At 44.9% G+C, this 72,089-nt stretch overlaps 3 protein-coding genes and 1 pseudogene across 18 annotated transcripts in view; 1 reads left to right on the top strand and 3 right to left on the bottom strand.

The window, feature by feature from the left end:
- Window positions 1–5,439, bottom strand: part of LOC125545531 — a 5,936-nt gene extending 497 nt beyond the window's left edge. The window contains exons 1-6 of one of the 12 annotated variants that reach the window (XR_007300068.1): window positions 4,978–5,439; window positions 4,798–4,898; window positions 3,564–3,610; window positions 1,972–2,040; window positions 1,789–1,881; window positions 542–1,721 (exon numbers count right to left, since the gene is read on the bottom strand). Coding sequence is in view for 4 of the 12 variants with exons in the window: in XM_048709513.1 (XP_048565470.1) it covers window positions 2,007–2,070; window positions 3,564–3,610; window positions 4,798–4,898; window positions 4,978–5,323 (558 nt within the window). In the remaining 8 variants the exon portion in view is untranslated. Of the gene's footprint in view, window positions 1–541; window positions 1,882–1,971; window positions 3,191–3,563; window positions 3,611–4,797 lie in introns of those variants that run through there. The other 11 variants (XR_007300071.1, XR_007300069.1, XM_048709516.1 and 8 more) reach the window with 11 other exon arrangements.
- Window positions 5,440–42,017: 36,578 nt separating this feature from the next.
- LOC125549676 lies at window positions 42,018–42,156 on the top strand (annotated as a pseudogene).
- A 12,420-nt stretch (window positions 42,157–54,576) lies between these two features.
- LOC125545529 lies at window positions 54,577–58,799 on the bottom strand. Of its 5 annotated transcripts, none has more exons than XM_048709511.1 (8): window positions 58,335–58,799; window positions 57,883–57,937; window positions 57,678–57,717; window positions 57,373–57,567; window positions 56,633–56,827; window positions 56,190–56,311; window positions 55,314–55,422; window positions 54,577–55,116 (listed from the first exon to the last, which is right to left on the bottom strand). In XM_048709511.1, exons 2-7 carry the CDS (start codon window positions 57,921–57,923, stop codon window positions 55,362–55,364), a joined length of 654 nt encoding a protein of 217 aa, XP_048565468.1. In that variant the 5' UTR covers window positions 57,924–57,937; window positions 58,335–58,799; the 3' UTR covers window positions 54,577–55,116; window positions 55,314–55,361. The 5 variants fall into 5 exon arrangements, with proteins under 5 accessions (XP_048565468.1, XP_048565467.1, XP_048565466.1 ...); XM_048709510.1 differs by having other exon boundaries at window positions 57,373–57,581; window positions 57,894–57,937; window positions 58,335–58,798; XM_048709509.1 differs by having other exon boundaries at window positions 57,373–57,596; window positions 57,894–57,937; window positions 58,335–58,794.
- A 3,821-nt stretch (window positions 58,800–62,620) lies between these two features.
- LOC125545528 (thioredoxin domain-containing protein 9 homolog) lies at window positions 62,621–66,151 on the bottom strand. The gene is made up of 4 exons (XM_048709507.1): window positions 65,999–66,151; window positions 65,641–65,913; window positions 63,106–63,264; window positions 62,621–63,015 (listed from the first exon to the last, which is right to left on the bottom strand). Exons 1-4 carry the CDS (start codon window positions 66,017–66,019, stop codon window positions 62,836–62,838), a joined length of 633 nt encoding a protein of 210 aa, XP_048565464.1. The 5' UTR covers window positions 66,020–66,151; the 3' UTR covers window positions 62,621–62,835.
- Window positions 66,152–72,089: the final 5,938 nt, after the last annotated feature.

Raw genomic sequence — 72,089 nt, 5'->3', positions numbered from 1 at the left:
GAACTAAAGCTAACTAAAGATCTGACTATCTCTCTCTCCAAGCTTGTGAAGCTATGCAAGCACCACACTTTGTTGCCCCACGGTTTCTTTTCTACATATGCACCTACTTTTTTCTATGCCTACTACCTATAGTTGAATAGCTCGATTAATATATATATATACATATTAGACATGTTGAAAAGAGAAGTAATATTACTCTGTACCAATAGTATTTAGTTGAACAACCACTACATTAATACACGCATCACTGTACCACCTCTGTACCAATATTTGTAGCAATGTGGCAGCACTTGTCTCAAGGCTTTTGGTTAAATCTATGACAGCCACTATATCTAATATCTTGACTATAATATGTGAGCCACAGAATAATATAAATAGTTGTTGGGGCGCCCCCTTGTGGCGCCTCCTGAGAGGTGGTTGTGCTGTGCCAGGTAGGAGGCGACTATTTCACCCCTTTTTTTCTTGTTCTGGGTAGCACATGAATATTTTTTGTCAACCGTGCTTGTGCTCGGCCAATTGAAAGCACAATCTACATCGAGTGTTGATGCAGTACATGGTTCACATATTATAAGAAAAAGAATACAATTGTTTGCATTCAGCATGCATCAGATGAAGTACAACAACTGAGCTTGGCATATAATGCCATGCGAGAATTCTGGTCGAAGTACCAACCTAGACAAAAGTGGATACAACTCCAAACCTATCCTCGAAAAAAGAAATCAAGCTAAGTAACTAAGCTAAGGATCATTCTTTAGCAACAGATCAGTGTAAGTTCAAGACCATAGTACCATTTCTCCTTGTAACTCCTAAGCTTGAGAACACACAAATGCTTCTATAAAACCTTGAGACCAGCACTAACATTGCAAACCATGTCAGATAACCCTACTAACAGAAACCAATAGAATCAGAAAACAAACATCAACTAACCACAAGTACTGAACACCACAAGGCAAAAGAATCAAAAATAAAATGATATATCACGACACTGCAACTTTATTTCTTTACAGCTATTGGGTATATCACTTAACCGAAAGGGAAAGTCTGCCACAAATAATTGACCTGAAACAGAGCTAAATTAATTCGCCATACAGCAGATTAGTTATATCATGTGTGAATTGACCTAAAAAGATAATTACAGAAGAAAATAAGCATGAAACTATCTAGCCGACAATGAAGAAAGATTTGTAGATACTGAAAACATACAGAAGGTTTCTTGGTAGCTAAAGATAGCAATTTGTTTTGCACTTTGTTGGTAGTTTCATGGAAACATGAGTTACCTCTAGTTGTTCACTGAGTCCTATTTCATTGTTTCAGCTACGAAGTCAGATTTTGAATTTACCTACCTCAAATATGAGGTGGTATATTTTTTTCTAAATGCAGGGTTTTCTTGTACCGATAGGAAGAGAACACTGCAGATTCCTAGGCAAATTTTGATTCACAAAACGTCACTGATCCTATTCAAATTGACAAACTGAAAAGCAATGAGAACACGGGGAAGGAGCACTAAGAAACAAGTCTTGTATCTTTTAAGCAAATGATCAGACCAAATTAAGCACAAGGCAATCCCATGTGAAAAGATGAAGATGCAACAAATAAGCTAGATCATCAGAACATAGTAATAAGATTAGAGGAGCTACACTTACATGGGCAAGCTTAGCCCATGTCGACACATGGCATATTAGGAGAGGATGATCTTGGAGGAAAGGTAAAAATTACAAGGTCTGATCACAACCACAGTTTGTTATGATCCATATACTACTACATTATTATGCAAGGGCGGTGTGTTACCTCTTGTTATGATCCTCTCACAGAGACACGGTTCACTGCAGACAACTTTAATCCTTGGCTTTATGGCACAGTGGCATTTACAATGGCAGCTATCTGAATAGTCGAGCCAATCAGTGTGTCAAACACAACATCATTAAAAAAACTTAGGGACAATGGCACTTGCTACTCGGTGTACATACATACCTTCATCTCACTGATGCAAATCAAGTCATCGACCCTCACCACTTCCATAATGTGTCTATTACTGGAACTCTAGTAAGACGGAATGCAAACACAAGAGGACTACAATCAGCATAAGCCTAGAAAGAGTAGTCGTATTAGAAATAACAATCAGATTATGATAATATGATTACAACAATGCATTGACAACCAAGACTGGAGTTAACCAAGAATACGACAGGATTGCATGGCTCTCAAATAGTGCCCATTATTGTCTGCCATCTATTTTTGCTGGAAAGCCATCAATTCAAGACAAATTTACATCTTCCACATAAATCATTGACGTATCATCTAAGAATATTTGAACTGAGATGGATGATTCATTGACCTTAGACATAGTGCCACTTTTACGAGCAGATATGCAAAGAAATCATGTTGATCCTATTACATGCCGCTTTGGTAGTAGCATAGAAGATTGCACCAAAACAGAAAGGCTAAGAACGCAAGCATAGAAGAATCCACCAAAGCAAAGAACATGGATAATAATCAAGCTTGATTGATAAAGAAGGAATGTGCATATCTAGCAAGTGGACTGTAACGTCTTGCGGCCAAAAAAATAGAAAAACGATCTTGATATATTGTTTGGAAACTTTACCAGCCAGGCAGGCAGCCATGATAAGCTCATTAGTTAAAATAAGGGTAATGTGTAAGAAAATCTAACATATACCAAATAAATGACAATAGTGCATAATCAGCCCAGCTCTTCCTAGAATGTAGTAGGCCTCTAACTAAATATATACAAGTTTTTTGTTAAACCAAAAGGTGTTTTTCCTTTTCATATAAAAGGATGACTCTTAAACCTGTACACGCGGCTGAATTAGAATATTGAAAGTTGTTCAAACAGTGAGAACCCTACACACCCAAACATGCAGCCAAAGAGTAAATTACTTAATGGGCAAGGAACCTCACTTGCAGGGCAGCACAATATGAATAGTCGTCTCCTAGTTTTGCAACCAAAGTAGTACTCCCTCCGTCCGAAAAATAATGTCGCCAGCATAGTTCATTGGCATTTTTACAAAAAAAAAGTCCTCTGTAAACCTCACGCTAATTACCCCCTTTCCTTCTTCCTCCGTCCCCCGTCGCTCGCAGTAGCAGCCTAGGCCCCAGCCACCAACGGCACTCAGCCTCATCAACTGTCGCGCGGGCAAGGCCCATCTACGCCACCGAAGGTGCCCCTGCCCACCTGTGCCGCATGCCAACGAGCGATGTCCATGATTTGACGCGATCAAGTACTCCAGGGCTTTGGATTTATTTGAATTTATTTGGAATAATATCAATAGGGATACTACAAGGACTAAGAAGAAGCTGAATTTATTTAACATACTTAGCCTCATTTATAAATTAGAAATTAGCTACCAAACGTCTTTTATGGTCATTCAAGGAACATCATTGACAAGCACATAATTTCTAAATTACCATAGGAGTAATTGGCTTTGAAAAATTTAACCTGCCACATTCTTGATTTCTCAATGTAACACAAGCAGTGCATAAATTGGATTATTCTGTGGTGAACATTTTGCTGTAAGTGTTGACTAAATTCAGAAATGTGTGTGTACCTGCAGTACAGCCGTAGCATCAATCTGTACAATAATTGTGAGTTTACCTGCAGTAGTAGCAATATCCAGTTAACTCAATGCCATAACCAAGTGTACATGAGCACTATTCAACTCTATTTCTGTGTGTATCCATCACAAATTGTGAAATGTGAAATTCAGTTAGAGCAAAGTGTCCATCACTGATATCTATGGAGCAAAGAAATTCAGTTAGAGCAAGTGTTGTTTTTTTCTCCCCTCGCAATTCACGTTAACTTCATTTTTACACTTCAAAGCAAAGAAATGGAAAGAAAGAGAAAGAATGCACAAGTTTTAGTGTTCAAGTTTGTTTGAGAGCACAACACATGTTTGCAAAGAAGCTTAATTAAACTTTGAGTGGGCAGTTTGGCCAAAAGTTTCAGAGTAAACAAGTAAACAACAGAAGCTTCATGCCAGGCTAGTAAAAACACAGGGTGACTTGATTATAAAAATGACTTAAACTCAAGTTCAGTTACATAATGAGAACAAAATTTCTGAAGGAAGAATAATCATATTTTGAAAAAAACATAATTTAATTTCTGAAGGCAGAATAATCCATACTCCTGCCAAGTACAGATGGAGGACCATTCAAATTTCAGTTACTCAGTCAAAATTCATTTAAATTTTCTTAAGATTATTTCCATCAAATTTGCTTTAGGACTAATTTGACACAACAACTGACACTTTTAAGTTACTCTTCCTCAAAATATTGTCTAACTTAGATGGACTGCAGTAATGGCCAAATTTATTGAGCACACATTGAGTAGCTACACATCCAATACTTTCACTTTGACTGAATTTGTTGAGTATGTACACATTCAATACTTTCACTCTTGATTGAATGTTTCAGAATTCAGTTCACTGACGAACATGATTATAATAGGAATAGGGTGTAATGTGAACAGGGTGTAGTTTCAGAATTCAGATCCTTTGTGCACTCTTCAGTCAACTTATATTCAGAATCACAAGCACAAGCAACTTCAGTCAAGCAACCTTACAGCGCGGCGGATGATGCCGACACAAGCAACTTCAGTCAAAATCTTTCAGTTTTGACAGTCAAAAAAATAATAAGTAGGCCTCAAGCCTTGCAATTTTTGAGAAGCATTGTCCAGTGTGAAATGAGCTCATGAATTCAGTTAACAATGAGCCTGAATCTATGTCTACGGTGAAGGGACAGAGAGAGAAATATGGGGCTTTGAGGAGGGAGGGGGAGACTGACACGGTGATCGAGAAGGCGCCGACGAGGGGGGCGACGCCCCAGAGCACCACCGCCTGCCGGATCTAGTGCTCCACGTCCAGCAGCTGGTCCAGCAATCAAACCTGCAAGCATGCAAAGGCAAATTAGAATCCCATGGAGTAGCGATGCATGGTTTGGTCGTTCAAGAGCTAGGAGACGCGCCGGCGGCAGTAGCAGCAGAAGGCGCTGACGAGGCGAAGGTGAGCGGCAGTGCGGGTGACGCGATGGAGCGAGCGGCGGTGTGGAGAGAGGAATATGCCGAGGAGCGGCGGCTGGGCACGAGGATGAATATCCAGATCGAGCATGCCGCCGCTGGTGGGCATCGGCGTCTGCCCCTCCGTCGGCCCAGGACGCGCGACGAAGACGACAGGTCGGGCCCCTCGCCGGACAGCACGCCATCCGGTTTTGGCGGCGGCGAACGCACGCTAGCCGGTCGCCGCTGCTGGCGGCGGAGGGAGGCAGCGTCCCCAGGCGCCTCGCGATGGGCCGCTTCGCCGACCTCAACCATGGGTGGTGGGTGGGAGCATCGCCCAGGCGGCTGTGGCGGCGCTGGAGAGGGAGGAGGGGGCACTGGAGGTGAAGGGAGGTGGAGGACGTGCGGTGCGAGGGTTTCGCTCGACAGCTTTTTTTTTTCCCTCTTATTTCCTGCAACCCACACATTCTACGTGCGCCACATGGCACGCATGAGCAAGCCCCTTTGATGCACACCTTATTGTTTTGGATTGAAAGGGGGCTTCTTTTATCAAAAAAAATCTATGCTAATTGCATTGTCTTTGGAATGCAAGACCACTTGTTGCTGAGGACACAATTGCCAAATGGTGGTTGCATAGAAGAAAAGCCAAAGATTTTAAAAAGTTGGCTCTTTAGCAATAGCAACAAACACAATAATAAGCCTCAAGTCGCACAAAAACTACTTTTATCCATTTCTAAACCGAACTGGCTGGATGCTCAACTTGTTTATTGGGGTAGAGCATGCACACTGGATTTGTTAGGAACCAAAGGAGTAGCGCTATTCAATTGGGAAGCGCGTTAGCCGGTCGTGGCGTCAACGACCGCTGTGATGATTCCATTGTAGCCGGAGGCTTTTCTTTCCTTAATTCGCGATGATGGTGAATTTTCATGGTTACTGTTTTCTGGCGGCGACGATGCATCTTCCGGGTCCCTATATGGAGGAAATTTGTGATTCGCGTAGTTGTCGTGCATCGGTTATTTTGCACATGGCAACGCGACCCCATGCTGCTAACCGTCTCTACGGGGCGCAATGTCAGCGGGTTTAGCGTCCTATTGGAGGTTCCTGACAGCTTGCTTCAGTTATTGGATGTCTCCCGCTCAATGCAAAGATTTGGATTGCTCTACATGGTCCAAGATGGCATCTAGCGACTCAACTTCTGGTTCTCCGTGTGAGTGGTCTAAATTGGCTCTGTGTGGGTGGTCATGCCTCTCGGTGGCATTTTTTTAGAAAAGGAGGATTACCCCCGGCCTCTGCATTCGGATGATGCATACAGCCATTTTATTATTTTTTCACAAAGACCTTACAAAGTAGTACATCACGTAGTCTGAAGCCACCATCTTAGCAACAATCGTCGCTACTCCTATCCACTTAATGAAGGGGTGCCGATAGTCCCTAATACCAAACATACATCGCATCAAAGCCTACCATCTAAAGCCGGAGGCCCCAACCAAGCAACATATTTGGTTTAGGGTACAAACCGGTCTGACGCACTCTCATGTGTCGTCGCCGCCGTCTTCCACCAATCCATCTTCAGAGCAACTAACGCACCGACCTTGCCAGGCCTCTCTGCCATTGATGCCACCATGACGCCAGAAAGCGTCCTCCTCCTGTGTGAGTCCATCTCCGCGCATCGGACACCGTGTCTCCACTGCGCCACGCTACCGAGATCCGTCGCCATCAATGTGTAAGACGAAGCTCCACCAAAGAAGCCATCCATTGGTCCCTCGAGCCCATGTACACCTCCAAGAATGACGCCCCCAAGGGGGAAACGACACTAGAGCACTGCCGTCATCTGATCTAGCGTTTCCCCCGGAGGTAGCGGATAGAGGTCTGGAGCTTCTCCACAGCGATTCCTTCAAGAAGGTAACATCACAAAAGAGTGCCGACGTCGCTGGTCTTGGCAACAAGCCGAGAAGGAGGTTTTCACCCGGATCCGCTCGACAAACCTCTATCAAGCATCGTGTGTACGGGTCGCCACCGATCTGAGCCAGCGCGCAGCGAGCAGGACGCACCGACCAGATCAGATCTGTCCGGAGGCTAGACCACTCACGGCGCCTACCCGTCCACTAGGCCCTCCATGCCGCCACAGCCGATCCGAGGTCAGATGGCCCGTAGCCATTGATCTAGTAGCCAGCGCAGCAAGGACGGCCATCGCGCCCGCAGCCATCGCTACCGAAGGCGAGCCGGTTGACGCACCGCCGTCAGTCAAGGCAGGAACGCCCGCCACACCACCAAGGCCAGATCGGCCGCGCCTCCTCACACCGCGGGGCTCTGGACCATATCCCCATGGCGCAGGAGAGAGGGCGACCCCCACCACCACCGTCTGCCCCTAGGCTATAGGTCGGCGGCATCCTTCGGCGGTGGGGGAGGGAGGGAGGGAAGGAAGGAAGGAGAGCCCCCGACGGCTAGGGGCCTCTTGGTGGCATGAGATAGTCGGAGATGACGGGCATCCCTAAGTGCTCCTCGGCAACAAGTGTTGCACGTACATGGTTCTAATTTTGTGGCTAGGTGATGGCAGTACATGGCGACCCGGCCGGGTGGTGCTCTGTGAGTGCAAGGGCTCATGTTCTAGGGGTGAAAACTCTAGGTACGACCTTCATTAGTTGAACCTAGCAATGTTGTTGTTCAGGCAGCATTCTCTTGTTGAAGGCATTGCATGGAGTTTAGTCAGGTTCCTCTCCTAGATGAAAACCCATGACATGGCCACGTTGGTTGGGTCAAATAGTACGAGGCATGATACAAAATCTATTAGGAGTAACTCAATACCTAAAGGACATTTACCAATAATAGCAGGATGCTACTTTGTGTATGCTCTGTTCATGTGCACAAATAGTCAAATACAAAGTTGTTCTCGGTTAATCATCTTGAAGAGTCTGACCGAATGAAATGCACCCACGGACCTTTCGTTGCACATCTCCCCAACCAACCATGTTTGAAGTTTTTGTTGTCTTTATATACCACCCATGTTTGAGTCTTTGCTACATACAATTGATTCATCAAACAAGATACAATAGTGAGGTTATACCAGCCAAATCAAGGCACCAAGGAGGGAAAGTGGTGTAGTAAAGTGGTACCTAGCAGACGTGTCAAGAAACGGGAAGAGAATATGGAAGAAGATGTAGCTAGGAACCATAGAGTTTTGATGTGTGTCTTAGGAATAGGTGGCATTGGGGAAAATTGGCGGAAAAAACTAGTAAACAACACTGTTTTAGTGGTCCGACCTCTCATTGGTATGGCAGGTAGTCGTTTACACGTTTTAGCCCAACCATTTGGCCATCCTCTTGATTTGGCCGTCAAGTTCCTTCCACGGCCATTTATGCGAACACAAGAAGTATTGACCTTGTCAACGAGCACCCCCTCCCTGTGTTCTGCCCACTCTTCCCTTCATGAGTGATTCTTGTGGTTATTCCCCTCCCTGATAGCTTGACAAGACAAATAAAAGCTAGGGGGATATAGCTACACACCCGAGATACATCGTGGCCCTTTGCTTCCAAATCTAGTGACTAGTGAGTGTATGAGTACAAAGCCTATTATCTTGGGAGTTGAGTGCTTATCAAATGTGAGTTCCCCAAATATCATTTGTATTTTAGAACACCTGATTAATTGCAAGAAACCATGCATTATTTGAGTTTCTATAGAGAAAAATAAAATCAAACAGGCTCCAAGAAACTATAGATATTGCATAGATGCAAGTCCTTTTTCTATAGCTTAATAGTTCACTGTCCGATATACTAGGGAAAACCCCCTAGGGGATACTATAAAAAATATGGAAAACATAAGACAGGGGGGTTGCAAATAGTTCATCCCACATTGATTGTTCTTTTGCACATGCACATCCAAAACACTAGATAAAATGTTTTGCTTGGCGTGAGGTTTGTCCCACTAATATTAGATGCAAAGCAACATTAGAGGTGTTGCACATTGGATCGCATGGCGCGCTGAGATTTGCCCCACCAAGCCAACTACCCAAAGCGCGGCGATACTTGTGATATTTCTGCTTGGAGCATGTTTTGTTTTCAGTTTTCTGAATGTTAAATGCCATTGGATGAGTTACTTTTTATCAACATTGGAAACATTTCATATTATCAACATTGGGGGTTTTCTTAACCAGAGCGGCGGATGCTGGTTTCCTACCACCTACCACGACGCTTGGCCTGTAAGGCTTGGCGACGCACCTGATGAGAGGCACTGACGCTTGTATCGCACCGTTGCGGCGGCGACGCACGGAAATGGGTGAAAATTGGGCAGGCCAAATGCGCCGACGAGCGTTCCAGCGGGAACAAAATTGGTCGCGTGGGCTGACACTAGTTCTTATCCATCCCCGTGTGCGATTTCTGCAACAGTGCACGTGAAGTAGTTGATAATAACAAAAAACAATCGCACACAGTTATAGTAAACGTACCGTATGTGATAACTGTAGACTAAGAAAATAGTTCATTTCAATAAAACGTCTGCAAAACATCGCCACAAGCCATGAAAAATGAACTGTGCTTGATATCACATAACAATACACACAATTATTTTATGGCAATTGTGTGCAAATAATCACAGACAGTTTTTTAGAAAAAGTGTGTGTGATGAGCCCAGCTTCGCACACGTTCGTATTTTTGACACATGGTTCTAATTTTTTATTGTGTCCGATGTGCTTATCACACACGGTTTTCGTCCATTGTGTGCGAAGTTGGGGTCTTAATAGCACGAAACTGTACTAGTGTGAGCTACGCGCTTGTTGTTCCATACTTGGAAACGGGCATTCAGCTGGAATTGTATAACTTCAAATCATAAGCTTGAACTAAGGCTATCAAAATGTCTAATTAAAAATGTTTTGCAGAACCTTTACATGTATAGACTAGAAACATTTTCCCTTTTACTTTCATACGCAAAATGCAGCAAAAAGTTAGCCAAATAAAAAACTAAAAACCGAATTCTTGTGTGCAGCTAGAATTCTGACCCATTTGTTGTTGCATACATACATGGCAAGAAATCTTAATGTGATATTTGAATGAGTACAAGGCATATGTTACAGAATCTATCAGGACTGATTCCATACCTACTGGATGTTCGTCAATAATACTACGATGCTATTTTGCGCACGCTCTATTCTTGTGACAAATACAGATGTGTAGCATGTGCTCTCAGTTAATTGTCTTGAGGAGTCTGAGCGAATGAAATGCACCCATGGACCTTCCCTTGCAACCATGAATGAAGTTTTTGATGTCTTGATATACCACCCACGTTTGAGTCTTCGCCATATACCATTGATTCATCAAACGATGTACAATGGTGAGGTGGTTACATCCAAAGCAAGCACCTAGGAGAGAAAATGGTCGAGTGAAGTGGTACCTAGTAGCCTTGTCGAGAAGCCAAAAATGAAAGAGCATAAAAGAATTGGAGTCTGGATGTGTGTCTTAGTTACGTGAAGAATAGGAGGCGTTGGGGGAAACTGATGGGAAAATATGGAAGGCAGTATTGTTTTTATGCCCTGGCATCTTGCCATTTCCTGCAAGGGTGCTCTTCCACTAGTGGCCCAAACTAGGATCTGGGGCGCACCTCTGTGCTCTTGCACCACAAAACTGACACGCGGGCCCAGATTGGTCGGTAGATCTAGGACACACCAATGCTCCTGCTCATTACTTTCCTGGGCTGCTTTGTGAATATTAGGAGGACGCCCGACTAAACTGTAATGGTAATTGTAGCTATATTAAGGCAACAGAGACAATGTATTCTCCAATCCATGCAAGCTGCATTGTATTAGTAACTTCTTTCGGATTAATTATGGCTCGGGGAACTAAGATATTTAGTAACATGGTTGGAATTAATAAACCACCAGAGGGATTTGTGAAATTATATGTGGACGTCACTTTTGACGATGAAACAGGTTACATCAGCTCCAGTTGTTGGGGTAGCTCGTCTCTGCCATTCATCGATACACGGTCAACTGCTGAAGCGTGTGCTCTTCAGAATGGTTTGATCACTGCAAGGACCGTAAGGCGCAACAGACTCCTAGTCGAAAGTGATTGCATTGAAGTTGTGAAAGTCATGCAAAATGGTGGTAACTCTCTAGGCGTGGCTGCAGCTATTTACAAGAATGTACTTTTCTATGTTGTAATTCTACACATGTAATTTTCTCGCATTGCCCATAATCTAGCTAGATTTAGCGAGGGGAACCATTCTTGACAAGAACCTTCAGATTTTATTTGTTGTGTTTCAGCTGATGATGTAACTGTGATACCAAATCAATAAAAAACCGCCATGATGGCTTTTCTAAAAAAAATGTTCAGTAGCATGAAAGCAGAAACAAACACTGGGAACTCTTAATCTAAACATCCAAACTAACCTAATTGGACTGTCTTTGGAATGCAATTCCTATAACTCATTGCCAAACGGTGGTTGCACGGAAGAAAAGCCAAGGATTAATTGCAAAGAGTTAGCTCTTTAGCAGAAGTAGCAAATATAGTAATAAGCCTCAACTGGCACCAAAAAACTGCTCTTATCAGTTTCTGAACAGGACTGGCTGAATGCTCAATTTGTTTATTGGGGTAGAGCATGCACACAGAATTTGTTAGAAACCGAGGGAGTAGATCTATTTATACAACTTACTTTTTTTAGAAAAGGAGGATGACCTCCGGCCTCTGCATCTGAGCAATGCATACGGTCACTTTATTAATTATTCTCACAAGACCTTACAAAGTAATACCACAGTAAGACTAAAGCCGCCGTCTAAGCAACAAACTGTTGCTACACCTATCCAGTTGATGAAGGGGCGCAGATAGCCTGGGCTTAATACCGAACAGACATCGCAGCCAAACCTAACATCTAAGACCTGAGGACCCATCCAGGACGTCTGTCGGGCATGGGTCTCGTTGGTCCGGCGTGCTCTCAGAGGCCGCCGCTGCCAACTCCACCGCTCCATCTTCAGAACTGTACTGATGCGTCAACCTTACTCGGTCTAGGTATCGTCGACGTCACCACGGCGCCCAACGGCACCTCCTTCCTGCGTGCAAACAGCTGTGCACGTCGCGGTCGCCACTGATACACCTCTGCCCCATGCTGCCAAGTACCACCAGCCGACACAACTTGAAGTCTTTGGAAGATCTATCGTGCATAGCACCTGCCGACTAGGCATAACAAAGCGTAGCACTTGTCGGTCAGGCATGACTTAACATCTCCACCAAAGCTCCGTGCAAGACGAAGCCGCTCCACCTCCTGCCTCTGACTTCCAGCGCTGCTCCACAAAAAATGCTCCCAAGAGAGAAACGACACCGCAGTGCCGCCATCGTCCGATCTGGAACACCAGATCCTAGGGTTTCCCCTAGAGCAGCACGAGTGGGTCAATAGTAATTACACGGCGATGCCTCCATCAAGGTAACGGCGTAGAACCGCGCCATCGCCTGCCAACGGCTCGGTTTTCACCGGCAACCATGTCTCCCCAACTCGCAGCCGGGACTAGATGATGGATCTCGAGATCCGATCACCAAGCCTCTGGCCTGCCATCTCTGACGAAGAAGATGACCACCATCATTGGCCAGCGAGACGACGCGAGATGAAGTAGGGCGCTGCCAGCGTGCGTCCTGGCCAGCACCACCGGCGTTCGGCCCGTCTTGGACCACGCCTCATGGCCGAGGGCAACGGCAAGCGCTGCCACGACGAGGACGCAGATCGGAAGCCCAGATCCATCCCACCCGCGCGCCGCCACGTGGCCACCACCAAGCGCTGTTCAGGGGCAGTCCCGCCGCCGTGAGGGACGCCGCCCCACGGGCAGCAGGCGCCAGCCACCGACGGAACACCGCCGCGCGCCACCGGCCGCCGCGAGATCGTCACCGGCTGCCGTGAGATCTGCGCGAGAACGACGAGGACGCCCCGCCGCCACCTTTCTTGGGGACCACGCGGGCTTCGCCGTTGTCCCCTCCGGCGGCGGCGAAGCGGGGGAGGAGCGGGGAGGGGCAGCTGGTGGCGCGGTTAGGGTTTCCCCCGTGCGCCAGAGGCGACGCGCGGGGGACCGCCTCGGTGGCTAACTGATGTTAAGGAGCACACCATTTATACAACTTACTTATCTTCATACAATTAATTATTCAATTGGGAAGGGGGGACCCGGTCATGGCATCAACGACGCCTGTGGTGATTCATGGTGGAGGCTTTTCGTTCCTTGATTTCTGATGGATGGTGAATTTTCATGATTACTCTTTCACGGTGGCGGCAGTGGTGACGTATCTTCCTGGTCTCTATATGGAGGTGATTTGTGACTGGGGTAGTTGGCACGCGGATTGTGCAATTTTCACATAAACTTGTAGGTACTTATTATCAAATACTACTATACTTGACGAAGTAACTACTACCTTCAGTAATAGGTTATTTGCATACTGACATGAATGCCTATGATCTGTGTGAGTGCTGAGAAGTTTTGCTACAAAATAAGATAATTTTCACATAAATTTGCAGGTACTTCTTATCAAGTACTACTATACTTGATAAATCAGGTACTACTATACTACCTTCAGTAATAGGTTATTTACATACTGACATGAATGCCTATCATCTGTGTGAGTGCTCGAGAAGTTTCGCTGCAAAATAAGATAGTTTTAAAGATAATTTTCACACTTGCGCAATTATTGTACAGTGTTAAATAGTTTGTTCAAATTAGTATATGCTCTTTCAAGTACTGGTTACCAGTTTTGTAACTTCATCATCAAATTGGAAAGCTCGGGCTAATGTGGTCAATCTCGAAGGGCCTAAAGAAAGACCATACCATATTGGTTGTAAGTCATGACCTAAGGTAATTTAGTACTTGCCATAAAACACAATGCTTTTGTATAGTTGTGCATCGTTGGAGCCACTAATGAAATCTTATGAGCTACATCCTGGTTGTTCCATAATTCAATTCAGGCATTTAGCTGGAAGCATATAACTTCTAAATCATAAGCTTGAGCTGAGGCTGTCAAAATGTCTAATTAAAAACGTTTTGCAGAGAACTATACACGCTGGTAGACCGCTAATGGAGAATGGATATTGGGGGAACTTTGAAGGAGGAAGTTTTACCTGTACACACTAGAAATGTTTCCCCATTGTACTTCCATACGCAAAATGCAGCAAAAAAATTAGCCAGACGAAAAACACAAAACGGATTATTTTGTTCAGCTGGAATGCTAACCATTAGTTGTTGCAGTCACAGGCACATAGCTAGCTAGAAATCCAAATGTAGTGTTTGTTATAGTACATGGCATGTTGGAAAATCTATTAAGAGTGACTCCACACCTACCGGATGTTTGTCCATAATAGTATTATAGTAGGATGGTACTTTGCGTATGTTATGTTCATGTGCACAAATACGGAGGTGAAGTATATTGAAGAGTCTGACCAAATGAAATGCACCCACGGACTTTTCATTGCACATTTCCACAACCATGAATGAACCTTTTGCTATCCTTATATACCACCGGTGTTTGAGTCTTCACTACACACTATTGATTCATCATACCGTGTACGGTAGTGAGGTGGTAGCAGCCAAAGCAAAGCACCAAGGAGAGAATGTGGTCTAGTGAAGTGGTATGTGCAGCCGTCTCAAGAAACGAGAAGCCAAAATGAAAGAAGATGTGCCTAGGAACCATACAGTTTTGATCTGTGTCTTACTTAGGAATAGGAGGCATTGGGGAAAATTGACCGAAAAAACTAGAAAACGGCACTGTTCTCGTGCCCCGGCCTCTTACACGCACTCCAGGTGATTCTACACATTTTAGCCCAACGACATGGCCATCCTCTTGATCTGGCCATCAAATTCCTTCCGCGGCCACGTTTATGAACCCAAGGAGTATCGAGCTTCTCAATGAGTAACTCCATCTCTGCGTTCTGCTCACTCCCCCCTTCATGTGTTACTAGTGGTTGGGGCGCCACCCGGTGGCACCGCTTGAGGCGTGCTTGTGCGGTGTCTAGTTTGCTGCCGCCCATTCAGCTGGCTTATTTGGTCCTTGTTGTGTGCATGAGTATTTCTAGAAAGCTTAGCATATATAGATGCTATTCATACATGAGCACTTCTAATAAGCATAGCAGATAAATGTTATTCATGTGCATCATAAGTCACATGGATAAGTCTCTAAAAACAATCAAGTTATACGAGCTGATGTTCACCAGTACTTGTTAGGAAAGCTACACGAGGAAATTTTCAATATTCTTGCTCATGTACACAATAAAGAGTCATGTAGATGAGTCGTTGTGACCTTGCCATTTCGATGAGATCAATCCGCCGCCTCCGGTGTCGAGGCAAAAATCACAGATCGAAACCGTCGTCGCTGCCTAATACTTGCGCCCACTCCTCCCTCGAGGCGACGATGTTGGTGTGGCTGCGTGGGAGAGCGGAGCCAGTTCCTCTCCCTCTATTTCTAACTGTAGATTATCACTAGGGAGCACTTCATAAAGAATGTTCATGATATTCCAAAACAAGAGATGTTTTTATCATGAGGTGTTTTACGGTGATTGGGAAAGTACTGGCAGTACTTTCGAATACTTACCTCTCCGATTTTTATTGGCCGTCCGATCTGGTGGGGGATTAAAAATGAATTAACTTAATTAGTTTAATCAGAGAAGGGCATAATGGTCCAGGGTAAAATATTCTGTTTTGAACCGATCACGTCCACGACGTCTAGATCCAGTCCTCGTTCTCATCAAGTTCTCATTCCCGTCCTCTTCCTTCTGTCCGACGAGCCCGGCGAGAGGAACCAACACCGTCGGCGGCGGCGTCCTCGTCCTCCACCTCGTCCCATTCACTATAAACGACGTGCTCGGCTTCAGGAAAGAAGATTAAGGCGCGACATCTGCGGTGGCAGTGTCGGCGGCGGCACTATAGGAACTCGCCCCCGCCGATCACATCGCTTCCGGGCTTGCATCCTAAGGTATGAATCGCCCGAATCTCAAATCCTCCCCATTTGATTGGCCCGCTCGAAGTGACTATTGGCAAAAACTCCAACTTCCTCGTAGATGGATCTATACTCTGCGGTTGGCCCCTCGGTTAGGCCGCCGGGAGATATCAATGCTTGTTCTGAAAGTAGGCTTGTTTTTCTTGATGCAGCAGGAGATATCAATGCCTGCAGGAGATAGGCCATAAACTTACTTTGTTTCATAGCCTACATTCCTACTTTGATTTTTTTAGTCATCATCGATTTAGGTTTCCCTAGTGCATGCAATTCAATTTAGAATCCTCCTCCGATCTATTCGTCGCCGCTCGCCGCTCTGACCTTCTCCGTCCTCGACCTGCCCGGCGAGAGGAATAAATTCATCGTCCTCGTCCTCCACCCAACCAACCCCAGCCCCCCACGCCGTCACCGAAGAAGAAGAAGGCCGGATCTGCGCCGGCTGAATCGGCGGCGACCGCGGCGGGCGATCCCATCTCTTCGCGCGTACCATCCTTAAGGTATGAATTCGGCTTGGCGTTCTGCTCGTTCTCTTGGCCGTTGCGCCCCTCCACCTGCATGCAGTGCAACCTCAACCCCACAAGATCCGGGTACGGACTAGAACAACGAATGGAAAGCTTCATCGTGGCATAGTTTCTCTTGAGCTAATTGCATCATGTTTGTTTAAGTAAGATGTTGACGTTTGAGATGAGATATAGTAAAGGAAGATGAGATACTGGTTTCATAGTTCACTTAATTTAGTTTATTAAAGTCATCATCACTTTAGGTTTGCATAGCGCATGAAATATAGTTTAAAGGAAGATGAGATACTACTTGTTGGACGTTGATGATTGGTTTCCCTCACATGTCAAACCAGCAAAGTCTTTTCCATGCACTTGTCTTTTCCTATGAGCTATTTTACACCTGCAACATTGATAAACAGAAAGATGTTGATGATTGGTTTCCCTCACATGTCATATGCAGGAAGACATGGCGTATGCAAGTGATGAGAGTATGTTCGAGTATGTAAATGTTGTCAGCAAGATGTTTGATAGTGAGGCTGAAGGTTATGAATTCTACAACAAATATGCTCTTGAAAAAGGTTTTAGTGTGAGGAAAAGCTACGTTGAGTGGGATGGATCCAACAAATACATAATTTTAAGGAAATTGTGTGTAGTCGTCAAGGGTTTCGCGAAGATAAGCACATGAAAAAAAAGATGGAAGATAGAAAAAGGAGGCCACGAAGTTTAACTCGTGTTGGGTGTAATGCTAAATTGGTCATTACGAGACAGGAGGAAACCGGTCGGTGGTTTGTCAAGGATTTCGTCGATGAGCACAGCCATCCTCTAGCCCCACGGGATCTTTCTTGTCTGCTGCGTTCGCACAGACGAATTAGCGATGAGCAGAAAGCGGACATTGCGGACATGGAAAAATGTGGGATCCACAAATACCGTATTATGGATATTTTGTGCTTTCAATACGGTGGATTTGATAAGGTTGGATGCATAAAGAGGGACGTTTATAATTTCTGCCATGCTAATAAGCAGGAGACAATCAGTGCCGGTGATGCTAAAACGGTGATCATGAACATGATGGCGAGGCGAGAGCGAGATGTGGATTTTTTCTTCAAGTACTTGGTAGACGAGCATGGCCATCTGAAGGGACTGTTCTGGGCTGATAGTCAATCGCGACTTGACTACGAGGCTTTCGGAGACGTCATTGTTTTCGATAGCACATACAGAACCAACAAATACAATCTGCCATTCGTGCCTTTTGTCGGGTTGAATCACCACCGCAGCACTGTTATATTTGGCTGTGGTATAATTTCTCATGAAACAAGCCAGGCATACGAGTGGATGTTGCGGACCTTTTCTGATTGCATGGCATAGAAGCATCCGATATCTGTGATCACAGATGAGGACCTTGCAATGCAGAGAGCAATAAGGGTGGTCTGGCCAGACTCAAACCATAGACTATGTATATGGCACATTCAGCAGAACATTGTACGCCATCTGCATGATGACGACGTAAAGGAGGAATTCAGATCTTTCATTTATGATACTTCTTCCATTGAAGAGCATGAGATAAAATGGATACAATTCTTACAACGGAATAAAGTAACCAGTGAGGAGTCTTGGCTGCATCAGATGTATCAGATGAGAAAGTTGTGGTGTGCTCCATATCTTGAGGGGCGTTGTTTCCTAGGATTGAGCAGCAATCAGAGGAGTGAGAGCTTGAACTCTGTGCTACATACGCATCTTGAGGGTAAGATGTCGTTGTTTGAAATGCTAGAGCACTATGAGCGTTGCCTTGCGTCGCGACGGATTAACGAAGCTCTCCATGACGTCGAAGCCTTGCAGTCCGTTCCATTTACAGAGGAAAATGCTTCGCCGCTTGAGAAACACGCTGCAATAGTTTTCACACCTAGTGTCTTTAAGATGGTCTTATGGAGCATAGATGCTGTCAGCAAATGTCAGATTAGAGAGATACTAGATGGATCAGAAGATTCCACTTATGTTGTGTCCAAGCAGGAAAGAATGGATAAAAAGTTTGGAGTGCGCATTGAAGAGCAAGGAGGTCTTTTGCACAGGGTGAGTTGTTCTTGCCGTAAGCTGGAATGCGCAGGCACACCATGTTCCCACATTTTTTACATATTGGGGATTTTAAAACAAACAATTCTGCCCGGTTGTTGCGTTCCCACTAGGTGGACTATGAATGCAAAATGTGCATACACACCTACCAGAAAAAACCAGATGTATGACTATTCGGTAAGCCTGCAGAGGTACCGCGAGTTGCGGAATTGTAGTCATGCCGCAAGTTTCCAGGCATGCCACTCTGATGAGGACTATCACCGTCTAAAGATGCTTTTGCAAGCACAACATCATGGCAAGCAATCAAGTTTTGAACAAGCTGACAGCAAGGAGTCAACTAATGCTCAGCATAACAGCATTAGGTTTGGCCCGTTGATGCCGCACTCGCAGAAAGTTGATAAGGTTCTGGATCCCGTGCATGTGCCAGGACGAGGTGCACCGAAGAAAAGGCTGCAGGCAAAGACAAAGAAGTCAAGATCACAGAATATCTGTGGCTATTGCAAGAAACCAGGTCACAATCGACATAAATGCGCTAAATTGCTAGAGGTACGAAATATGTTCATATTTTTTTTGCATGTGTTTTACTCATAATTGATGTTCATGTTATTTATTGTATTCTTCTGTGTAGGATCTCGAGGCTGAACTGTGATATCTACATACAGCATGAACCGACGATGAGCCAGAGAAAGTCGTGTGCCATTCAGCTTTGTGTGACGTGGTCTTTACATTCTATTTCATCGTGACAGTAATTTAGTGAAGTGCAGTTGTACTGCCATGTTACTGTATTAGTTCGACATCTTTCGTTTCCATTTTCTGTGCGTATCATTTGATGTCCAACTTTAAGAATGATGATGTATTTCGACAAATTAGGCACTATGATTCTTCACCCTTACTATGGTTGTCATGCATATTCATAATCATCATGCATATTCTTCATTTACAGAGCAATAATGACTGACGTATTTTTTAAATAAGCGGGGCCCACTGGGGTGTGCTTGGAAATCTTTGAAAAACCTCCATGCACATTCATCTTCGCTGCATGCAAATCGGGCGGCAGCCGCTGTGCCAGTAGCTGTCAAGGCCTTGATGAATCACTATTCACATGCAGGTCCCCGACTCTTGCATGCAGGTCCCCTTGAGGCATAGACCGATGTTTTCAGCAGTCAGTCTAGAGGGCATTATAAATTCAAAAAAATTCAAAAAATTCAAAAACTTGGAAACCTAGTTTTGTTTGTGGAAGAGATCATGTGTGTCAAAACTGAGGTGATTTGGAGGTGGTCGAAAAAATGCCCGCATTCCCGGAGGGACCATTTGGTCTAACTTAAGCCAGTTTTTGAAAAAACGTGAATTTTTCCACCACCTCCAAATCACCCAAATTTTCTTGTACATGGTCACCCACATGTGCAAAACATGTGTATGCAAGAAAATTTTGAAAAATTTTATTTTACAATGCCCCCTTGAGGCATAGACCGATGTTTTCAGCAGTTAGTCTAGAGGGCATTATAAATTCAAAAAAATTCAAAAACTTGGAAACCTAGTTTTGTTTGTGGAAGAGATCATGTGTGCCAAAACTGAGGTGATTTGGAGGTGGTCGAAAAAATGCCCGCATTCCCGGAGGGACCATTTGGTCTAACTTAAGCCAGTTTTTGAAAAAACGTGAATTTTTCCACCACCTCCAAATCACCCAAATTTTCTTGTTCATGGTCACCCACATGTGCAAAACATGTGTATGCAAGAAAATTTTGAAAAAAATTATTTTACAATGCCCCCTTGAGGCATAGACCGATGTTTTCAGCAGTTAGTCTAGAGGGCATTATAAATTCAAAAAAATTCAAAAACTTGGAAACCTAGTTTTGTTTGTGGAAGATATCATGTGTGCCAAAACTGAGGTGATTTGGAGGTGGTCGAAAAAATGCACATTTCTAATATTTTCACAGGTTACAAAATATATTATTGGACAGAATATAGACAGCACCACACAACAACAGCACATTCATCCAATACAATAGAAGATAGCTCTCCGAATACAATTCATCATATTAGTCTCCGAATTGAAAAGACCGAACAAAGATAGAACATTACAAGTCTCGAGACCGCGAGTAGCGAGTTTGTCTTCACATTACAAGTCGATATCGATCATCTAAACTACCATCACATAGAAGAGAGTTGCGGTCATCACGATGAGCATCATCGCGATGAAACTGGTCTTCATCCGGTTCCTCCAACGCTCCCTCCTCTTTCCCGCTAGATAGCGGGCGTATCTAGATTCCGCCTTCGCCCTAGTGGTGTACCCATTGTAACTGTTACCGCTGAAACGGTGAACCTATCTCCGACACTCCTCCCAGTCGTCGTAGACTCTGGAAACCTTACCCTTGTACACGACATACGACGGCATCTCTATGCACAAGCCAAACAACAGACAATACATAAGCAATAAATAAGTGTGCAACAAAAGGATCGGAAGAGAAAAGCAAGACATTAATAGCACAATTCATGGTCCTAGTAATAAATAGCATCGATTACATCTAAGTTGAACGACTGTCCAAACCAAAGAGACATACAATTCATTAAAGTTTAATTACAACATGAGCCAATCAATGTTTCAGAACTACACATAGCATCACTACTTTCGACTCGACTCATAGGACCGGAGCGTGGATGAAGCCGCCGTCTGTCCTGATGGTCATGAAATCGCGGGCGTTGTCAGCCTGCATTTGTAGCGTTGTGTCTATCTCACTGCACAGAACACGGAATGTTAGAAGAAATAAAGAACGATCGATGGATGCATTTTTTGCTGTTTTGACTGATGTTGTTTTGGTGCTGTTTTCGTGCCATTTAGGATGGCTGCAGTGACTTTTTGGTGCCATTTTTGATCTCTTAATATGGTTGCAGTGAGAGCAAAATATGGCTGTTATTTTTTTTGTTTTGTTTCAGAAACAGGACAAACCAAAGGGCCCACGTCTCCCCTCCAGATTTTTTGAGGGCCAAAGGGCAGGACGTTTGAGTTTTCAAGGCAACTCCCCATGTCTCCCCTCCACTGGCAACTCCCCACGACTCCCCTCCACTGGCAACTCCCCACGATGCAGGGAACTCCCCTCCTATTCCATTGCCGCTCAATCTGCCTCCCTCTGCCTCCCTCCTCATTCCATTGTCGCTCCATCTTCCTCCCTCTGCCTCCCTCTGCCTCCACCATCAAGCAACTCCCCTCTGCCTCCACCATCGCTGGCCAGGAGGGCAATGGCGGAGGAATCGTGGAGCAACTCCCCTCCGTCTGCCAAGAGAATGGCGGAGGCATCGTGGAGCAACTCCCCTCCGTCTGCCAAGAGAATGGCGGAGGCATCGTGGAGCAACTCCCCTCCGTCTGCCAAGAGAATGGCGGAGGCATCGTGGAGCAACTCCCCTCCGTCTGCCAAGAGAATGGCGGAGGCATCGTGGAGCAACTCCCCTCCGTCTGCCAAGAGAATGGCGGAGGCATCGTGGAGCAACTCCCCTCCGTCTGCCAAGAGAATGGCGGAGGCATCGTGGAGCAACTCCCCTCCGTCTGCCAAGCGTCACCAAGGTAAGGCGTCTGGCAAGGAGCTGCCGGTGGTCGACGACGATGTTCCGGTCCCCGGGCAGAAGCAGGACTACACCGTGCCGCTCATGGTTGATATCCACCTGAAGAAGGAGAAGCTGGATGTCGTATGCACTAGCAATCCAGACGAAGCCGACAAGAGGATCCGCGAGATCAGGAGGAGGCTCGGCGGCATGCTTTCTCGGTTGATCGGCGTTGATGTCGAGTATACGAGGGAAGATGAACCTCCGCAAAAGGCTGCAGTTCTACAGTTATGCGTGGAGGATCTCGTCCTGGTATACCACATCACCGCGGCAACCAAATGGTAAAAACATCCATTTCTGAAGTTTCTGAAGTTCTGACATTTCTGTCTAATTAGTAGTTTCTGAAGTTTCTGAAGTAGACGCAATAGTTCTGTAGTTCTGAAGTAGATGCAATACTAGTTCTGAAGTTCTGAAGTTTTTGAAGTAGATGAATTTGATGCACCAGATTAATTTGATGCAGGCCCAAGGAACTCCGCCCGCTCCTGCAGGAGAAGAAGCTGTACACCTTTGTTGGCTTCTCCATTGGAGGTGACAAGGAGAAGCTGAAATTGTCTGGTTTGGAGATCAACCCTGACAAGTACGTCGACATGCAGCGCAAATGGAGAGTTCCAAACAATGGAAAGAAGTGGCAGGCTGTGGCTGAGTTTGCAGCCAGCCTCATCCACCCATCGTACAAGGAAATGAAGCAGAAGATCAACAAGGAATTGGACCACAAACTATGGGGGGACAGCCCACTGCCAAACAACCTCATCGAGTACGCAGCGAAAGATGCGTATGTCACCTACGAGGCATGGAAGAAAATCAAAATCGTCAAAGAAGGTTTGGAGTACTGGCACCAGGCGGAGGATCATTGGGATGACCCCTACTACTAGGGATATTGAGTTGTTTGTGGTATTATGTGTCTCAATTTGCACTTATGTGGTTGAACAAGTTTGCTTTTATAATGCTGAACAAGTTAGCTTTTGTTATGTTGAACAAGTTTGCTTTTGTAATGATGAACAAGTTTGCTTTTGTTATGTAGTTATGTGATTGTTATGATGCTGGTGCAGAACACTTATGGTTGTGATGTGATGCAAAATCCTTCAACTTTTGGTGATCATTTAGTTCAAGTTTTGGTCAGATCATACAGAATGTTGTCTAGAAGTTTTTATGATCATTTAGTAGTTTTTTATACAGAAGCCTTTCACTATAACTGAAAAAGCTGAAGTTGTCAGCATGAAGAATCACACAACACAGCACCTACATTATGATGATACACAATCAACTGCAGACCTGAATGCATCCAATTCGGCCTTTCCCAAGCAGTGATGGTAACTGAAAGTATAACAACTAAAAACGCAGCTCTACTGTATGTGTCCAATAGTGCCATCATAACAGAACTTTGAAAAGTCCTATATTATACAGTAGCAAGCATCACAAGTTTCAGATGGTTTTCTAGCAAGTATTTTCTAGAAAAGTGGATTGGTGGCACAAAATTGCTACACTCAGTCGATCTACCTAGCATTATCAGCATGGATACCATTGATACGTGAACAGAAACTGGGGTACCTGCGCTGTCCTGCGGTGGTTGAGGAGATGGATCCGGCCGATCCCGTTCGGGGGGCGCGGGGGCGGCGGGGGTGGAGTCACCGACAGCGTGCAGGGGCGGCGGACAGAGGGGGACGAGTGGGGGATCTGGCGATGGAGGGAGGGAGGCCACAGTGCGAGGGGAATAGGTGGAGTGCGGGGAGGGTTCTGATGGCCTACTTCGGATGGGCCTAATTCGGATGGGCCGTCTCGTTGTCTGCGCCTGAGGCATGCATGCATGGGAATGGCGGCGACGTGGGTTTGCATGCGCGGGTGGCGGACGTGAACTTTATCTATCCGAAATATGTTATGATTTCTACCCGAAAACAAGCTCGCGTGCGACGCGCTCCCGTGCGACGCACGCCTCTCGCGTGATACGCGATTCCGATGCGACTGCGTGCCAAGTTTTATAGATGGAAACTTCTTTAGACACAATGCCATCTCAAAAACAACTCAGAAACAACTGTATGATTGATCATAAAACACATGCATTGTTGTTCAAAGAACTGTCTCATGAATAAATTGTACCATAATTGCGAACATAGTGTGAAACAGAAAACAAAATTTTTGTTTGCAACTAAATAATCCTGGTTTGAAGCTTAAACTGGTTGAAAAACAATTGAGCCTACTCCATATTGTCTTCTGCACTGCCAAAATCCAGTGACCTCTTGCGTTGCGTCGTTGGCGACGACCCATGTGCTTCAATATTTTTCTCTTTAACATCAATGTAACCATACAACTTAAGTTGTTCTTGGTCTTTCTCTGCCAACTCTCTAGCAAGACCCTCCATTTCTTGGATTCTCACTTCCTGTAGAAAACCATAGGAATTATATTAGGAAGAACTCAAAAAAGACGTAGCCATAAACTAGATGCATGTAACATGTAAAATTTGAACCTCGGAATCAATGTCATCCTCAGGAAAATAACCCGTAGTTCTATTGTACACAATGTACAGGTGACATGTCTTGCTGCCATTCAGATCAGAAAGCATTTTTTGTACATCATCTGGTCCTGCAATCAAGAACATTCCTTCTGGCAGCTTCCACGCAGACCCGGGTAAGAAGTAGTACAGTTCTGCTCCCAGTTTGCAACCAAAAGTATCTCTCATTTCACTCATAATGAGATCGTAGGTCACTTTGGCGGGTTCAAAAATTTTGACTTCTGCCGGGTGTTCATCAAAGTATGCTCTCGGGACATGTGACATCTCATCATCCCTACTAACAAAAAATTCCATGACCAGCACCTAGTATCTCACATCAGAGTTAATACATTCAATGAGTAAAGGAGCAAACATAATCTTTTATGTGCATAGCAACATTGCGGCGTTGTTACCTGCTTTTTTGGAATGTATCCTTCATGTGGAGTGACTGGGGATTGTGCCATCTCAAACCTTCTCACCTTGTTATGTGGAATGTATCCTTCATGTGGTGTGACTGGGGACTCTGCCATCACAGGTTTCTTATCCTGCGTATGAAACGTCGATAGTGGGTTTACACACAAGTTTTGAAAGGTCATACCATATCTTGGGTATGCATCGTTGCGAGGTACTTACAAGGGGAGAATTGACGATATGTTGTTGGGGTGGACTGATGTGGCATTGAACGGGCGACTCTATCGCAATGTCTCGAGTGAATGGCGACTGTGCCGTCTCATGATGCTTAGCCTACATACAATCGCCGACATAAGGTTGCCACAAATTGAAGATGTTTGTATCATAGAATACGTAGGTCCTTAATATATAGAATCGGTGCGAGATACTTACAGGGGGAGAATAATTGAAGACATGTTGTCGGGGTGGCCGTGAGATCGCACGGTCTTCTAACATATGTCCTTCCAAGCGGACCTTCTCCAGCATGGCCTTATAATCCATGTCCGACCGCTCCTGTAGCAGCTTACTGTCCATATCCGCACGTGCCTGCAACACATAGGCATCCATCCTGACTTGCTCTGTCTATATAATACTTTCCACAAGCTTCCGGTCCTTCTGCAACGTTTGATGCATTTCCTTGTAGCCTAAGACAAACTTTTTTTCCATGTACTCACAGTCCCTCTTATACTTTTCTTCAATCTCAAGACGCATCTTCGCCATCTTACGGGAAAACTCCTCACGCTCCTTTATCATCCTGTCCACGTATGAACGTTCTTTTTTCAGTTTCTTATCTACCTCAGCGCTATCCTTTTGCACCTTCAAGTCGATCTCCCGACGCGCTTCATGCAAAGACTTGTCGTACTCCGCACGGATGTTATGCGCCTCTGAGACCATGGTCCCTACAGCAACACATATACCCATAGTATGAAAACTGTATCCACACCCTCATCCAACTAATTCGAAACAATATGACCGTGAAAAAATATTCATAATCAGTTCGTACGATCAACTAGTACAAACTATCAATCAAAAAGCTCTTGCATGACATCCTGTACTCGAATCACACCAGAACTACTCAACTATGGCAAAAGCTGGATTTTCTAATCTCTTCGGAAATTACTTGTTGGTCAAATCAATGGAAAAAATAATGAGCACTGCAATCAAAGATGAGAGAAGCCGTGGAGGAGACCTTTTTAATCCGGCGTCGGCGTGGTCGCTTGAGAAGCGATGGCGCGATCCCGGCGATGGCTATGTGAGGAGAAACAAGGTAGATGGGGGTGGTTAGGATAGGGTAGATATGCGGTAGAATGGGAAGGTATATATCCGTGATTGTAGGGTTAATTAGTTATTTTGAAGTAATGCGCTTCGATGCAAGTTTTTTTTAACAAGCGCGATCTTTCCGGGGCTTCGAAAACATGTGCACTGACCGCGGGTCGAACCACATATCACACAAGCCCGAGCCATCGCCGTGCCCGTGCCAACCCGCCGCCCACCATTCTAACTTATTGTTCTCTAAAAAAGGAAGAGCAATAAATTCAGTCCAAGAATTTCCAGATATAATTGTCAACCCATTTTCGTTCATAATTACGAGATATGTTTGGCGCAATTAGTGGCTAACTGGGTTCTTTTTTTTGAGGAATAGTGGCAACTTGGTTTGATACATGCCAAACGTTACGTTCAGATTAGTTGCATTATTTCGTTCATTTTTTACCAAAAAAATCTATACAAAGTGTTAATTGGACAATGTGAACAATGTGGCATGAAGGTTGTCGGCCCAGCCACTGGATGGAACGGATGGTACATGTACACGCAAGTACGATCTCTGACACGCGCATTTCGGGTCCCTGTACATGTACATGTAAACCAACCCAACATTGATCCGGTTCAGTGGATGCATGCATGCTCTATGTGGCACGAAGTATGTCGGCCGAGCCAGTCGACGGACCAGATCGATGCTACAGGAGGGACTCCATTGTAGACCAACGCTCCATCAATGTCCGGTGTGTGTGCTACGTCCACCGTAAGACAAACATAGTTCCGTCAACCCTAAAACCCTAAAACCCTAAACCCTGATAACCCTAAACCCCCACCCCCTCCCACTAAACCGTAAAAACATTCAATTTTTTGCCCCACATGGAAACCATTATGCAAGCATTCTCTATGTGGTCATGGGATGCCATGAAAGATTTTTCGGATTATACACGCAAGTACGGTCTCTGACACGCGCATTTCCGGCCTAGCATGTCAACACCCCGAAAGCACTAGCTGGGTTCCTCACCTGTATGAAACCAACCAAACATCGATCCGGTCCAGTGGATGGATGCATGCTCTATGTGGCACGAAGTTTGTCGGCCGAGCCAGTCAACGGACCGGATCGATGGTACCGGAGGGAATTCATTGTAGACCAACGCTCCATCAATGTCCGGTGTCTGTGATACGTCCACCGTAAGACAAACATAGTTCCGTCAACCCTAAAACCTTTAAACCCTAAACCCTGATAACCCTAACCCCCCCCCACTAAACCATAAAAACATTCAAATTTTTGCCCCACATGGAAACCATTATGCATGCATTCTCTATGGGGTCATGGGATGCCATGAAAAAAGTTTGGGATTATACATGCAAGTACGATCTCTGACACGCGCATTTCCGGCCTAGCATGTCAACACCCCGAAAGCACTAGCTGCTTTCCTCACCTGTATGAAACCAACCCAACATTGATCCGGTCCAGTGGATGGATGCATGCTCTATGTGGCACGAAGTTTGTCGGCCGAGCCATTCAACGGATCGGATTGATGCTACCGGAGGGAATCCATTGTAGACCAACGCTCCACCAATGTCCTGTGTGTGTGCTACGTCCATCGTAAGACAAACATAGTTCCGTCAACCCTAAAACCCTTAAACCCTAAACCCTGATAACCCTAACCCCCCCACTAAATCGTAAAAACATTCAAAATTTTGCCCAACATGGAAACCATTATGCATTCATTCTCTATGTGGTCATGGGATGCCATTAAGAAAGTTTGGGATCATTAGTACATATACATGCAAGTACGTTCTCTGACACGCGCATTTCCGGGCTTGCATGTAAACACTCAACCCTAAACCCTGATAACCCTAAACCCCTAAACCCTAATAACCCTAAACCCCTAAACCCTAAACCTCGTAAACCCCACACCGAGTTCACAAGATTTTCTTATTTCTTTATATCATTTATCCAAATCTCACATAACTCATGCGGCCCACCCCTCCCTAAATCCCGCGATTACAGCTCCGCATTCTAACCACCCGGGCCGTCCGCACCTCCCACGACCGCTGCAAGATCAGATCGGAGACGCCGGTCGCCCACGGAATACAGGAGTCGGCGGCCAGCACTCGCCGCCCACCGCCAACGTGATCTGAGGGCTCGGACGTCAGTGTTCTTCTCGCCGCCTCCTCCTCGCATGAACGCGCCGTTTTTCCTTTGCGCCGTCGACCGCGCTATACCGGCACTTATAGTTTCCGACGCACTAACCGCCGCCAGCTACTCGGTGGCACCATCTCCGAGATAAGGTATTAGCTGGTCGTAACTCTTTATAATCGTTGTCCACCGATGCTTTAGTTGTTGAACCCTCATAGGTTTTGCACCCAAATAGGTTCTGTGCTTAAACCCATAAGTGGATCATATGTTAAATGACCCAGTTAATTTTGTTAAAATTAATTCTCTGCTAATTTTGTTATACATTTTCCAATTTTGTTCAGATTAATTGAGCCTGATTTTATCATTGCATACGAGGCAGCAATGTCAGTTTCAGATACGAACCTTAATAATGGAGAAAAGCCCATCTCCGAAATTACCGATGCGGTAAGTAATTTACTGTTTGTGTACAATCGTTTCGTACACATAATTCATGTGTACTCAGTAATATTTAATGGCATGTAACAGGAACTCGCCGAAAAGCATGGTCATATGAAGTTAGTATGCTCACAGACAAGGTTCGGAAAAACCATGAAACTGTTGTCACAAGACCACAAAAAGTACATCATATTAGAAACCAGTCTTGGCGGTCTAACCCAGATGCATGAAGTGACTCTACGGCGCATAATGTTGGTTAGACTAGCCAAGAGCATAGATATGGACACGCAATCCATTACCATCGGTAAAACGCCAATTCCTATAACAAAAGAGGACGTGCAAGGTATATTTGGCATTCCGATAGAAGGGGAGGATATAGAGCCACATCTGGAAATGCAAACCGACACAGAATTGTTTACCGCCTATGCAAACAATGGGCAAATTTTGATTTCTGACCTTGAAACGGCGATCCGAGCTTCCAAAGCCCCAGACGGCGATTTCCTGAGGCGGTTCATTCTGTACGCAATTGGTACTGTTCTAGCACCAACAGCACAACATTATGTGGACTCAAAATTTCTCAACCTTGTTACAGATCTTGAAAACCTTCAGAAATTTAACTGGGGATGTTTCACACTTAATCACTTCTTCAAGTCCGTTCACAAGTTTAGAAATCGAGATCACGTAAATCTACAAGGAAATCTAATTCTCCTCCAGGTTAGTGATAGATCACTACTTAATGTCCTTTAATTATTGTTCTGTTGCATATCTGTACGGTGATGAACTAATTTATTGTGTAGTATTGGTACTAGGAGCACGTGCGTAGTGGCCGATTAATGTATGCTTCTAGACCCCCTCCATTGATCGCACGATGGGACGAAATGATGGCTACTTTAAGAAGCGATGCTTACGAGAAAGGAGGTCTTCATAACGGGCTGGTACCTATCTACAATTGAACTTTCTATATCCGATTTTTTATTTGGTACTAATGGTTCATTATATTTTTAAAAAATAGGCTGTCATGGAAATTTGTGCTCCCCCACGACCGTCCGAGAATTCTATTAATTTTCCAAGAAAAAAAGATGAACATGTGCATCAACATGATTCGTATCGAGCACCATCACAAGGACACCAATTTAGTAGCCAGCAAGTATGTACTCCAAAGACTATTTGTTTTTGCAATATCACAAATAGGTGTCATGGAACCTCATTCATTTAGCTATTGTTATCAACGGGGTTTTATTTTGTTTACACAGATTGAAATGGTAGTTGAAGTCATGAATGCACGCATTGCTGATCATGAAAAGAAGGTATGCAGGAAGTTAATGGAAATTGAGTACAGATTTGATGTCAAATACCAGACTCTAGGTGAAGACTTGATCGACATGAAGACTAAAACTGGCACTAATCCTAGGTTGTCGAAGGCCGAGGACGAAATTAAAGATTTAAGGAGGGAACTCCATGTATGTCATACTATGCATTTTGTATTTTTTATGAATATGTTCCTTCATGTTCATTATTGTTTGCATTGTTACAGGACTTAAAATACGAATTTACAAGGAACCGACAATCAGTGTCACAGAAAGGAGGCGTGCAGGTGATCAAAATTGGCCCAACATGTTAATATCTAAAATTAACAAACTAATGATGAACTACCTTTGTTCATTGTAGGATCAAGTCAATGTGTGCAATTCATCCCTGACAGGAACTCCTAGGGCTAGCCAATTCACGACAGGGACTTCGAGTACACCAAGTGCAAGACATGTGACGGAAAACAATGAGGAACCACAATTAACTCCGATGAAGCCTGTCTTTGGTAATGATTACAAGTTCACGGATGAGGACATAGAGACAGCCGTTTACATCCGCGGAACATATGACCCTGTTGAAATAGCTAGAATCGGAGACATTTCCCTCACAGCAGAAAATCTGAAGCGAAATTTGGACGACAAATACATTTCTGGTGATGTAAGCCCATTATACTCTATTCTACATCATTACTGCAACAACTGTCTTATTATTGTATGATTGAAAATTTGGCAGGTTATTATGGCATATGCTCGCATTAGCCAAATTGAGAATGATACTACCTCAATCATATCCCCTCAAGAAACCGAAAAGCTGTTACAAATGAAGGGGTGGTTTCTGTTGGACGTGCAGCCTCATGGTTAGCTCGTGTAGCAGGAAAATTTGTAGGGTGACGAAAGGTACACGTTTTCCACACTTTCATAGTTTACGTACACACTGTACACGACAAATTTCGGTTCTCAACCCAGCCCAAATTTTACTGCAGGTGCATGTCCCACTCAATGTACACCAAAACCATTGGATGCTAATGATGTTTAATTTTAACAAAAAAGAAATTCAGACTCTGAACTCCATGAATTATCATTGCGACAAGACCAAGGAAGATTCTCTTGTAAGTGTTCTCTTGCTGCCTCTTTTGATCCGCATGGAACATGAGCTCCCAAAGTACCGTAACCCTATGTATAACTCGTCGTACCCTAGGTGGACTCGATTCAGTTCTGCATTGACGAAGCTGTCAAGAAAGGGTTGATATCACCAGCTAATAACATCAATTTTGCCAAATGGACCAAAAAACGCTATGAGAACATACCACAACAGACCGATGGGTACGCATGGCCTCATAAATTATTATGTGCGTACACGAATAAGATTACTGATCTTTAACTAAACATCGCAGGACTTCCTGTGCGGTTTGGACACTGCAGTACATGTTGTCATGGAACGGGGATGAAATGACCGACATTTTGAACCAGGTAATTGAATGCCTAATTTAAATTTGTACTTTGTTTAGCTTGAAAGCTATGCTGACGTCAGTGTCGGTTATCCAATATAGGCAAGGATAGATATTTTCAGGTGGAAAATATGTACAACCTTACTGCATTCAAATTGCAATGCGCTTCGTCTCGAATCATATAAGTTCCCCATAACGGTTAGCGCTACATGAAGAATATATCATTTATTTCATAAGTCTCATGATTAGAACTAACGCATCACTCTCTCTTATACAGAAGGAGGTGTACGATGCCCAGCAAGCAGTTCTACCTGATGCTTCAGAAGAGGACGTACAATTAGTCAACAATCCCAATGGTTCCAACGAACCTGACACATCCAACTCCCAGAAGGATACCGGTGCAGCCAACTCCCCCAATAATGGTGCACCCAACTCCCCCAAAAGGAAGAGAGCACGTGGACGCCCGAGAAAGCTAGTCGATCCCGAGTAAGCAGCAAAAACAAAGAGTCTTAAAGAACTGAAACTTAAATTTGACAGCAAGACCATAGCCAACCAAGTGTCTTCGTTACCATCACGGTCACGCAGAGAGCATAAACCAGCACCAGCTTTATTGAGCCCATTCAAACACAAATAGGTAGCATCAATTGATACATGCTCATGCGCATGCTCTACTTCTAGCATCATTTGATACACGTTTAGTTCTTATCAAAAAGTGGAAATAGGTACTTTTGGCAATCATGAGCATCCTCTACTTATTGCAATATCTAATGCATTGATACATGCTCATGCTCATGCTCTACTTTTAGCATCATTTGATACACGTTTAGTTCTTATCAGAAAGTGGAAATAGGTACTTTTGGCAATCATGAGCATCCTCTACTTATTGCAATATCTAATGCATCATCAGTACAAAGCTTGATTTGGCAATAGGTGGAATCGGCAATCATTTGCATGCTTTCATTTTGTCAAAAATTAATGCATAGTTCAGTTGTAATTGCTCATAGATATGGTAGGAACATGCTGAGTTATACACTAAACATAGTCATGCCAAGCTATAACTACCATAGTCATATTATGACAGTTCCTAGCATGCATCACCGTACAGCAGAATAACACAGCAACCATAACATAGACCACCGTACGATACTTGAGTTGCTAAGGCCTTGTACAATGCAAGGTGCTTAGGGGAGTTGCTTATAGAAATAAACCAGGCTTTTCTTAAGCACATGTGCTTATTTGTACAGGGTAGACGCATAACTAGGCGTCTCTCCTGTAGAAATAGACACTGGTGCTTCAGAAATACCCTGTTTATTTTTCTAAGCACCACCCTAAGCATCTAGCATTGTACAAGGCTTAAACATGCATCACCAAAATAGTATTAACAACTAGGAACACTAAACCAGAGTAGCAGCAAACTCTTAACATAAACGGCAGATCAACCACCTCTCAGCATAGGTTCAGACACACCATAGGACATCAGTTTTAGACTCCAACAACAAACAAACATACATAACATAACAGGACACGGCGGTCCTGGGGCAGCAGCAGCACTCTAGCAGCACATCACTTCTCTCCCTTCTTCAATGCATGTTGTAGGGCTCATTGACTTTGACAATCTCGAGGAAGCGTGCGTAGGCAGCATGTTTAGCCAGAGTACTAGCGTCATGCTTCTTACCATGTCCATTGCCAGTGCTGAAGGCATGCTGGATCATGCCATCTATGCCGCCACCGATCGACTTGCAACAGAAAGGGCACCCAATCTTGCCAAAGAAACGGTACTTGATCTTCCCAGCAATCAGATGCCTCAGGGTGTACCGGCTCTTGCTGTGCCTGCTGTCCATGCTGTAGTCCACGTCGTCGTCATCCTCCTGTGAATTAGTACACATAGAAGAACTCAGCTAATCTATTATGGTACATTGACTTTAATTACAATGTTTTGAAAGTACACATGTGTAACATGGCAACTATCTATTTGCTAGAAACAAGGCGTATGTGCACATACATAATTGAGCCAAAGAAACTGACATGCATAAATATGGACGGTGGAATAGTTGCATTTATAGATTAGTGCACAAGTAGTACATAATTAACACATGAAAGACTTCATGAAGTGGCTTGGTTTAATGATATTTGATACTTGTTACAGGTGTAATTCTTCTTGGAATCAGAAGAATGGCTTCATTATACTCCTCCATGCTTCACACAAGGGGGGTTTGTTCTATCTACTGGAATGAAGAAACCATTATTCTATCTGACAGCGGCAATACTGCTTCTCCAACATTGTTAGACCCTGATAAGTTTCGGAAGGAAATTGGTAAAGGAGCTATGGGGTGTCTCACTGCTCATATTGATGAGAGATGTGGCTGTGATCATCTAGATAACATACTGTGGAAAATTGGCTAGATGAAATGTTTTGATTTTTTGGTATCCAGTGGATATGTACTGTCAGCCCATAATTATTAAGGGAGCGATCACTTCCTTTACAAAATGGAAAGCTGTATAGAATTTGCAAATGGATCATCTATGAACATGTGTGCAAACTAATCATATATGAACATGTGTGCAAATTAATTCATCTACATAAACTAAAATGAATCAGGAACTGCAGCATTTTGTCACTGTCCTTGGGAAGCCAATGGAGAATCCTACCATATATCCATTGTTTAACCCACTTTTCATTAATGTATCCCTGCCATGAACATTTTCTTGTATTTGGGTTCATTACCCCACTTCTTTCATTAATGTATCTCTTGTCAAACTTATGCTCATCTAGTTAACAAGACAAACCCCAATGCCATGAAAAAAAATCAGAGTATCTGCTGGAATCAGAATGTGAATCAGATTTAAAAATCCACATCCAACATGAAGATCTATGCTAGATCCCTACAATCCTACATACGTAGAACTAGCACGCCCAAGTGAAATTGATGCTCATCTAGTTTACAAGAAAAACCTCAATGTCATGAAAAAAAACAGAGCAAAAAACAGAGTACTACCTCAGATAGCTCGTCGATGGCATCCTCGTCGAAGTCGCTGCCCTTCCTGCTATCTAGGTCGAACTCCTTTATGGCGTTCTCCTCCATGAGCTCTTCGATTTCGTCATGCACCTTCCGCTTACGCCTTCTCATCTCCTCCTCCTCCAGATATTCCCCGACCTTGTGCTCGCCGACGGGTGCCTCGACGGCTGCGATGGCAGCGGGATCAGGCACAACGATCGCTGCACCGCCAGCTTCCGCCGCTACGGCGGACTCAGCCGCTGCACCCACGGCTACAGCCACGGTAGCAGACTACTGTGCTCCGATGGTTGCCTCCGGCTCGTCCGCCGCATCTTCATGCCCGTGCTTCATCGTCGGTCGAAGACAGGAGGAGGGAGGCGTAGGAAGGGAGGAGGGTGGTGAGGAAGGAGGAGAGGGTGGTGAGGTGGTGACGAAGGAAGAGAGGGTGGGGAGAGGACGAGGGTTTTGGGGAAGAAATGCCCTGCTCCTGCCTCTTGGAGTTACCGAGAAGCCGCGGGTGCCGATTTGACTTGACACACCCACCCGGCCGTCCCCATTCCACGTGGGGATGTGGCGGTCGTGCATGCGGTCCTGCACCTCCTGCGGTTTGCCATCAATTGCTATCGGTCTCACAAGTGGGTCCCCTTGTCATCCACACAACCGAGCCACCACATGTACCACATTTTTCTTTCTCCCCGTCTCGACCACTCCACATTTTTCTTTCTCCCCTTCTTGACCAGCGCCGCCGCCATCGCCGCCATCTCTCGACGACCCCTCTCTTCGCTGCCGGTGCGCGGCCGCCGCCAACTCCGGCAAGTATGTGAGATCTCCCCTCTTCTTCCCTTCCCCAACCGCGTCTCCCTACGGAGGCGGATTTGAGCCGATTGGTTTGGACTGAAACTTAGTTTTTGGATTGGATCTTGATTTGGTTTCTATGGTTTGAGACCAAATCAATCAATTAGTTTGAGCCACCACTACCACCTACTACTGCTTCAAATCCAAGAGCCGCTGTTGCTTGCCGGAGCTCGTCGCCTCTCTCGAGCTTTGACGCCATGTCTGATCTAGATTCATGACGTGCCCTCGCGTATGGCTTTGTCCACGGTTTGAACCTTTGGATTCAATCCAAAAGTTGAAAACGGTTTGGACTGGGTTGGATGACGAGCATGTATAGTTCGGTTTGGTCTAGATTCTAAATGAAAATATCTGGATTGGTTTGGTTTTGATGTGTGCTGTGGATTGGACTGGTTTTAGTTTGGATGTCGAACTATTCCCAGTTTTAGATGAGACGGGCATTGCCATTGTCATTGGCATTGCTTTATTACGTAGATGATAGAAAATAGATTGATTGGCCATTGCCAGTATAGGTTATCACTATGATTTATTATATGTATGATCTTTGTATTGTACTATGTACAATTCAACTTAGAGTTCAACACGTTCTGTGTAGAATGGAGGAAGCACAATGTGGACGCTGCAACTCACGGTGCCGGACCAGCCTTTCTACTGCCACGCTGTTCGGCATCTACTTTCAGCCTTCTTTTGTTTTTGCAGCGGTAACAATTTATATGAACCTTCTGACAGTACATTCTTTTTGTTTTTTTGCTATTTCCACTAATGTATTGTGTGTGTTATTTGTTTTTATCTTACATAGATCGTACCATGCAATGTGACACCGTGACCTTCGATGCTCTTGGGGGCCCATACACTATGCAGGTCGAGAAGGGGCGAAAGATAACCCAGATAGGAGGAGATGATTGGGATCATTTCATCGCCCGCAACCGTCTTAGTGGGGGTGAATTGATCAGCTTCTCCTTCAGAAAAGATAGGCCCGGGATTTCTGTTATCTATCTAAATTTGATTCCGGATAGTGAGGATGAAGTTCATGAGGAGGAAGATGGTGCTGAGTCAGATGATGACGATTCTGATGATGATGAGAACCCACTTGTTGAATACCTGTATGCCCAAGGACTCAGACTGGGCGACGAGGAAATCGGCAACCTCTGGGACATGCTTCCGCTACGTGAAGACTACCTAGGGAAGCCATTCGTGACCCGCCTCACAAGGACGAATGTTAAACGGCATATCATGGTATGTTACTTAGTGTGGTAATTACATGATATACATGCTTAGTTAGTGTAGTAGTTCATATGATATGCATGTAGTACTGTGATGAGAGGCCTAGTTTAGAATTCATTTAGTGAAGAATTTTATGACATGCATGTAGTGTAGTAATATGCGATGATATGCTTAGTGTACGCAGTAATCTAATGATATGCCTAATTACTGTAGTAATTTGATGCTTGGCGTATAGTGTACTGATGTGATGATATATATGCTCAGTGTTGAATCCAATGATATATGTGTCTTGAAGTGTATGCTTTGTTGATAATTGCACGTGACATGATCATATATCATGTCAACTGTTTTGCTATTTCCACTAATGTATATGATCATGTCAACTGTTTCCAGAAATTACCTAAGAGGTTACTTGATAGTTGTGGCATCGACCCGGACGAAGAAGGCATGGCTGCTGGACTACGCCTTACCAGAACGGGCTCCATCACCAGCTGTGCCTATGCAGTGGACACGGACGGTCGCACTGTCTTGAGCAGGGCAGGGTGGAAGAAGTTCCTTCGTGCCAAGAATCTTCGGGTAGGACAGGCCATCCTACTCACTGTTGCGAACACCCGTCGCCATGACTTGAGGATGATGATCACCATCCACCTCATTTAGAACTGTGGTGGGCCATGTATCAATCTGAAATGGACTTGGTATGTTAGCTCTTGTTTGCGAGTACTTGTCGTGTATTACCGTACCTATATGTACTCATATTAACTGGTACCTAATGCTCTACTAGCTATGATTATTCCACTGTGTGATCTTTTATAGGCTGTAGTGTGACATGGTAACTGTTATATATGGTGGAGGCTTGTCTCTAAGACCTTGTACAATGCAAGGTGCTTAGGGATGTGCTTCCACTGTGTGATGTTTTGTACGTGCCAGGTTGTAGTATGAAATGCTAACTATTCTATATGGTAGTGGCTGGTCTCTAATTGGACCGACATGTTGAACTAGTATCAATGGTAGAGGCGTTTCGTTATGCGCCACATCCAACAGTTCACATAATTAATTATCCAAAGATTAAGGTATGAAACCCTTGGTCATACATAGCAACATTTCGTTCCTAAAAATTAAGGTACTTCCACATTCAAACTAACTAATACTACAAATTCGAAGGAACTACTTAATACATTAACAGCACATAGGGAAGTAGCCCTGGTCCAATGGCTTGAGAAATGACGAACAAAAACTGAAAGAAGAAGGATCAGCCAGTAGCAGCACCATCAACCTCCCAGCCTCACAACTTCAGCCAGCCTGGTGAACTCCAGGTTTTTTCCTGCAAAACACACATGTGATGTTGGAGGCAAGAAAATAAATATGCCAGGGGTCTTGTCATGGCATCTAATCGCACGGAATGCTAGTACAAATGATGGAGAACAAAACATCCAGCATGAGCAAATTCATAGGAGTTCTAGATCCATGGATACCATCAAGAAAAAATGCTCAGTTTTAATTCAGACACAAGACTAGGTGAAAACATGCATATGTCATATCAGCAACATTGATATGGCATCTTTGCAAGCTTGGGTCAGTGACTTGTCTTGTGTGTCATGGCATGACAATAATTTTAACAATAAATAGACATGAAATTGACCCAAACTCATGTACAAAGTTAGGCCATATGATGCATGGATTAATTCACACATAAATGACAAAATGCCAACTTTGTATAGAATTTGCAGTACTGAAATATTTCAGTGTGTACCGGTGTGTACTGAAACTGCAGTAGTGAAATAATTCAGTGTGCATCGGTGTGTACTGAAATTGTAGTAACGAAATATTTCAGTGCCTACCGGTGTGCACCGAAATATTTCAGTGTCTACCACTACAACATTACAAATTTTGCCTAGGGCAGTACCGAAATATTTCAATGCCTACCGGTGTGTACCGAAAAATTTCAGTGTCCACCACTACAACATTACAAATTTTGCCTAGGGCAGTTTCGAAATATTTCAGTGCCTACCGGTGTGTACCGAAATATTTCAGTGTCTACCACTACAACATTACTAATTTTTCCTAGGGTTCATATGATGCCTAGGGTTCACATACATCATAACCCATCCTCCAAATCCATGTACTCAAATGTTCATGCAATTAATTGAGATTAAAATGTCATCTAGCATTCCCTCTCTGAACTATTATGATCAGTATCACCACGATGTAAGTACGAGCAGTAGAAAGATGAGGAGTGGGGAAGCTTACTCTAAACATAGCTACCGCCGCCGTTCAGACGAGGAGAGCGGCGAGGGAAGCGTGGAGAACGGCGGGGAAGCGAGGTCGCGACCATTGTCCTCCTCATCTTGCGCTTCGAAGTCTCCGGTGACTCGGTTGGAGGCTGCACAATCTGCAACGGCACCTCGTGCACGGTGGGTTCCTGATCCAGTGGATGCTCTACCCTGGATCTGAACGCCCACCACCTCCGCCTGGTCCACTCGCTGGACGAATTGGCCTGCTCCATCGCCCAGAGGAGGATCTCGATCTTCTGAATCGGTTGCGCGGGCTGGGGGAAAAGCTTTGCCCTCTCCTTCTTCGTCAAATTCTTGAGAGTGGCCATTGCCGTCCAGCTCATTTGCCTTGTGTTATCAAACCAAGAACGGATCTTCCTCAACCTGGCCAACTTGACCTGGTCGCCGCCGGCGATCTCCACGAAGTCGGTGTTCTCGTCGCCGGCGATCTGCTCGATCTGCTACTCCATCAAGGTTCTTGCATGGATGGAAGAGGGGGCTGGATGTGGAAGATGAGAAGAGCAAAGTTGCAGCCGCAAGAATGAGGAGAAGGCTAGGAGATGGTCGCGGTTGTAATGGTGATGGAAGAGGGGAAGGACCACGGCGGCGGCTTTGCGTTGGACGAGAGGGGCGGTTGTTTTGCATTGGACGAGAGGGGCGGCGGTTTTGCATTGGACGAGAGGGCCCCACCTTGTCATATATTTCCTAGGACTAAAATGCCCCTAGACTAATTGTACTTTCGAGTACTTTCGAGTACTTTCATCTACGTACTTTCGAGTACTACGTATGTATGCGTCGTTAGATCAAGACAAACGAACGGCTCCAAAAAATGCCAACTACTGTAAAAGTTGTATTTTATCATATAATCCAAAGGAACTGGATACCTTGTATAGCACAGAAAGAGTTTGAGCAGTTGGATTTTTTATCTCACCTATGTGTCAAAGTAGTCCAGCTACCTGATATTTATATTTCTCTAACTACTGCCAAATCTAAGTGTAAGGCCATTCTCCCACGTAGGGCATAATTATTCCTGATGAAACCATTGTACATGTAGTAGGCAGGAGCAAGATGTTAGTTCTAGGTTGCAGACTTCCCATAGATAGATTCAGTAGCATACTTTAAGAAGGTACTAACTTGCAAGCCCTATTCTATGAGAGAAGCGAATAAGAAAACAGTAAGTAAACTATACTGTGTGACTTTTATGTTTTAACAAACAACAATAATTCAAGAAAAGATGTGCTGAGCTTCCAGAAAGAAAATATTCATGCATTTGTAAAGGTTCATGATTGAATGAGCTTTCATCCGAAGTGAACAGTATTTGGTTAACTCTGGACAAAGAATAAATCAAGAAAAGATGTATTGGATTTCCATAAAGAACATATTCATGCATTTATATAGTACAAAAGAGAACCTCCACTGCAATTGCAAATTCTAGCGAGCCTATCCATGCCATGTTATCCCATTTTTAGAAGAGTAAACACCATTTAGAACCCCAGAAATTCCACGACAGAATCTCAAAGGCAAAGGAAAAGGTTTACTTGTCTAAAGATAATATGTTCAGAGTTTGTTCTCAAGAAACTGATCTATGACCCATACAAACTCACACAGATGACTGCATGAGTTGGAATATTTGGATCTATATAAACACTTGGTGTGGGTAAGGTGCGCTACTAATTAGGCTACTATACTTGTTATTTCTTTTTGGCAATGTTGGTATAGCATGTGCATAGCAGTGTTACTGAACTTATTTTAGCGACAAGACAAGCAGTACAGACGAGTGACAGGTCCATGTTGCTGGTTAAAAATATAAGACACGGCAACCAGTGCACATTCAAAAACCAGAGCAAGTGTATGGGTTTCATAGATATTAACAGGTTGCATAAACAGAGAAGCAACAGTTTTATAGGGTAGAAGACTGATCACAGAGACACGAAAAGTGGTTCAAACTAAGGGGTATCAGTCACTTAATTATAGCAAGTATTTTCCCTAACATGGGAATCTGCTAAGAGTATAGATTAACCCTGAAGCAAATCGATGGTTAACTTAACTAAAGCTAGCTCCTATTTTTATGAACTAAATATCAAGTAAAAAGTAGCAGTCACTCATAAATTATTTGACTAAGATTTCTTCATGGGATCCCCTAGTCCAGGGTTGTACCTGATGTTGATGGGGATTGAATTTGGTTTGTGCATCTCCGTGTATTTTTTTCCTCACCGGCATCGATCTAGACAGCGGGTGGTGATAGTCTCAATCATGGCTGTTAAAGTATGTATTATAGGATGTATACGGTGTACATATAAACCGTATACATGTGTGGGCATGTGCATGTTGTAATCAGGTAGTTAGGATATGTTTAGGTTGATCTCTATCCTTTGTATAGATTATGACTTGGAGATCAATCCTACAACAACCTAACTACCTAAACCCTGTAATCTCTTGTGCCTATAAATAACACGCAATGCGTCCCTACTAAGGCATACGCTTAACCCATCTTTACATGGTATCAGAGCCTCTCCTCTACGCACATCTCTTGCGCCGCCAAAACTCCTCGTGCCGCCATGTCTTCCTCAAGCTCCACCGCAGCCTCTCCATCCGTGCTGATCCCCATCGCTGAGAAACTCCATCGCTCCAACTTCAACATCTGACGTGCGCAGGCCCTGGCCACGATCTGTGGCGCTGAGCTGGTCTCCTACCTCGATCCAGAGAGGGAGGAACCGGCGCCCAAGCTGTCAGACAAAGACGGCAAGGTCACCGACGTGCTGAACCCGACATATGAGATCGACAGGGCTCGAGACTCTCAGGTTCTGAGTTTTCTTTTCAATTCCATCTCACCCCCTGTGATGGTTCAGATCACAACTTGCACCACGGCGTCAGCAGCATGGACTACAATCACGGAGATCTTTATCTCCCAGACGCAGGCGGCCATCGTCAATACGAGGATGGCCCTCTCCACCACCAAGAAGGGAAACTCCACCATCGCTGAGTACCTTGGCCGCATGAAGGCCCTCAGTGATGAGATGGCTGCCATCGGCAAGCCGCTCACAGACGATGATATGGTGTCGTATATCCTTGCTGGCTTGGATTTCGACTACATGTCATTCGTCTCCTCCATCTGCGCCAGGACCGTCCACATCAAGCCCAACGAGCTCTACGCGCAACTCATCAGCTTCGAGAGCCGCCTCGCCATGTTTGAGGGTGGCAACTCGTCGTCCCACTCATCCGCGAACGCTGCCTCCCGTGGCGGTCGCGGTGGCTTCCCTCGCGGCGGAGGCCGCGGCAGGAACGGAGGCGGCCGTGGTCACAGTGGTGGCCGTGGCAACGGAGGCAACGGCGGCCGCGGGAACGGCCACGGTGGGTGTGGCCTAGGAGGCGGGGGACGAGATGAGCTCCCTGAAGTGTTCTGCCAGATCTGCAAGAAGCCGAACCACACGGCCATAGAGTGCTACCGGCGCTTCGACATAGCATTCACCAAGGAGAAGAGCGTGAGCGCCGTGTCCAACTCCTCCTACGGCGTCGACACCAATTGGTACGTTGACACAGATCACATCACCGGAGAGCTCGACAAGCTCACCATGAGGGAGAGATACAACAGCCATGATCAAGTGAACATGCCCAACGGAGCAGGTATGAAAATTACTCATATTGGTCAAGCATATGTTCGTACTCCCACCTGTAATCTTCATCTAAAAGATGTCCTTTACTCACCTAAAGCCACAAAAAAATCTTGTTTCTGCTCATCGTCTATCTCAAGACAATAATGTGTTTCTTGAAACTCACCCTCGTTTCTTCTTCATTAAGGACAAGGCAACGAGGAGCACCCTCCTCCACGGCAGGTGTAGAGCCGGCCTCTACCCCCTATCATCAGCTTCTTTAGGCCCGGGCAGGCATGCTTTTGGTGCCACCAAGATCTCTCCGTCAAGGTGGCACGATCGACTAGGTCATCCGTCTTTGAAAATCGTCCAGCATGTTCTTAGCAAGAACAAAATTCCTTTTTCTGTTCATGAGTTGAATAAAGAGGGGGTGTGTGATGCATGCCAACAAGGCAAAAGTCACCAACTTCCCTACCCGCATTCTAGTAGTTTTTCGAATGCTCCTTTAGAGCTTATTTACTCTGATGTATGGGGACCTGCCCGTGATTCTACCAATAAAAAGAACTATTGTGTGAGCTTTATTGATGATTTCAGTAAATTTACGTGGATATTTCTTCTTAAGCATAGGTCAGAGGTCTTCAAAGTGTTTCATGAATTTCAAGCACTTGTAGAAAGACTCTTTGATCGCAAAATCATCACCATGCAAACCGACTGGGGTGGTGAGTATGAGAGGTTAAATTCCTTTTTTCGCCAAGTTGGCATCACACACCATGTTTCCTGCCCGCATGCTCATCAGCAAAACGGCTCCGCCGAAAGAAAGCATCGTCACATTGTCGAGGTTGGCCTCTCACTGCTAGCTCATGCGTCTATGCCCCTCAAATTTTGGGATGAGGCATTCCTCGCTGCCACGTACTTGATCAATCGCACACCAAGTAAGGTGATCAATCTTGAAACTCCACTAGAAAAATTATTTCATGAAACACCAAACTATCATGCTCTTCGTACGTTTGGGTGCGCATGTTGGCCTAACCTTCGTCCTTTCAATGCTCGCAAGCTTGAATTCCGCTCCAAGTAATGCGTTTTCCTTGGCTACAGTAACCTTCACAAAGGTTTCAAGTGTCTAGACATAACTACTGGACGTGTTTATGTTGGAAATATGCCCTAGAGGCAATAATAAATTAGTTATTATTATTATATTTCCTTGTTCATGATAATCGTTTATTATCCATGCTATAATTGTATTGATAGGAAACTCAGATACATGTGTGGATACATAGACAACACCATGTCCCTAGTAAGCCTCTAGTTGACTAGCTCGTTGATCAATAGATGGTTACGGTTTCCTGACCATGGACATTGGATGTCATTGATAACGGGATCACATCATTAGGAGAATGATGTGATGGACAAAGACCCAATCCTAAGCCTAGCACAAGATCATGTAGTTCGTATGCTAAAGCTTTTCTAATGTCAAGTATCATTTCCTTATACCATGAGATTGTGCAACTCCCGGATACCGTAGGAGTGCTTTGGGTGTGCCAAACATCACAACGTAACTGGGTGGCTATAAAGGTACACTACAGGTATCTCCGAAAGTGTCTGTTGGGTTGGCACGAATCGAGACTGGGATTTGTCACTCCGTGTAAACGGAGAGGTATCTCTGGGACCACTCGGTAGGACATCATCATAATGTGCACAATGTGATCAAGGAGTTGATCACGGGATGATGTGTTACGGAACGAGTAAAGAGACTTGCCGGTAACGAGATTGAACAAGGTATCGGGATACCGACGATCGAATCTCGGGCAAGTGTCGTACCGATAGACAAAGGGAATTGTATACGGGATTGATTAAGTCCTTGACATTGTGGTTCATCCGATGAGATCATCGTGGAACATGTGGGAGCCAACATGGGTATCCAGATCCCGCTGTTGGTTATTGACCGGAGAGTCATCTCGGTCATGTCTGCATGTCTCCCGAACCCGTAGGGTCTACACACTTAAGGTTCGGTGACGCTAGGGTTATAAAGATATTAGTATGCGGTAACCCGAAAATTGTTCGGAGTCCCGGATGAGATCCCGGACGTCACGAGGAGTTCCGGAATGGTCCGGAGGTAAAGAATTATATATAGGAAGTGCTATTTCGGCCATCGGGACAAGTTTCGGGGTCACCGGTATTGTACCGGGACCATCGGAAGGGTCCCGGGGGTCCACCGGGTGGGGCCACCTGCCCCGGGGGGGGCACATGGGCTGTAGGGGGTGCGCCTTGGCCTATATGGGCCAAGGGCACCAGCCCCAAGAGGCCCATGCGCCAAGAGAAGAGGGAAAGGAAGAGTCCTAAAGGGGGAAGGCACCTCCGAGGTGCCTTGGGGAGGAGGGACTCCTCCCTTGGCCGCACCCTTCCTTGGAGGAAGGGCCAAGGCTGCGCCTCCCCCCTCTCCCTTGGCCCTATATATAGTGGGGGGAAGGGAGGGCAGCATAACCTAAGCCCTGGCGCCTCCCTCTCCCTCCCATGACACATCTCCCTCCTCCCGCAGCGCTTGGCGAAGCCCTGTTGGAATCCCGCTACTTCCACCACCACGCCGTCGTGCTGCTGGATCTCCATCAACCTCTCCTCCCCCCTTGCTGGATCAAGAAGGAGGAGACGTTGCTGCTCCGTACGTGTGTTGAACGCGGAGGTGCCGTCCGTTCGACGCTAGGATCATCGGTGATTTGGATCACGACGAGTACGACTCCATCAACCCCGTTCTCTTGAACGCTTCCGCGCGCGATCTACAAGGGTATGTAGATCCACTCCTCCCTCGTTGCTAGATGACTCCATAGATAGATCTTGGTGACACGTAGGAAAATTTTGAATTTATGCTACGTTCCCCAACAGTGGCATCATGAGCTAGGTCTATGCGTAGTTTCTATGCACGAGTAGAACACAAAGTAGTTGTGGGCGTTGATTTTGTTCAATATGCTTACCGTTACTAGTCCAATCTTGATTCGGCGGCATCGTGGGATGAAGCGGCCCGGACCAACCTTACACGTACGCTTACGTGAGACCGGTTCCACCGACTGACATGCACTAGTTGCATTAGGTGGCTGGCGGGTGTCTGTCTCTCCCACTTTAGCCGGATCGGATTCGATGAAAAGGGTCCTTATGAAGGGTAAATAGCAATTGGCATATCACGTTGTGGTCTTTGCGTACGTAAGAAACGTTCTTGCTAGAAACCCATAGCAGCCACGTAAAACATGCAAACAACAATTAGAGGACATCTAACTTGTTTTTGCAGGGTATGCTATGTGATGTGATATGGCCAAAAGGATGTGATGAATGATATATGTGATGTATGAGATTGATCATATTCTTGTAATAGGAATCACGACTTGCATGTCGATGAGTATGACAACCGGCAGGAGCCATAGGAGTTGTCTTAATTTATTTATGACCTGCGTGTCAACGTAAACGTCATGTAATTACTTTACTTTATTGCTAACCGTTAGCTGTAGTAGTAGAAGTAATAGTTGGCGAGGCAACTTCATGGAGACACGATGATGGAGATCATGATGATGGAGATCATGGTGTCATGCCGGTGACGATGATGATCATGGAGCCCCGAAGATGGAGATCAAAAGGAGCAATATGATATTGGCCATATCATGTCACTATTTGATTGCATGTGATGTTTATCATGTTTATACATCTTATTTGCTTAGAACTACGGTAGTAAATAAGATGATCCCTCATTAAAATTTCAAGAAAGTGTTCCCCCTAACTGTGCACCGTTGCGACAGTTTGTTCGTTTCTAAGCACCACGTGATGATCGGGTGTGATAGATTCCAACGTTCACATACAACGGGTGTAAGACAGATTTACATATGCAAACACTTAGGTTGACTTGACGAGCCTAGCATGTACAGACATGGCCTCGGAACATAGAAGACCGAAAGGTCGAGCATGAGTCGTATAGAAGATACGATCAACATGAAGATGTTCACCGATGTTGACTAGTCCGTCTCACGTGATGATCGGACACGGCCTAGTTGACTCGGATCATGTAATCACTTAGATGACTAGTGGGATGTCTATCTGAGTGGGAGTTCATAAGATGAACTTGTTTATCCTGAACATAGTCAAAAGGATTTTGCAAATTATGTCGTAGCTCGCGCTTCAGTTCTATTGTTTAGATATGTTCCTAGAGAAAATTTAGTTGAAAGTTGATAGTAGTAATTTTGCGAACTAGGTCCGTAACCTGAGGTTTGTCCTCATTGCATCATAGAAGGCTTATGTCCTTAATGCACCGCTCAGTGTGCTGAACCTCGAACGTTGTCTATGGATGTTGCGAACATCTGACATACACATTTTGATAACTACGTGATAGTTCAGTTAAACGGTTTAGAATTGAGGCACCGAAGACGGTTTTGAAACGTCGCGAAACATATGAGATGTTTCGAGGGCTGAAATTGGGATTTCAGGCTCGTGCCCACGTCAAGAGGTATAAGACCTCCGACGATTTTCTTAGCCTACAAACTAAGGAGAAAAGCTCAATTGTTGAGCTTGTGCTCAGATTGTCTGAGTACAACAATCATTTGAATCGAGTGGGAGTTGATCTTCCAGATGAGATAGTGATGTTTCTCCGAAGTCATTACCACCAAGCTGCTAGAGCTTCGTGATGAACTATAATGTATCGGGGACATATAGGATGATCCTTGAGATATTCGCGATGTTTGACACCACAAAAGTAGAAATCAAGAAGGAGCATCAATTGTTGATGGTTGGTGAAACCACTAGTTTCAAGAAGGGCAAGGGCACGAAGGGATACTTCATGAAACGGCAAATCAGCTGCTGCTCTAGTGAAGAAACCCAAGGTTGAACCCAAACCCGAGACTAAGTGCTTCTGTAATAAGGGGAACAGCCACTGGAGCAGAATTACCCTAGATACTTGGTAGATGAGAAGGCTGGCAAGGTCGATAGAAGTATATTGGATATACATTGTGTTGATGTGTACTTTACTAGTACTCCTAGTAGCACCAGGGTATTAGATACCGGTTCGGTTGCTAAGTGTTAGTAACTCGAAACAAAAGGCTACGGAATAAACGGAGACTAGCTAAAGGTGAGCTGACGATATGTGTTGGAAGTGTTTCCAGGGTTGATATGATCAATCATCGCACGCTCCCTCTACCATCGAGATTGGTATTAAAACCTAAATAATTGTTATTTGGTGTTTGCGTTGAGCATAGACATGATTGGATTATGTCTATCGCAATACGGTTATTCATTTAAAGAGAATAATGGTTACTCTGTTTATTTGAATAATACCTTCAAATGGTCTTACACCTGAAATGAATGGTTTATTGAATCTCGATCGTAGTGATACACATGTTCATGCCAAAAGATAGTAATGATAGTACCACCTACTTGTGGCGCTGCCACTTAAGTCATATCGGTATAAAACGCATGAAGAAGCTCCATGTTGATGGATCTTTGGACTCACTCGTTTTTTGAAAGGTTTGAGACATGCGAACCATGTCTATTGTTGTATATGCATGAAGAAACTCCATGCAAATGGACCATTTGGACTCACTTGATTTTGAATCACTTGAGACATGCAAATCATACCACATGGGCAAGATGACTGAAAGCCTCATTTTTCAGTAAAATGGAACTAGAAAGCAACTTGTTGGAAGTAATACATTTTGATGTGTGCAGTCCAATGAGTGCTGAGGCGTGTAGTGGACATCGTTATGTTCTTACTTCACAGATGGTTTGAGTAGATGTTGAGTACATTTACTTGATGAATCACGAGTCTGAATTATTGAAAGGTTCAAGTAATTTCAGGGTGAAGTTGAAAGATCGTCGTGACAAGAGGATAAAATATCTATGATATGATCATAGAGATGAATATCTGAATTACGAGTTTGGCACAGAATTAAGACATTGTGGAAATTGTTTCACAACTAATACAGCCTGGAACACCATAGTGTGATGGTGTGTCCGAACATCATAACTGCACCCTATTGGATATGATGCATACCATGATGTCTCTTATCAAATTACCACAATAGTTTATGGGTTAGGCATTAGAGACAACCACATTCACTTTAAGTAGGGCACCACGTAATTCCGATGTGATGACACCGCATGAACTATGGTTTAGAGAAACCTAAGCTGTCATTTCTTAAAAGTTTGGGGCTGCGACGCTTATGTGAAAAAAGTTTCAGGCTGATAAGCTCGAACCCAAAGCGGATAAATGCATCTTCATAGGACACCTAAAACAATTGGGTATACCTCCTGTCTCAGATCTGAAAGCAATAAGGGATTGCTTTTAGAATCGGGTCCTTTCTCGAGGAAAAGTTTCTCTCGAAAGAATTGAGTGGGAGGATGGTGGAGACTTGATGAGGTTATTGAACCGTCTCTTCAACTAGTGTGTGGCAGGGCACAAGAGTTGTTCCTGTGGCACCTACACCAATTGAAGTGGAAGCTTATGATAGTGATCATGAAACTTCAGATCAAGTCACTACCAAACCTCGTGGGATGACAAGGATGCATACTACTTCAGAGTGGTACGTAATCCTGTCTTGGAAGTCATGTTGCTAGACAACAATGAACCTACGAGCTATGGAGAAGCGATGGTGGGCCCGGATTCCGATAAATGGCTCGAGGCCATAAAATCCGAGAGAGGATCCATGTATGAAAACAAAGTGTAGACTTTGGCAGAACGGCTCGATGGTCGTAATGCTATTGAGTACAGATGGATTTTAAAAGGAAGACGGACAATGATGGTAGGTATCACCATTAAGAAAGCTCGACTTGTCGTTAAGATGTTTTCCGACAAGTTCAAGGAGTTGATTACGATGAGACTTTCTCACTCGTAGCGATGCTAAGAGTCTGTTGAAATTATATTAGCGATTACTGCATTATTTATGAAATCTTGTAGATAGGATGTCAAAACATTGTTTCCTCGACGATTTTCTTGAGGAAAGGTTGTATGTGATACAACCAGAAGGTTTTGTCAATCCTAAAAGATGCTAATAAGTATGCAAAGCTCCAGCAATCCTTCTAAGGACTGGAGTAAGCATCTCGGAGTTGGAATGTATGCTTTGATGATGATCAAAGATTTTGGGTTTATACAAAGTTTATGAGAAACTTGTATTTCCAAAGAAGTGAGTGGGAGCACTATAGAATTTCTGATGAATATATGTTGTTGACATGTTGTTAATCAGAAATGACATAGAATTTCTGGAAAGCATATAGGGTTATTTGGAAAGTGTTTTTCAATGGAAAGCCTGGATTAAGCTACTTGAACATTGAGCATCAAGATCTATAAGAATAGATCAAAACGCTTAATGGTACTTTCAAATGAGCACATACCTTGACATGATCTTGAAGGTGTTCAAGATGGATCAGTCAAAGAAGGAGTTCTTGCCTGAGTTGTAAGGTATGAAGTTAAGACTTAAAGCTCGACCACGGCAGAATAGAGAGAAAGGACAAAGGTCGTCCCCTATGCTTAAGACATAGGCTCTACAGTATGCTATGTTGTGTACCGCACCTGAAATGTGCCTTACCATGAGTCAGTCAAGGGGTACAAGAGTGATCTAAGAATGGATCACAGGACAGCGGTCAAAGTTATCCTTACTAACTAGTGGACTAAGGAATTTTCTCGATTATGGAGGTGGTAAAAGAGTTCGTCGTAAAGGGTTACGCCGATGCAAACTTTGACACTAATCCAGATTATTCTGAGTAGTAAACTGGATTCGTATAGTAGAACAGTTATTTGGAACAGCTCCAAATATAGCGTAGTAGCTGCATCTACAAGATGACATAGAGATTTGTAAAGCACACACGGATCTGAAAGATTCAGACCCGTTGACTATAACATCTCTCACAAGCATAACATGATCAAACCCAGAACTCATCGAGTGTTAATCACATGTTAATGTGAACTAGATTATTGACTCTAGTAAACTCTTTGGGTGTTAGTCACATGGGGATGTGACCTTGAGTGTTAATCACATAGCGATGTGAACTGGATTATTGACTCTAGTGCAAGTGGGAGACTGTTGGAAATATGCCCTAGAGGCAATAATAAATTAGTTATTATTATTATATTTCCTTGTTCATGATAATCGTTTATTATCCATGCTATAATTGTATTGATAGGAAACTCAGATACATGTGTGGATACATAGACAACACCATGTCCCTAGTAAGCCTCTAGTTGACTAGCTCGTTGATCAATAGATGGTTACGGTTTCCTGACCATGGACATTGGATGTCATTGATAACGGGATCACATCATTAGGAGAATGATGTGATGGACAAAGACCCAATCCTAAGCCTAGCACAAGATCATGTAGTTCGTATGCTAAAGCTTTTCTAATGTCAAGTATCATTTCCTTATACCATGAGATTGTGCAACTCCCGGATACCGTAGGAGTGCTTTGGGTGTGCCAAACGTCACAACGTAACTGGGTGGCTATAAAGGTACACTACAGGTATCTCCGAAAGTGTCTGTTGGGTTGGCACGAATCGAGACTGGGATTTGTCACTCCGTGTAAACGGAGAGGTATCTCTGGGACCACTCGGTAGGACATCATCATAATGTGCACAATGTGATCAAGGAGTTGATCACGGGATGATGTGTTACGGAACGAGTAAAGAGACTTGCCGGTAACGAGATTGAACAAGGTATCGGGATACCGACGATCGAATCTCGGGCAAGTGTCGTACCGATAGACAAAGGGAATTGTATACGGGATTGATTAAGTCCTTGAAATCGTGGTTCATCCGATGAGATCATCGTGGAACATGTGGGAGCCAACATGGGTATCCAGATCCCGCTGTTGGTTATTGACCGGAGAGTCATCTCGGTCATGTCTGCATGTCTCCCGAACCCGTAGGGTCTACACACTTAAGGTTCGGTGACGCTAGGGTTATAGAGATATTAGTATGCGGTAACCCGAAAGTTGTTTGGAGTCCCGGATGAGATCCCGAACGTCACGAGGAGTTCCGGAATGGTCCGGAGGTAAAGAATTATATATAGGAAGTGCTATTTCGGCCATCGGGACAAGTTTCGGGGTCACCGGTATTGTACCGGGACCATCGGAAGGGTCCCGGGGGTCCACCGGGTGGGGCCACCTGCCCCGGGGGGGGCACATGGGCTGTAGGGGGTGCGCCTTGGCCTATATGGGCCAAGGGCACCAGCCCCAAGAGGCCCATGCGCCAAGAGTCAAGGAAAAGGAAGAGTCCTAAAGGGGGAAGGCACCTCCAAGGTGCCTTGGGGAGGAGGGACTCCTCCCTTGGCCGCACCCTTCCTTGGAGGAAGGGCCAAGGCTGCGCCTCCCCCCTCTCCCTTGGCCCTATATATAGTGGGGGGAAGGGAGGGCAGCATAACCTAAGCCCTGGCGCCTCCCTCTCCCTCCCATGACACATCTCCCTCCTCCCGCAGCGCTTGGCGAAGCCCTGTTTGAATCCCGCTACTTCCACCACCACGCCGTCGTGCTGCTGGATCTCTATCAACCTCTCCTCCCCCCTTGCTGGATCAAGAAGGAGGAGACGTCGCTGCTCCGTACGTGTGTTGAACGCGGAGGTGCCGTCCGTTCGGCGCTAGGATCATCGGTGATTTGGATCACGACGAGTACGACTCCATCAACCCCGTTCTCTTGAACGCTTCCGCGCGCGATCTACAAGGGTATGTAGATCCACTCCTCCCTCGTTGCTAGATGACTCCATAGATAGATCTTGGTGACACGTAGGAAAATTTTGAATTTATGCTACGTTCCCCAACAGTTTATATTTCTTGGGACGTTGTGTTCGATGAAACGGTGTTTACCTTTGCCAAGTTAAACCCTAATGTCGGTACACCTATCAGATCTGAAGTCCTTCTCCTCTCTGAAAATTCCTCCTCCTTACCTCTTGATCATGGGGACGAACATATAGCTAATGATCACTTGGGTAATTCTCATGAAAATTCTGCTATAAATTTTGGAGGAAATTCGGTTGTGCACTATGATTTTATGCAGCAGCAAAGGACAAGCGCGGAGCACGAGGAGGATTCAGGTGCCGCACCAGGAGCTGACAGCGGCGATCCCGGTGCGGATCCGCCCTCGCCTGCCGCGCCAGGCAGTGGCAGCGCACCCGCCTCGGGGTCAGGCGGGCCACCAGCGGCCGACCACGCGTCCCCCCGCGGCCCCGCGGGCGAGACCATGACAAGCCAAGGCGGGCCCAGCAGCGCAGGTGGGCCAACCGCACTCACGCGCCAGGAGAGGCGCCTCTCCGCCTCGTCTGGTGGGCCTCGCCAAGTGGCCCAATGAGCAACTGGCTCCGGCTCCGAGGAAATCCGCCTCGGATCAGGTGCCGCTGGATCATCTGCAGCGCCAGATCCCGCTGGATCGTCTGTCGCGCTGGATCCCGCCGGATCTTCTGTGCAGCGGCCCTCTGCTGCAGATTCTGTGCCGCTGAGAACCAGATCACAGCATGGAGTTTTGAAGCCCAAGGGACGGATAGCACGGTCAGGTACAGTAATGTTCGTTTTGGTGGCCTAGCTGTCACAGGTGAGCCAGGAAACTTGGTTGAGGCTTTTGAGGATAAAACCTGGAAAAATGCTATGGATGAAGAATATAATGCTCTTATTAGAAACAAAACTTGGCACTTGGTTCCTCCAGCAAAAGGCAGAAACATAATTGATTGTAAATGGGTTTACAGAGTCAGAAGAAAGTCCAGTGGAGAAATAGACAGATACAAGGCTAGATTAGTAGCAAAGGGTTTTAAACAGCGGTACGGTATTGACTATGAGGGACTTGTTCTTTCTGTTGCAGTATCAAATGGTTGGAGTTTTCGTCAATTGGATGTCCAGAATGCGTTTCTTCATGGCGTTCTAGAGGAGGAAGTCTACATGAAACAACCACCTGGGTATGAGGTAAAAGACAAATATCATTATGTGTGCAAACTTGACAAGGCATTATATGGTCTGAAACAAGCACCTAGAGCATGGTATTCTAGGTTAAGTGATAAACTTCAAAGGCTTGGCTTTCGACCTTCAAAGGCTGATACATCACTTTTCTTCTATAAGAAGGGAAAAATAATCATCTTTATGTTGGTATATGTTGATGATATTATTGTGGCCAGCTCATCACAAGATGCGGTCAGTGCATTGTTGGAAGATCTCAAGAGAGACTTTGCACTTAAAGACCTTGGTGATTTGCACTACTTCTTGGGAATAGAAGTGAAAAAGGTAACTGATGGGATAGTCTTAAGTCAGGAAAAATATGTGTCTGATATATTAAAAAGGTCAGGTATGATGAGTTGTAAAGTTTCAAACATGCCACTCTCAACCACTGAGAAACTTTCCAAGGAAGAAGGGGAGCCCTTGCGAACCAAAGCAGCCACAAACTATAGAAGTGTGGTAGGTGCCTTACAGTACTTGACACTTACAAGGCCTGACATATGTTTTCCTGTCAACAAGGTGTGTCAGTTCTTGCATGCCCCTACTCTTCAGCATTGGACTGCAGTGAACAGAATTTTGAGATATCTCAAAGGTACTATGAGTACTGGATTAAAATTCACAAGGTCAAGCTCAAATGTGGTAAGTGCCATTTCAGATGCAGATTGGGCAGGTTGTCCTGATGATAGAAGGTCAACTGGTGGTTTTGCTATTTTCTTTGGACCAAACCTCATATCTTGGAGCGCACGAAAACAAGCCACTGTGTCTAGATCCAGCACTGAGGCTGAATACAAAGCTCTAGCAAATGCCACGGCTGAGTTGATATGGGTTCAAAGTCTGCTTGCTGAACTAGGTGTAAATCATTCCTCTGTTGCACGATTATGGTGTGACAATATTGGTGCTACTTATCTGTCAGCAAATCCAGTGTTCCATGCAAGAACAAAACACATTGAAGTAGACTATCATTTTGTTCGTGAGAGAGTAGCCAAGAAGCTATTGGACATTCGTTTTATTCCTACTAATGATCATGTTGCAGATGGTTTTACTAAAGCCTTGTCATGGCGCAAGTTGGAAGAATTCAAGAACAATCTCAACTTGTTAAAGTTGTGATTGAGGGGGCGTGTTAAAGTATGTATTATAGGATGTATACGGTGTACATATAAACCGTATATATGTGTGGGCGTGTGCGTGTTGTAATCAAGTAGTTAGGATATGTTTAGGTTGATCTCTATCCTTTGTATAGATTATGACTTGGAGATCAATCCTACAACAACCTAACTACCTAAACCCTGTAATCTCTTGTGCCTATAAATAACACGCAACGCGTCCCTGCTAAGGCATACGCTTAACCCATCTTTACAATGGCGTGCCAGCCCTAGGTGCCCGTGGCAAAGAAGACGCCTGCGAGATTGCCGGAGATGCTCTGCTCCTGCCGGAGGCGCCAGTGGAGTCAAAGAATGCCTTCGTCTGCGCCGCCATCATGCCGAACCGCGTCAAGAAGCTGAACTGAATGCCAGCCTGCTTGCCGTGATAACGGCATCGTCACCTTTGTTACTTTGGGGCTGAAATTATTGTCGAAGGTCTTCCCGTGTAGCTTTTTGACTTTCCAACAACAACCTATAGTGATATATGATCAAAAGCAAAATTAAATTATTAGCCAAAGATAGCAGAGTGATAGTGCTTTAGGCTTTAACATTTTCATGAACATTGGGTAAGTATGCTTGTAACCCAAAAAGGGATCAAAGTGAAAGTGTGAAACACTTCTTCATATACTTATGAATTGTAAGAATGTGGTCAGCATTCACTAAACTCACTTAGGTTGTTCTGGACAATATTTTATCCTTCCTTCCCTAACCGAAAATTCAGCTAATGAAGGGAAGAAAGAAAATCAGTACTGAAAGACTGAAACTTCCAATCCATTTCCTACATCAAATCAGAGAAATAAACCGGACTGTCAACTATAACAATCAGTGAAATAGGAATTTTATGTTGTTCCTCTTGCAAGACAACATAAGGACATTCAAGTTTTGTAATTTGCGTAGCTAAACAGGAAAGCACGTGATGTCCATCTGGTATCTTCCTGATAGAAAGCTTAATAACCCTCTGTCCGACAGACGAACAAAACTTAAAACCCCCGTGGGCAAAAGAAATCATAAAGTATCAATAAATGGACAAATCACATTGTTCTTATGATCCTGATGAATACGACAAGATCCACAGCCATAATCCACATCTAAAAACATATCAAATAAGTTAATACAGGGTAACAAGTGCAGCAGCATGTTTAAAATGCTTAACAATAGTTAATTGTCTAAAATAATCACATACTATGTAGTAATGAAACAACATATAGAAGTTCCATTTACCAACAGAAGGAACTAATGCTAAATTCGTAAAAGACAATTTATGCAACTCTGGCATTCCACTGAGCATGTAATTAGGATCATCTTGCCAAAGTGAGTCAACTGCTACGATCGCATGATCAACTCATTCACTTGTCAGTCAATTCTAAGCAAAAGAGCTTAAATCGTACTCATTTGGCATCTGAATTAACATCAGGCAAACCAACATCTCAGGTAATAATTCATGAATAGACTAATCCTAAATGATATCATCTGATTAAGCCGGCAACCTTACAACAATCAGATAGCAACAACTCACAAAAGAGTTAAGAGGAATTTCCACCCTACCTTGATGAGATTGGTGTAGGAGTCAAATCCGTTGTCGGCGTCCTGGCCGGTCTCAGCCGGCAGCAACTGCAGGTTTCGGCCGCTGTAGTGGAGGAAGAGGGAGTCCAGATCAAGTGACCTCCCTAGAATTATTTAAGCAAAGACCTTTGAGCAGGTAAATACAGACGAACTGCAGCGCATCGATACATGAGAACTACACATTTGCATAATCTGCAAGACAGCCATGCTAGCATATCTACGAAGCATGGAACACAATATGTGAAATCAAAACTCTTTCTACTGCGCCCTTTCTTCTGTTCTTCCACAGGTAAGCGAATAACCACCACTCATTTCAATTTTCCCAATATTCTAGTAGGAAACTATTCATAGTTCATGGAGAATTTTTTTTAAAATTAAGTAAAGCCAACTCTGTATAATAAACTATGAATTAAAGACATGTATACCAGTGGGAGATAGAAACGATCGCAATCGCTTGTTCTGTTATCAGGCACTGGACCTGCTACTGCTGATTGTTGGAAGACCAGTTGGCCAAGTTGCCAAAATAAAATTCCAAGATGCCCAATCAACACGAGAGAGGCTGAGCAAGGACACAGTTTGCTCACCAAAGCCTTGATGGAGCTCCCATATTTGCCCTGGTTCTGCAAACAACAACAATAAAGTTCCGAATCACAGCTCTGTGATTGCATTTGCGATATGATTCATAAGGAACAACACCTCCTTTGTCTGCTCACTGCAACACGCATCAATAACACACTACTCCACTATTCGTACAACTGAACTACAGAGTTGCAGAAATTTGAGCATAAATTTCACACCCAACTGAACTGAACTGGACTGAACATGTGTGGTATAATGCATATGAATCAACAAACCAATTCGGCTTTTCCTTGTCCTTTCTGTAGAACACGATGGGGACATTTGATGAAGTTGGAAAGCAGAGTTCAGAGTTCATACTGTAGGTTTAGTATAACATATCAAGATGCAAATACAATCACATCAATCGCACAGATAATATGAGTACGATATTTCCTTATGAATAGGAAAATTAAATTACTATGAGTTGTTCAAGCAAATTTTCACTATGGGCAAAACAATGTGCAGGGCAAAATAATGTGCAAGCAAAATAGAGTTACGTGAACATACCATGAAGGCTACAAGTGTAAGGATAGGATATGTTGTTTACCTTGGCTATGACGGAGGCTAGGTGACTTTGCTGTTGACCAGCGCGTTCTCCGCCATGCGCTGGTCCAGGCCGAGCGCCAGCAGCGTCTCCAGCTGCATCAGAGGCGGGGCCGTCTCCCCATCGACCATCTCCCTTGCTCCTGCGGCCCAACCTGCCGTGGCGGTCCGGGCGTGGTAGGACGGCGGCGGCGCCCTCCTGCAGGAGGCGTTCTTGGGCGTGCCCGGCTGGAGTGTTAATCTCAGATCATTAACATTTTGTCTGCTTTACAACATGAAGTGGTATCTAACTTTCAAGGCAAAACTTACTTGGGAAGGCCTTATCCATGCAACTAACCTGCGAATATACCTGCATAGTAGCATAAGCGCATTGATTAGTACAATAGAATTGGTGTTGTAATTTTCTTAATTCTTGCAACCTTATGAATTCGAACAAACATGTACAGAGTAGAAGATGATATATGATCATAGCACAACTTCCATAAGATCAGAAGAAAAAGGAGAGCATGAGAACATGAGATGAACCGAGCGGGTGCTCCAGGAGTTCTTGGCCATCGATATATCTCTTCCTGCGAAGATTGTTTTTATTATAAAGAACAACACCACAAAATTCATTATGCATTAAAAAGTGTAAAAGGTGGGGGAGATTAATTGACAGTAAAACGTATACATATACAGTCGTATCAATCTGTAGAGGAGAGAAAGGAGGAAGGTGCCTGACAGCGTGAAGTAGATTCCCAACAGTAAATAAGTGTATTTTCTCATGTAAACTCTAATCAGTATTACTGATACTTAAATCAAATTTGGAGGTCCTGTGCAGGCACATACCAGTACCACACACATGCTTTCGGTACGGGTCTGCTGTGACATGCAGGTTCAGCCAGTTCATCGCAAAACATTGAGAGGACGGAGGAGAAGGCATCCGTGACAGCGAGAGAGGATTGAGGCGAGGACGCAGGGACTGACCTCACGGGTTGATGGACGGCGACACGAAAGCCGGAGGGAGCCGACTGTGTCTGCGCTCACGCTCCTGCCAACAACGACGGCGCCGTGGACCAGCTCTGCCGCTCGAGCTCCTCCTGGGTCGACCTGGGAGGGAAAGAGAGCACGGGACGGCCGCACTCGATGCCGTCTTCTGAGATGAAGAGGAAGAGGCGCTGAGGCGGTTGTACACTGAGGTGGGAGGAGAGGCCGCGACGACCACGCGCGGGAGCAGCAGAGGCGGCGGCGACCATGCGCAGGAGCAGCAGAGGCGGCCGCTGCGGGATCGGCGGAGGGGGAGAAAATTTGGGGCGTGAGCGCGGCGGCGGCGGCAACCCTTGCCGATGTGAATGAAAAACGAGAGAGATTGGAGAGGAAAGGAGAGGTTGCGTGCAACTGGAGAGAAGGGGTGGAGTTCAAGGCGTTTTCACGTTCTCTCTCTTTCTTCCAGATGAAGCGACGACTTGACCGACGCGCCTAGCAACCAATCCCGCGCCGCGTTCGGTTTTTCCTCTCTTCTTTTCATTGTGTTCCTCTGCCGACGTGGCATGCGCGAGCGAGCCCTTTTGATGCACACGTTAAGGCTTCTTTTGGTTCATAGGATAGAATTATCGCAGAAATAGGAATTTTATAGAAAATGAGATGACATGTATCTCAAATCCTATGAGTAGGAATAGGAAACGGGATGTCATTTGGTTGACACCAAAGGAATTTTTCCATTGAGTCTAGGCTAATTTTTATTTTCCTATGAAATATAAAGGATAGGAACCAATCCTATGTAGGAGTAGGAATCTATTCCTATGAACCAAAGGGCTCTAAAGAAAAAAATCTTATAAAAATCATATCCTCTAGAATTCCTATGAAATTCCTCCAAACCAAAGAAGGCCTAATGCTTCTCGATTCTTGTGGCCATTCCCCTCCCTGCTAGTTGGACAAGGAGATGAAAAGTGGTGGGATATGGCTAGACATTGGAGACACATCGTGGCCTTTTGCTTCCAAATCCAGGAAAGTTATTTATTGAGCATATGCGTATCAAGCTTATTATCTCCGATGACGAGTGTTTGTGAAATGTGAGTTCCTCAAAGATCATATGTATTCTAAAGAGTAAATTACACTAAAGCTCCTAAAAGTATTTCAAGTGTGTTAAGTAGGTCCTAAAAATTGAAAATCGTTCATACACTTTGTAGACCTCTAAACTACGCTTCTCGCTAGCGATCAATTTGAGCGGATCAGTGCCCCGCGCCTCCTCCGCTGGGCCCCATGGGTAGCATCTCCATCAACGACGACACCAGCGCGGACGCCGTGGTGGAGGACGCCGGGCTCGGTGGCATGGGCCTCACGGCGTCGGCACACCCCACGAAGCTCATGGTGAACATTGCAGCGGCAGCAACGACGACGAAGAAGAAGAAGCTGCGGTTACGGTGGGCGTCCATGGCTTCCAAGAAGCAAAGGACGTGCCCTGAGATCTCGATCCTCTGAAAACTCTACGGACTTACGGAGCACGCACGCACGCAGGTGTCTCCCGGAATCGCCTGGTTCTGGGTGTGGAGATTGCAGTCTGGTGCTGGTGCTAGTCCACCACTTGTGTGAGTCGTCTGATGTGTGTATATATGGGGAGAAGAATCTGGTGGCGTGCAGTTGGCCGGTACACCGTGTCCGTGTGCCCCGTTCTTGGCAGCCAATAAGGTTGGAAATTCTCGTGCTGGACTGGAAGGCTGACCGTCCCTTCTGCTGCGGCGCGTGGAAGAAACGGTCAACAAGGCTTGGACGGACGGACGGACGGTGCGTGCCGGTGCCCGACTCTGCTGTGCTCGTGCTGGAACAGAGGAAATGGACATGACAGCAAGGGATCTGGTGTGGGAGGCGCACCGGCGCCGGCCACCTTTTGGTTCTTCTTTGAAACCTGAAGCTCGTGTGGGTGCCGCCGTGCTGTTCGGAAGTCCGAGGAATGAACTCGCGGAGCAGCCGGAGCTCGGACGGGTTGACACGCCAGCGCCGCGCTCACCGGCCGTGCGCGCAGACCTTTATTTCGTTCCTTCTCCGTGGAAAACTAGTCGTACATGGCATGCAACCACGCGGGTGTGTTTGGCGGTGTTCCACACGACATGTGGATGTGGCGCCACGCAAGCACGCAGCGCCTGAAGTCTTGTCTTGAGTCTTGACCTTCGAATCGTGCTTCACACCACACATATACGGTGCGAAAATTCCATGGCAGGAGTAAACACACGCGTTGTTTAGACGTCACAGGTCCATCAAATATACTCACTCTGTTTCTAAATATAAGTCTTTTTAGAGATTCCACTATGGACTACATACGAAGCAAAATAAATAAATCTATAATCTAAAATATGTTTATATAGTACATTCGTATTTAAGGGGTGTTTATTTTCAGAGACTTTTTTGTGTAGAGACTAGAAAAAGTCCCTCTTAAAAACTTTTTTACCAAATGGGAGGAACTTTTTAAGAACTAAACTAGACATTTGGGACTAAATGAAGAAGACTCTCAAGGAGAGTCTTTTGGAGACTTTTCCAACAATGCCCCTCCATGCACCCATTGGTTCGCCACCTCATGGTGTTGTTTGATTGTTATTTTTTTATATACTAGAGGCAATATGGTCATTTAATAATCTCTAGGAAGGGACTAGGGATTTTTTAGTCTCTGAAAACAAACAGGGAGAGACTTTTTAGTTGGGACTAGAAAAAGTCCTAGGACTAGAGAACCAAACACCACCTTAGTTTATAGTGAAATCACTAAAAAAAGACTTATATTTCAAAACGGAGGGAGTACGTCATAGCTCGCAAGTCATTTTTTAATATTAAAAACCGGGGGACTCTCCTCGGCTCCGTATAAATATGCAACTACATACAAAAGCCCGGCCGAACCAACCTACAAATATAAAAAGTCTGAAAGTTATGCCTATAGACTATGGTTGGATGGTTAGGAGGGGTTCAAGTCCTAGACCTGTTGCTTGCATGGGAGGGAGATGTTCTCATAAACTACGATCACGGCGTCGTCTGTGCTGACTTAATCTAGGAATTCACACATAGACTACGGTATCCAAAAAGGCCACCAGTTTGGTATTTCCCGACTTCTCCATCCATGAGCGATGACTACCAGGTCATCAGTAATGAGTAGTGAGACCATAAGTGAAGCTAAAGCCACCGGAGATCAGTTATGACACCAGCTAGAGAGCAGTAGGGAAAACTTTCTTACAGACGGATAACTATTAGTGTTGAAACTAACTTTGTTATAGTCCGGGTCCAAATAACAACCAGCTAGAGAGCAGTAGGGAAAACTTTCTTACAGACGGATAACTATTAGTGTTGAAACTAAACTTTGTTATAGTTCGGGTCCAAATAACAGCACATACCAAAGAGATCATGGAAGTTATTTTTGCAAGATCATTCAACCAATGTAATCTCAAGCATCGTACTCCCTCCGCACACACACAAAAAGTGACATTTGGGGAATGTCTCGAGTCGTGGCCAACGATATCGTTTTAAATATTCAACTTCGAAATCATATGCATGAATAAACCTTGAGAAGTGTTTTTTTAGCATTGTACTCCCTCCATACCTAGATATTCCAGTCTCAACACGTGTTATGACGCCAACCAAAGAGCATTAGGGAAAACTTTCTTACAGACGGATAACTAACAATGTTGTAGTTCAGGTCCAAATAACAACACACATACCAAAGAGATCCTCAAAGTTCTTTTCCTCTTGTGCAACATCATTCAACCGATGTAATCTAAAGCATCATACTCCCTCCACACATAAAAAGTGACATTTGGGAAGTGTCACAAGTCTTTGACCATCAATATCATTTCAAACATTCAACTTAAAATCATATGCATGAATAAGCCTTGAGAAGTGTTCTTTTTAGCATTGTAGTATTATAATTTTGTAATTTTTGTTGTTTATATGTGTATGTTGCAATGGAACAAGTGATCAAAAATATATTTAAAGACCACATACGGAAATGTCACTTCTTCATGTGGCGAAGGGAATGCTGTCCACCAGTAGATGCAGCATTGTTGTACAGAATTTATTGATGTATACTATACAGCCTGTGCCCAGGCAAACTCGTTATACAGTACATATAAGCAATGTGACATTCTACAAGAGCACATAGTTAGAGGGCTTTTCAGATTTGTAACTTGTCATAACTTCCATCCGCAAGCAATAGTGCGTATCAGGGTATCATTTGATCTGCTTGTCTAGAAATTCATCAATTTTCTGGCAATTGCATGGAGCGAGAAAAGTCCTGCTAGCAACGAAAAACATTTCCACTCAAATAAACAAACCAAACCAGGTATGGACGCATGGTAAAAACAAGAGCAATCTACAACAGTGACAATTGCGGTTCAAATCGCCATCGCCACACAAACTTCTTTCCTATTACTAGTAAGGATAGCATAACAGCTTGGCGTAAATCCTATATATAAAAATCCTTGGCGCACACGCCTTCAATACAGGAACAGAACTAGTCTGAGTCTGAGTTGCCAGTATCTGATTGTCGAACGCTTCGCTTGCTGGCAGCAGCTTGCTTGGAAGGATTTGCAGGCCCCTCTCCGTCGAGGAAGATCACTTGAGCTTTGGCAATGCGTTCCTCCAGATCCTCAGTGCTGAAGTCATCTTTACCACCCAGCTCATCAAATCCAACCTGGTAGTAGCAGAATAATAGTTACACACGCCTGATGACATTTTTGATTTTTCACACAGCTGAAGAACAAACTGTTAAGAGCAGTCTTACCACATAATCCTCAACCTTGGCATTCTTCACTAGGGCAAGAGTTGGGAGCACAACCACCCTTAGTTTTTCGGTCAGAAAGGGAGCCTTTTCAGCATGGACTTTGATAAACCGTGTTTCTACATGCTGTTTAGCGAGAATCGACATGTGTTTGTCCATAACCTGCAACCCAATAGAGGAGAGATGTAAGAAAATACTTTTGGACAATGCAAATTTCAGCTAAATAACACTGCTATCATCAGCGCCACATGACAAAAACAACATAAAGGCACTAAATAGGAACAAATACTTGCAGCACCGTCACAGCGTTCTTCTGAGTCACAATGGCACACTTAGATGTGCATTCAAGAAGAAGAAACAATGGTTCAAGCTTATGTTCAAAAATTGACATGAACCAAAATTCTCAAACAATCTACATGACAACGTCTCACATATATTTTTCTTTCAAAAATTCTCGAAATTTAATCCAACCTTCATTGCCATATCCTTGATCTCTAGTGTTCAAACCAGCCACTTGTTTTGTTCAAAATTCTTGAACTAAAATTATAAAAAAGAAACCAACAAAAGTGAACTTTGTCCAAACCCTATTTTAAAAAATCGTAAAAAAAACCTAAAAATTTCACCAAGCTGTATCTTGGCACCTCCAGCACTCTTCATGTTGCGAGATGATCAAGTTAAGTTCAACTTTCCAGCATAGCATCCCACCAATAGCTGCTTCTAGAAGGAAAATTCTTCAAGGACTCAAATAATTCTGAGATGAAGTCAGGGCTGAGTTTTGACTTCTAAACACAAGCACAAGTGGACACGCTCTGGATATGCACAAAGCCAAGAGTGAATCATTGCAAATCCCTCCCAAATCCCCCTAAATCTCTCTCTGGAGACGGAGCTGTTACTGATCCATTGATATTTTGAAGCAATTATCAATTGGCCACCCCCAAAAAATATTACTCAGCTCATAAGTTTTTTAAGCCTCCCTGGTTAACATAGGAGATTCATCCAGAATGCAAACCTCTTTTCACAGTCCTGAAAAGGGCAATTTTCAACAGCAAGACGCATTCAACACTCAACATAAAATGACTCAAGCACATGTGTTAGTCCTGCCTGACTTTACAAAACAATTTATAGTAGATGCAGAGACATGTGCTTATGGTATTCGTGCAGTCTCATGCACGGTGGCAGGCCTATCTCTTTTTTCAGCAAAACAATTGTTCCTAGGGCATCTGCTCTCTCCACTTGTTATAAAGAGGCAATGGCCATCATTGAAGCATTAACAAAAATGGAAACACTATTTTGCTACTTCTTCCTTGATCACCAGAACAGTTCAACAGAGTCGCAAGTACATCCAAGAGCAGAAACTGAGAGAGGGCATTCTACACAAGCTATTGGTCAAATTACTGGGCTATAATTATACCATTAAATATAAAATAAATGCAACAAAACAGAGTAGCCAGCACTCTCTCTAGAGTTCAGCACAAATTGCACTCTATTTGCTAGTACTGCAAAAGCAGCTTGGATTGCTGAAGTGGTTGCTAGCTACAACCAGGATCTGAGATGCAAAGATCTGATCACCAGCTGACCACTACCTTCCCAATTATACTTTCAAGCAAGGATGCTCGCATATAAAACAGAGCCACAGTGCACTCAGAAACAAATTAATCTATGCACTACATAATTTAGAGTTGTGTGGGCATTCAGGCTGTAGAGCTACATACCAAAGGATTAGGCTCCTTTTCCGTTGGTCTTGTATGAAACAAGACATTCTTGATTTCATCAAACAATGTCCCACTTGTCAAATCGATAAACAAGAGCACTCTAAGTACCCTGGACTACTACAACCTCTCCATGTTCCAGACTTTGCTTGGTACCATGTTAGTCTGGACTTTGTTGAGGGGTTGCTTGGTATATGGACTTTGTTGAGGGTTGGTAGTGTATTTTCAACTCTCTGCTTAGTTCTTGTGCCAAATCCCAAAAGGACATCTAAATCTAAACGTGAATAGAACTAGTACGTAATGGCACTTGCAGGTCCACTTAATAGATAAAATTCGTCCAACAAGTATTGACTTCACCTCTAGGACAGCAGCCCTCACGCATTTTCGCAAACACAAGGATGTTGGACTCCATAAATAATAATCAGACACCAAGCATTTGAGAGTGGGCCGGCCAAACAATTATTCAAGTTCCATTTAACTCATAAATGGCAAGTAACTTAAGTTGGAACTTGGAAGGAGTGAGAAGTGCTAAGTTGGCGAGTCAACCAATTGATAATAGGAAATTAAAGGGCATGGCTTGTGCAGTACAAATGGAGCAGCCGACATTCGTACTGCAGATCCCACAGCAATTTCAGGGGTTGGGTAAAGAACCAGGTCGAAACAAAAGCATTAGCCCAGCTCAAGATATCCTGATCTACGAAATGCACAGCAATATCATTGCCAATCGAAGATGATTTACCACGAGATCCACATCTAAACAATCCGATCTAAACATGTACTGTACAGGAATGAATGAAATGAAAAGAAGTTAGCCAGGAAAGGAGCGCACCTTGCACGGCCAGTTGTCGCGGTAGAAGTGGCACACCATGCGCTCGCTGGCCTTGGCGGTGGAGAAGAACTCTTTCTCGGGGACCTCCGTATACTCGCCGTGCCCCAGGGCGCGCCACTTGGCCCGGCGCTCGGCCGCGCGGCGCATCTGCAGCATCCGGCGCTCGCGGAGCGCCTCGATGTCGTCCGGGTCGAGCCGCTCGAGCGCGGCGATCTGCTCATCTAGCTTGTCCTCGACCGCCTTCGCGGCCGACAGGACCTGCTTCTCCAAGATCTGCGATCGTTGGGGCACGCCGCAGCAAGTCAGAGAAAAGGAGATGGGGAAGCAGGCGGAGTGCGACAGGCCGGAGATTGTTTACCTCGCCGATGACGCCGTCCATGGCGGCAGCGGCGGGAGGACGGAGACGGAGACGGAGATCGGGGAGAGGGGAAAGAGAGGGAGCACGGCGTGGAGTGAAGAGGGGAACTGGGTGGAGTTTTGCTTCCGCAGTTCGGCTGATTGAAAAACCTGAACGAACCACATTAACTTTAGAAGTTCAATATCAATTATGTTAATATTACATTTAATATTTACATACATATCAAGTGACATTGATGATATTTTTTATTATTAAATTCTCATACACTCTCTCCCTTCCTTTTCCTCACTCTCTCTTTCGCTCTCCCTCTCTTTAACACACACACATATCCATTTTATTGGATACGGGATCATAATACATCTATTTCACATGCACACGCGCTAGTGCATAACAATATGAATATGTGTATTATATTTATCACCACAACTTATATTTCCTCGAGCCGCGTCACTGCAGAGCCGAGCTCCCGCCCGACCACCTCGCCGGAATAGAAGGGGAATGGATAAGGGTGACGCCCTGCCCCCCATGGCCTCACTCCTCGACGCCCTTTCCCAGATCCACTTCTCCTTCTCACTCGCTCGATTCCGTCAATCTGGACGAAATCAGACGCCACGGCCACCATGACCGACCCTGTCTACACAGCCACTGCTCTCCCTGTAGGCTAGGAGCTTGTCGAGGAGCTCCGAACTCCTCCGCTACTTCGTCTGCGCCAATGAGATCAAGTCCAGCACCCCCGCATCGACGTCGCTGCCGTCTTCCTCAACCTTCGGCCACCGTAACATTGCCGTTCGATCCCCGCCGCCCCGAGCTCCCCTGTCTTCCCCTAGGGCATCATTGACACCGCCGTGATCTCCTCTTGACTTTTCCCTGTTTCCCCTCTCGTTTGCTCTCGTTAGGTATTTCGCCATGGCCGAGAACCGCCGTCCGCCATGGCCATTGCAGGGGTAGCCACCGAGCTCCTCAGATTGACACCGTGGCACATGCCCGCTCCTATGCGCGCCCATGCCCGAGCCTGCTGCTCTTCTTCCGCGCCCGCGGGGCCACTCCCTCTCCATGCCCACGCCTGTGCCACACCGCGTTGATCGCGTCCGCCACTGCCGTCGGCTCGTCGCAACCACCGCACCACTATGACCCGCGCGACGCACACCCTGGCCACGCGCCACACTCTCGCTAGCTGCGCTCGCCCCGTCTGCTGTCTCCTATCCCTTCGCTCGCCCCGCAGTCGCGCCCCTGCCTCGCGCCCCTCCAGTCACGGCCATCTTCTGTCGGCCGCCTCCTCAACCACGCCGGCCGCTTGCCTCGCCTGCTGCGTGCTGCTTCCTGCTGCTATGCGCTGCATGATACGTCTCCAATGTATCTATAATTTATGAAGTATTCATGCTATTATATTATCAAACTTGGATGTTTTATATGCATTTATATGCTAATTTATATGATTTTTGGGACTAGCCTATTAACCTAGTGCCCAGTGCCAGTTTCTGTTTTTTCCTTGTTTTTGAGTTTTACAGAAAAGAAATATCAAACGGAGTCCAATTGGCGTGCCAATTTTTGATGATTTTTTATGGACCAAAAGAAGACCCCCGGAGTAAAAGAGTTGGGCCAGGAGAGTCCCGGGGCGTCCACGAGGGTGGGGGCGCGCCCACCCCCCCAGGCGTGTGGTCCTGCCTCGTGGACGCCTCGGGCACCTCCTTGACGTGAGACCGACGCCAAAAATTCCTATAAATACAGAAACCTCGGAAAATTAACCTAGATCGGGAGTTCCGCCGCCAGAAACCTCCGTAGCCACCGAAAACCAATCTAGGCCCTCTCTGGCACCCTGCCGGAGGGGGCCGTCATCACCGGAGGGCATGGAGGAGGATCCCAGAGGGGCCATCATCACCATGAAGGCCAAGGACCAGAGGAAGAACCTCTCTCTATCTAGGGGGGAGGCCATGGAGGAGGAGGCACAAGGGGGAGAACCTCTCCTCCTCTCTCTCGGTGGCACCGGAGTGCCATCGGGAGGGGAATCATCGCCGCGGTGATCGTCTTCATCAACATCACCATCATCATCATCACCCTCATCTCTTTTACACGGTCCACTCTCCCGCACCCCGCTGTAATCCCTACTTGAACATGGTGCTTTATGCCACATATTATGATCCAATGATGTGTTGCCATCCTATGATGTTTTGAGTAGATATCTTTTGTCTTTGGGTTAATTGATAATCTAGATTGGTATGAGTTGTATGTTTTACGTTGATGCTGTCCTATGATGCCCTCCGTGTCGCGCAAGCGTGAGGGGTTCCCGCTGTAGGGTGTTGCAATACGTTCATGATTCGCTTATAGTGGGTTGGTGAGTGACTGAAACACAAACCCGAGTAAGGGGGTTGTTGCATATGGGAATAAAGAGGACTTGATGCTTTAATGCTATGGTTGGGTTTTACCTTAATGATCTTTAGTAGTTGCGGATGCTTGCTAGAGTTCCAATCATAAGTGCATATGATCCAAGTAGAGAAAGTATGTTAGCTTATGCCTCTCCCTCATATGAAACTGCAATAGTGATTACCGGTCTTGTTAACGATTGCCTAGGACAATTCCGCATACCGATCCACCATTATTACACACTCGCTATTTATAATATTTAGTAATATATTCTAACTTTATGATAACAGCACCTACTTTTATATTTTATATCTCCGATATCATACAAAGTTATCCTCTTCATACCCACAACATAGTTTTATTTCTCGTTGCTAGTTGGAAGCAAACGTTCGGTGTATGTAGAGTCATATCAGTGGCAGATAGGGCTTAAGAGAATATTGATCTTACCTTTAGCTCCTTGTGGGTTCGACACTCCATACTTATCACTTCCACCTTTGGAAATTGCTATGATGATTCCTTGCACTTGGGGATTATCACTGCTCTACCGCTGGTACGCTGCTGCGCCATGTCCTCGACACCGCCGTGGACAAACATGGCGGAGGGATTGTCAATGGAGTACGAGGAGGAGGTGGCAGATAAGGTGTGGAGAGGCAGGAGGTCTGGGGTGGCATCAGCCTGCTGTGGTGGAGGTGTTTATGCGAGAAGGAGCCGGAGCAGAAGGAGAGGTCACAATTGGAAAGAATTGCAAAAGAAATCATAACCTGGAGATCTCATTCCAAAAAAAATGCTAATATCGATGGAGAGGTGATTTCCTTCTATAGGTGGAAAACATAGGAAATATTGGTTGTTATCAAGGAAAGGTAAAAATTTAGGAAAGTTAGGATTTTTGAACTAATTTCTATGCAAATGGGGTTTTATTGTTTGGTAACGTGATATCAGTACCTGCCCGTTTGTGACGTGTCTGATTAGGAGTTTGCAAATGTTAAGAAACTATTTATTGGGAGGAAAGTTTGTGACGTGTCTGTTATTTGTTTCCTAAAAGAAATTTCACTAATGAGAGAAATCGATTGATTTAGATAAGTTAGGAAAGTTAGATTAAAATATATTATTTGTTTCCTGAAAATCTGTTATTTGTTTCCTAAGACAAATTGAACCAATAAAAGGAATCGATTGATTTGCATAATTTAAGGAAGTTAGATCCGTGATTTGTTATACGTTAGGAAAGTTCTGGTTGTAATAAAGAGTGGAGAGAAAAATAAACCGATGGACCAGGGTGGGAGGGGGGAGGAGAGACGAAAAAACCCAGCGAAAATAAACCATCGAGACTATTCACCAACTGCTCCATTAGGAGTAGAGATGCTACTCCGGGCCCTTTGTCAGGCTTACTTGAATCTCAAGAAAATCGAAATGGTTTTAGGAAAATTTGAGGGAGAAATGATATCAACTGCACCCGACTTTTACAACAACAAAATATCAAGACCTAACTTAGACATTGCCGACACAGCCGACGACTTGCGACAGACCAGCAACGACATTCATCGTCCTTACAACATACGAGCTATGACAAGTTTTCTCTAAAAACGCCTTCAAGAAGGCAACAACGCTCAAGGGCTACCATCGCGGGATCCAATCGATGCATGTCAAATCTTGAGTCCTTACCCCCAAAAAGCACGCCTAAGCAGAATCTAAAGTAATGCATTCAACAAGGACATGACACGTGAAACACCACCACACGAGCAATAAAGATGAGCACTAGGCTTGTAGTGTGTGGTTTTGTATCTGGCCTCCTATCTGGATTCACTTGGTTAGGATGATGTCCGGACTATCCAGAGGTTGATTGTGCTTGTCGATGGGCCTAGTTGGTATGTCCATACCTTCCCGAAGCCAGGGCGGATTATCCTAGAATGAACAAACCATCTAGATGCATACTTCTTTCCAGGGTTATGAATGTATTAACTCGACTGACTATCCGGGAACAAGGGAGCTTGAATTGCCTGAGGCTTATAGTCATATATACTCTCCTTCGTCATGGAGAAGAGTACCTCTTTGAGGTTATTTTCATATTTGAGCGCCTAAGTAATTTCCCTCTCCTCAAAAAACTCGATTTGAGTGATTTCATATTTGAGCACCCAAGTAATTCCCCACTCCCCAAAAAACTCCATTTGAGTGATTCTTGATATAGAAGAGATTTTTGAGGGGGGGTGTCACTACCCAAAACTTCCATTGGAGTGACAAGATATTTGAGAAGGAAGCTAAGCTATTTGAAGATCCAAACATTTTCCCTCTTTTGAGATTGACCATTTGAGAAATTTCTCCCAGGCTCTTTCAACCTTGTTACACTTGGAGATTGAAGATTCCTAGGCGGCATGTGTTACTGAGATTTTCCAAGTTGTGGTGCGCCCTGAAGTTTGTGAATGTTGAGTTCGCCTTGAAGGCCCTACTGAGGGAGTTCTGGATTAGGGGGTGTCCGGGTAGCCGGACTCCAGGACTATGAAGATACAAGATTGAAGACTTCGTCCCGTGTCCGGATGGGACTTTCCTTGGCGTGGAAGGCAAGCTTGGCGATGCGGATATTTGGATCTCCTACCATTGTAACCGACTTTGTGTAACCCTAACCCTCTCCGGTGTCTATATAAACCGGAGGGTTTTAGTCCGTAGGACAACTTCATCATACAACAATCATACCGTAGGCTAGCTTCTAGGGTTTAGCCGCCTCGATCTCGTGGTAGATCTACTCTTGTACTTCCCATATCATCAATATTAATCAAGCAGGACGTAGGGTTTTACCTCCATCAAGAGGGCCTGAACCTGGGTAAAAAATCGTGTTCCTTGCCTCCTGTTACCATCCGGCCTAGACGCACAGTTCGGGACCACCTACCCGAGATCCGCCGGTTTTGACACCGACATTGGTGCTTTCACTGAGAGTTCCTCTGTGCCGTCGCAATCAGGAAGGATGCCTCTTCCCGTCTTTAAAGATGGCGCCGTTACTAAGGGGGACTTGGCTGTCGGCCAAACTCTCCAGCTAGGCGGTTTTCTCATGACCGCCTGTTTGGCCGTTGCGCCGATGGTGACCTCTCGGGTCATCAAAAGCAATCTTCACGTCAGCTCGGAACTTGTCGAGCAGTTAGATCCAATGGAGCTCTCTTTCGTAAACGAGCTCTTGGATCGCATCGCCGCCTTGGGGGTCACTACGGATTATGACCAGGTTGGGCTTAAACCCGATCTAAGAGAAATTAATTCTCCCCAAGTCACCCATTATGTTGCCGTGGTAGAGGCACAGTGCATCGACTCTTCATCTATCTTAAGGACTAGCTACGTCCGTATTCCCGATCCCTCCAAGCCGGATACCCGCGGAGGGGAGGATGTAACTCAAGACCTGAACTTAGAATCAGGCAACGGGCTAGATTCACTGGACAACATCCAGGAATCCAAACTTCAGAGTTCGGAAACTCCTTGGCCTCTGAGTCTTAGATTGGGTGAAGTTCCGGATTTAATTCCACCCACCCACCCGAACATAAGCGATCTATCCCAAATCAGGCAAAAGCCCGAAGAAACAGTACATCATTACTGGGCAAGGTTCCTCCTGGTCATGAACAGGATAAAGGACTACCGCGAGGAAGACGCAATCTCAATCTTTTGCAATAATTGCACGGACAAGGGAATCCTCAACGCCACAGGTCGTCGTGATCTTACACGCTTCGCTGACTTGGCGTCCATAGTACAAAAGTAC

The sequence above is a fragment of the Triticum urartu genome, chromosome 3, assembly GCF_003073215.2.
Source record: "Triticum urartu cultivar G1812 chromosome 3, Tu2.1, whole genome shotgun sequence".
Taxonomy (NCBI): domain Eukaryota; kingdom Viridiplantae; phylum Streptophyta; class Magnoliopsida; order Poales; family Poaceae; genus Triticum; species Triticum urartu.
Note: the sequence above shows the minus strand (reverse complement) of the source record. Positions and strands in the feature narration are given on the sequence as shown.

What these genes read in the sequence shown, in the direction of transcription:
- LOC125545529 (XM_048709508.1), bottom strand. Translation starts at nt 57,837, where the DNA reads ATGATCATATATCATCTTCTACTCTGTACATGTTTGTTCGAATTCATA. An exon ending in TAGCCTCCGTCATAGCCAAG is followed by an intron (nt 56,828 to 57,372) that starts GTAAACAACATA and finishes TGTTGTTTGCAG; the next exon opens with AACCAGGGCAAATATGGGAG. An exon ending in ATCGTTTCTATCTCCCACTG is followed by an intron (nt 56,312 to 56,632) that starts GTATACATGTCT and finishes AAATAATTCTAG; the next exon opens with GGAGGTCACTTGATCTGGAC.
- LOC125545528 (XM_048709507.1), bottom strand. Translation starts at nt 66,019, where the DNA reads ATGGACGGCGTCATCGGCGAG. An exon ending in GCGACAACTGGCCGTGCAAG is followed by an intron (nt 63,265 to 65,640) that starts GTGCGCTCCTTT and finishes ATTGGGTTGCAG; the next exon opens with GTTATGGACAAACACATGTC. An exon ending in CCAAGGTTGAGGATTATGTG is followed by an intron (nt 63,016 to 63,105) that starts GTAAGACTGCTC and finishes TGCTACTACCAG; the next exon opens with GTTGGATTTGATGAGCTGGG.